Source organism: Schistocerca cancellata, chromosome 1, assembly GCF_023864275.1.
Source record: "Schistocerca cancellata isolate TAMUIC-IGC-003103 chromosome 1, iqSchCanc2.1, whole genome shotgun sequence".
NCBI classification, from domain to species: Eukaryota; Metazoa; Arthropoda; class Insecta; order Orthoptera; family Acrididae; genus Schistocerca; species Schistocerca cancellata.
Window position 1 is genome coordinate 335,011,902 of NC_064626.1, and position 72,089 is coordinate 335,083,990.

Below are 72,089 nucleotides of genomic sequence, written 5' to 3' on the forward strand. Positions count from 1 at the left end.
ATTCCGAAAACTGTTTTTTTTTTAAAGAGTATGTCATGACCCACACCATCAAACACCTTGGAAAGATTATAGAAAATACCGACTGGCGATAAATTATTATTTATTGCTTGTACTATTTGATTAGTGAGTGTATAAACAGCATTCTCAGTCAAGAAACCCTTCAGGAATCCAAGGTTTGATACGCTAAGTAAATTGTTTCTGCTGAAGTGTGCGCCTACTCTTGAGTGCATTACTTCTTCCATTATTTTAGTGTATTGGCTCACGACAGAAGGATGTGAACATTAGGCCAGCTTCACCGTTTCTCGGACAAACGTTTCCAGGCTCTGGGCCTTAAAAATGTGGCCTTTGTCTACGTACCTTATGCCAGTGGATCTCCCAATTTGCGGCTCGTGTTGTCGCCTGTCCATTCCTTTTCGACCCCGGAGGAAATCTTAATTTTCCACTTCTCGCCACCGCAACGTCGTCAAAATGCACCCATTCCGCGGTCGGCTGTGGTCCTAATGTTTTGGTCTTTCAGTATATGCAGAAGAAACATATGACTGTAAGGACCTCTTTGTCTTGTCAGATGCCTACAAGCGGGCAAAGCTCTTGCCCTCGACCTGTTCTGCAACAGGGCAATGATGGTGCGGCGCTGGGGATATGGGGGAGCTAAGCAAAGAGGCAGGACCCGTTGGGATCAGGAGCATGGAGTAGGGAGCGCGTTTATGAAAGTTTAATAGCCTGGGGCGCGGCGGCCCCTGCTGCCGTGGAGACGCTGATGCAGCATGACGCGAAAGCAGCGCTGGTTGCCTACGGCAGGGGCGCAACACGTAGGCAGCGGCACGCGCGAGCCCTACCTCACTGGGGACAAAGGAAACAGTTTTGTCCAACCTCAGCAGGCCCGCCGGTGGAACCGCAGCGATAACACTAAAAATGACTGTAAAGGCTTCCAAAAATCTCTTCTCCATTCACCCCTAAAAAATTACTATTCTCTGTTGTTGTTGTTGTTGTGGTCTTCAGTCCTGAGACTGGTTTGATGCAGCTCTCCATGCTACTCTATCCTGTGCAAGCTTCTTCATCTCCCAGTACCTACTGCAACCTACATCCTTCTGAATCTGCTTAATGTATTGATCTCTTGGTCTTCCTCTACGATTTTTACCCTCCACGCTGCCCTCCAATGCTAAATTTGTGATCCCTCGATGCCTCAAAACATGTCCTACCAACCGATCCCTTCTTCTAGTCAAGTTGTGCCACAAACTTCTCTTCTCCCCAATCCTATTCAATACCTCCTCATTAGTTACGTGATCTACCCTCCTTATCTTCAGCATTCTTCTGTAGCACCACATTTCGAAAGCTTCTATTCTCTTCTTGTCCAAACTAGTTATCGTCCATGTCTCACTTCCATACATGGCTACACACCATACAAATACTTTCAGAAACGACTTCCTGACACCTAAATCTATATTCGATGTTAACAAATTTCTCTTCTTGAGAAACACTTTCCTTGCCATTGCCAGTCTACATTTTATATCCTCTCTACTTCGACCATCATCGGTTATTTTACTCCCTAAATAGCAAAACTCCTTTACTACTTTAAGTGTCTCATTTCCTAATCTAATTCCCTCAGCATCACCCGACTTAATTTGACTACATTCCATTATCCTCGTTTTGCTTTTGTTGATGTTCATCTTATATCCTCCTTTCAAGAAACTTTCCATTCCGTTCAACTGCTCTTCCAAGTCCTTTGCTGTCTCTGACAGAATTACAATGTCATCGGCGAACCTCAAAGTTTTTACTTCTTCTCCATGAATTTTAATACCTACTCCGAATTTTTCTTTTGTTTCCTTTACTGCTTGCTCAATATACAGATTGAATAACATCGGGGAGAGGCTACAACCCTGTCTCACTCCTTTCCCAACCACTGCTTCCCTTTCATGCCCCTCGACTCTTATAACTGCCATCTGGTTTCTGTACAAATTGTAAATAGCCTTTCGCTCCCTGTATTTTACCCCTGCCAGCTTCAGAATTTGGAAGAGAGTATTCCAGTCAACATTGTCAAAAGCTTTCTCTAAGTCTACAAATGCTAGAAATGTAGGTTTGCCTTTTCTTAATCTTTCTTCCAAGATAAGTCGTAAGGTCAGTATTGCCTCACGTGTTCCAACATTTCTACGGAATCCAAACTGATCTTCACCGAGGTCGGCTTCTACCAGTTTTTCCATTCGTCTGTAAAGAATTCGCGTTAGTATTTTGCAGCTGTGACTTATTAAACTGATAGTTCGGTAACTTTCACATCTGTCAACACCTGCTTTCTTTGGGATTGGAATTATTATATTCTTCTTAAAGTCTGAGGGTATTTCGCCTGTCTCATACATCGTGCTCACCAGATGGTAGAGTTTTGTCATGACTGGCTCTCCCGAGGCCATCAGTAGTTCTAATGGAATGTTGTCTACTCCCGGGGCCTTGTTTTGACTCAGGTCTTTCAGTGCTCTGTCAAACTCTTCACGCAGTATCTTATCTCCCGTTTCATCTTCATCTACATCCTCTTCCATTTCCATAATATTGTCCTCAAGTACATCGCCCTTGTATAAACCCTCTATATACTCCTTCCACCTTTCTGCTTTCCCTTCTTTGCTTAGAACTGGGTTGCCATCTGAGCTCTTAATATTCATACAAGTGGTTCTCTTCTCTCCAAAGGTCTCTTTAATTTTCCTGTAGGCAGTATCTATCTTACCCCTAGTGAGACAAGCCTCTACATCCTTATATTTGTCCTCTAGCCATCCCTTCTTAGCCATTTTGCACTTCCTGTCGATTTCGTTTTTGAGACGTTTGTATTCCTTTTTGCCTGCTTCATTTACTGCATTTTTATATTTTCTCCTTTCATCAATTAAATTCAATATTTCTTCTGTTACCCAAGGATTTCTATTAGCCCGCGTCTTTTTACCTACTTGATCCTCTGCTGCCTTCACCAGTTCATCCCTCAGAGCTACCCATTCTTCTTCTACTGTATTTCTTTCCCCCATTCCAGTCAATTGTTCCCTAATGCTCTCCCTGAAACTCTCTACAACCTCTGGTTCTTTCAGTTTATCCAGGTCCCATCTGCTTAAATTCCCACCTTTTTGCAGTTTCTTCAGTTTCAATCTGCAGTTCATAACCATTCTCTGTATCTCGTTTTAAACGTGTCTACTACTGCTGTTAGTAAGATCACTGCACAAAATATTCCATACCGCATTAAAATAGAGCATCAGTCACTGTAGTGTAGAACTGACATCTGGTGGCCCTTTAGCCACTGACCTTAAGTTATGGCGGTTAAGTGTGCCCGTCCGTTTGAATGGAGTCCGCACAAAAAGATGGTTACATAGAATGTGAGAGAATAGCAGAAATGAGCTGTTGTGTTTGTACGTGCTAGTGAACACGTCACCGAAGTTACTCAATTTCTTGGTGTACCAACGCTGACCGCCCAACTTGTCTCCAAGGTTCAAAAATGGTTCCAATGGCTCTGAGCACTATGGGACTTAACTTCTGAGGTCATCAGTCACCTAGAACTACGTAAACCTAAGTAACCCAAGGACATCACACACATCCATGCCCGCGGCAGGATTCGAACCTGCGACCGCAGCGGTCACGCGGTTCCAGACTGTAGCGCCTAGAACAGCTCGGCCACCGCGGCCGGCTGCCTACAAGGAAAGGCGTATATCTCGCAGATATTTTTCTCTGCCAATTACGGCTGAAAAAAATAAAGAAATCGTTGTGGGACATCGTGGAATATTCCTGCTTCAGCCCCTGTAGTTTCATTGTTTCGATAATTGGACGCTATGCGTAGCCTTCAAAGTGACGTCTCTAATCGAGGTGCATTAAAAGTAAGAGCTGTCATTGATTTTCGTTTGGCGGAAAACCAGAGCATCGGAGGTATTCATAGGTGCTTGCAAAATGTCTTCAAAGACCTGGCAGTGAACAAAAGCACGGCGAGTCGTTGGGCGATGCCTCTCTCGTCATCGCATCAAGGTCGTGCAAAACTGTCTCATCTCCAGCGTACCGCTCGGCCTCACACAGCTGTGGCTCATGAAATGTTGGCACGTCTGGACACTCTCATTCAAGGTGATCGAAGGCTCACACCTCGCTGGTCAGCTGGACGTCTCTGCTGGTAGTGCTGACACACTCTTCTAACGGTTGGTGTCCTCAAAGGTGTTTGCCCGCTGTGTTCCTCGCCTCCTAACGGAAGAGCATAAAGAGCAACGAAGAACCACCTGCGAGCGTTGCGAGGCTGAACGTGACAATTTTTTGTCGAGCGTCGTCATAGGCGATGGATCACGACTAGATTACTTCGAACGGGTAGCAAATCGGCAATCCATGGAGTGGCACCACACCACCTGTTCTCCGAAGAAAAATGTCAAAGCCGCATCCTCTGCCAGTAGTCATGCAGACGGTCTTCTGCGACTCTGGACGGGTTATTCTGTTTGATGTCCTCCATGACCTTGACTGGACAGCGAAATTACCTGATCTCCATCACATAGAAGATCTCAGGGAACATTTGGAACCCTAAGTGGAACTTAGCGATCAACATCCAGGTAATTTGGTAGATGGATTGACGGTTTTAATAGTCCTCGTAGGGAAAAAAATGACATTAGGGAAAAATATTTGTTTTGATGTCCCCTACAACTTCTCAGAGTTTGTCGGTTTAAATACTTTTCACCCTGTACAACAGAATAGAAATACACTTTCGCCAAAACAAAACATTTCTGAATCTTATAAAATTAATTAAGCAGGGATCCATACAATGAATAAAAATGCTTTTCATTATATAAAAGGATAAAAGGCAACCTTTTCCTTAATGTCATAACCATGTAACAAAATTAACAATTTAAAATGCGTGACACTCTGCCATAACCAGTTATCGTATCCCAGAAAAAGACTGCTTTTCTGCCGTTGCCACGTTATTTTGCGTGAATTTGGTGATTAGACAGCACTTAAATGCGGTAATTGTGATTAAGAACGTGAAAGACATTGCAAGTTTAATGGAAGGGGCATACCTGTCATGTATTTCGTGTTCTAAACGTTAAGCAATTCATAGCGGTCTGCCTTGGTATTTCTCCTGGTTAATCAGAATTATAAACGTATACATTTTTATGTCTTTACTTTGGTGCCTAAGTCGACATGATATCTTGTTAGCATTTTACCGGGTTCAGCTCTTCCTTCAGCCCTCCGGACTGAGGTTTTCCGCTTTACTTCAGTACACTTGGCCATTTCTAGATTTTAAGTCGTCTACAATGACCTCTTAGTCATAACTGTGATAAATCGTGAAACTTCCTTCGTGCAGCTTCGGTCCGGCACACAGTTTTAATCTGCCAGGAAGTTTCATATCAGCGCACACTCTGCTGCAGAATGAAAATCTCATTCTGGAAACATTCCCCAGGCTGTGACTAAGACATGTCTCCACAATATCCTTTCGTCCAGGAGTGCTAGTTCTGCCAGGTCTGCAGGAGAGAGCTTCTGTGAAGTTTGGAAAATAGGAGACGAGGTACTGGCGGAATTAAAGCTATGAGGACGGGTCGTGAGTCGTGCTTCGGTAGCTCAGATGGTAGAGCACTTGCCCGCGAAAGGCAAAGATGCCGAGTTCGAGTCTCGGTCCGGCACACAGTTTTAATCTGCCAGGAAGTTTCATATCAGCGCACACTCCGCTGCAGAGTGAAAATCTCATTCTGGTGATAAATCGTGTTATTCCTTATTTCCTCTTCAGCGCGAGCGTCTTTATTCTTCCTTTTGTGGCGGCCACGATGTGGTGAGCGACGCGGCAGCATGGGATGCGGAACCGAATGTCATGTTACGACTGTGAGATTTATTTCTCCATTCTTAGTAGTTGTTGGCATATCTCTCTTGTAACAGCTTTCGCATATCATTGCAACATCTACCGCCAGGATTTAACTCCCCTAACGTCGTCGATTCCGTTAACATGGAAGTTTTCTGGATATTAAATCGCGTCATATTTTAATAACCAACGGCAAAGGTTGGAGTTGACCTCTTCTGGGCCTACTGGTATATTTTGTTGTTAGAGGTCCTTCATATTTTCTCATGACTGCCCTAATCAGCATGAAATTACGCCACAATTTTCAAATGTTCATATCATTGGTCTCTCTTCTCCTTCCACCCCAAGAAACCACTAATATCAACGTTCCTAAACTTCTGACGTAATGTCATGCTCAGTAGGGCAGTCACGAGGAAATATGTTATTTACTACGACAGTATCGGGGGATTTATAAATGGTATCCACCTGACAGCTTCGTTTGTGATTGCTAATTGATCTATAGTGAATTCATATTTCGATCCAACTCGCCGTGTAGACATCACCTACGGAGGAGGAGGAAGAGATTAGTTTTTAACATCCCGTCAATAACGGTCGTTAGAGACGGAGCACGAGGTCGGGTTAAGGAAAGATGGAGAAGGAAAACGGCCGTGTCGTTTCGAAGGAACCATCCCGGCATTTGCATTAAGCGATTTATGGAAATCATGGTAAACCTAAATAAAGTTGGCCGGATGCTGGTTTGAACCGTCCTTCCGAATGCGAGTGGGCTAACCATTCGGTCATTACTCATGGCGACAGATTAAAGTATTTTTATCTGTCTTCTTATTAAACACCCAGGACCCAGCCTCAGGCTATTGAAACAAAGCTGTAACTTCACTGTGTCCCGTGTGAAGATGAGCCTGAAAGACTACGAAAACTAGTTAGCAGAATAAAACTAGTATATCAGAAAATTATTCGTTTCAGACCTCCGTATATGTATATCGCTGTAAGAACAAAAAAATTAGTCAGACCAGGAGGATATTTCAACGAATTCGTCAGATTCAATGAACAAGCTCGTGCTACCACAGAATCCGTGATAGCAAACCGTTGGTGCCACGCACGGCAGTGAAACGCATGCGCCGATTACCGAGCGACGGTCATAGCCGACCCCGCTTCCACGCCGTTATTACGTCCCGTAGCTAAAGCACACGTGGCTCGCGTGTTGGGCGGCCATTACGTTTATGAGGATCCCATGCTCGATCTGGCTGCTGTCAGGTGGAATCACCCGTCAGTTACGCACGCAATCTGTATTTGAGCGGTGGGTAGTCGGGCATTCAGCCGGTCTCCTGATCACACGTGATCACTCTTTGCTATTCTTGTCTTCTTCTATAGCACGTACGGGCTAAAGCATCACCAAAATGGAAGACTGCATTGCCTTTAGTGTTTATATGATATTATGAGCAATTATTCCCCGCTCCTTCATTTTCCAAACAGCTCTTCCTGGAATTTCACACTCGCACGTTACACCCCCGCCCCCCTCCCTAACTCAGCCGTTTTCGCCTACTAAGGAACATTTATCAGTTCGCACCCATTTACTCTTCCCTTTTCCTACAACATTCTTTCATTATTTCCTTTCTACTTTCTTCAGACCACTTCACATCTGTTATCTTACTGCTTCTGTCGTGGAATCTTTTTAAACTTTTCTTTCTGAAAATATCTTATTCTGCTCCTGCTTCTTCTGCTTTCGTGTTATCTGTTTCTTGTTTTTTTTTCCTTTAAATTTTGAATTCATAAGAGACTATGATACCTGTATTTACGCCCAGAATGTTACCTCTCTATATAAAATATAATACGTATGTAAATAAACGCAATGTGATAAATTTTATTTCAAGTTTAGTTGTGGCAAAAACTTTCACTAAACGCAACCGAATAATGAAACTGATTTTAACAAGAGCTGACCACGACAAAACTGCAACTATAAGGGACAGTCAAACGGAAACCGAAACCCCGCCACAACGGGACCATGGAGTGGTTCCATTCAAAAGTAATCACGACATGTGTTACAACATCTATCCCACCAGTAGAAGAGACGATCCATTAGCGTTTCGCACAACGCGGTCAGCCGCTGACTGATCTACAACTGCACCCACTCTTGCACTTTCTCGACCGACTAAAAGCGATGCCCACGCAATCCGACAGTGGAAACATTCCACATCTCCCACGCCAAAGAAATTGAAAGCTCACACAACTTTCAGTAAGTTGCACGATAACACCCGCCCACACACTGCCAATCGGACGGATGCTTCTCTGTAGTGATTTGATCGGGAAACAACGCAATGACCCCATACAGCCCGGATCTTTCGCCGTGTGATTTTCACATCTTCGGCAACCTGAAGAACGATATGCGTGGACGTCGTTGTCAGTCGGACTAGGGAGTGCAAGAATGGGTGCTGTGGTAGATCCGTCAGTGACGGACCGCGTTCATCGGAATAGGAACTGATCGTCTCCTCTTCCTGTGGGATAAATGTCTCAACGGATGTGGTGATCGCTTTTGAGTGGTACCATTGCATGGACCCGTTGTGGCTGATGTTCGGTTTTCATTTGACAGCCCCTCATATAATCTTTACAATAGTCCGTCTACACCTACCAAATAAACATTTTGTAGTTGACCTCACCTCATCAGAACTTTCGCAGGTTAACCGAAATATTCGATTCAATATAAATAGTGGCCATAGTGGGTTGGCTTTCTAACTTAAATTATTTATTCCTGATACGTAGATTTTTCTGAACGTATCTGACTGCCAAAAAATTATTGTTCTATTAAAATATTTTTATTATTCATATCGATTAATTTCGTAACATCAGTCTACTACCATTAAATTAGTAGTCACAGTTATCAACTTAAACGATTTAAAAATTAATTTATAGTAAACATAATATTGTTATTATTCAGTTCTCATGAAAACAGAATTCTGTCTTTATTTATTATTTTTCGAATTTTGCTATCGATAGTGAATTCAGTCTTATAAAATAAAGGGGAGCTATTATTTTTCAAATCGTAAAACTTTTTAACCTCTGTTATAACCGTTAGACCTATAAATCTTCAAGTAAAGATTTGTTTCCAGGAAATATCATACTAATTAAATTTGAAAAACGGTTTTAATTAAGACAGTCGTATTAATACGAGTTGGACTTCACCCCGTTCTAGAAGGGGCTGGGAGATGGTTTCGTGATAGGTATACCGATTTTTCGGTGTCAAGTGCATCAGAGTAGTTTTAGTAGCTATTGAGGTTGGTACATGACGTTCTCCGTTCGACTGTCTTCTTTGTCTAGATCAAGCAAGTTGCGCAATACATATATGAAAAGTGTTGTTGTAAAATGCGTGACAAGAAAGTATAAATGAATGAAGGAAATAGTTAAAAGCAACATAATATTCCAGCGACTTTCATTTCTACAACCCTGGCCAAAATCTTCTAATAGGTTATATAGGAACAATGGTGCCAGCCCAGACATCAAGACCGACTTTGCAAAATAAGTACTGTTTACCTGCAAATATAATGTTTCGGGCTTTACTAAATTATTTTAATGCTGTTCGTGCTATAAAATAATAAGTACACTGCATTAACTTTGCTTCGTTATAAATGGATAATAAGTAAGGGAGGGTACTATAGCGTATAAGAATTGCATTTTATAGATACAATTCGTGCTCTTTGAATGTTTTGTGCCGTGTCCTACAGAAACAAATAATTTGAAAGGACCTGAGCGCGTGAGGTAGCAGAAATGTACTCGATGTCTCCATCTTCGCTGGGTTGTGTCTTGGAAAATCAACGACGTCATAAACTTAACAGTATTCTTGTTTTTACATGTGAAATTTCATCATTTTTTCACTTACTATTGGCTGCATTTGTTGCTATAGGTACACTTTTCTTCGTAAGTAAGAGAGACTTCGATGAATTTTGCACAGCATACAAACCATACTTAAAGGTGTCTGAAACTCTAGGATCTATTTAATTTATGAAAAAATGAATGAGCTGTTACGTTTTAAACTTTATGTTTAGAAAAAAATCGAATTTTGTAGTTAATTATCTCAATTTTTACCACAGTTTTTAATAGATTTGGAAAATTATGGAGTTTCATACACCTGTAAGTATGGTTTGTATGTTGTGCAAAGTTCATCAAAGAATCTCTCTTACTTGTGAAGAAAAATGTACCTATAGCAACAAATGCAGCCAACAGTAAGTGAAAAAATGATGAAATTCCATATCTAAAAATATTTATTTTGCTATGGTTTTGCACTTCCACCGCTATGAATGTGAATCCTGAATCCTTCATGGTCATGCTGACAAAGTTTTATGAATTTATTTGTAAAGGTATAGACAGTAGAAAATAAAATGTCGTGTGGTGCCTCTCCTGCTCCAAGTGGCCCATTTGACGTCCTACCCCCATTAGGTAGTTCTATGTTCTAGGGGACTGATGACCTCAGAAGTTAAGTCCCATAGTGCTCAGCCATTTGAACCATCTTGAACGACTTGGCAAGACATAGCTTACAGTCTACTCCCAGAGATGCAGAACCCTTGCTAGTGGATAAGTGACTACAGATCTTTGAGGTAGCCAAAAGCTTAAAGACGCACGCGTAAATACGCAACATGATAGGTGTCGAAACGATAGACGTCTGTCATTTTGAATATTGGTTCAGTCACCTTTTGTGGCTCACCCTGTATAAACGCCGCAAAAAACACCATCTTCGTTACTGTTTTTTTCCCGGATTCGATTCGCGGCGGGGTCAGGGATTTTCTCTGCCTCGTGATGACTGGGTGTTGTGTGATGTCCTTAGGTTAGTTAGGTTTAAGTAGTTCTAAGTTCTAGGGGACTGATGACCATAGATGTTAAATCCCATAGTGCTCAGAGCCATTTGAACCATTTTGTTTCTTTTTGATGTTTTGGACTTAATAATCCCAGTACAATTCTCCGGGAAAACAAACTTTGTCACGAATGGGGCGTGGCACGTTGGCTACGAGAGGCTCCAAGTTTTTCCACTGTTTGTCATTGTTCAATGGCTTTGTATGCACGGTGAGCTACCTTTAGTTCGTTGCTTCAGTGTCGAGACAATGCGGCATTCGTAAAGACTGGCCTTGCTCCGCTCTATGACCGTGATAATTGTGACTTTTCGGTTCCTGAGCATGTCTGTGTCATGCTGCTTCTGCCTGGATTCGGTTCAGCCTCTTGTTGTTGTTGTTGTTGTTGTTGTTGTTCCCTATTCTTGTGTCTGGCTAGTCGATGTGAGGAGCGAGTCACCCGTATAAAAAGGTATTAGGTTTAGTTAGATAAACGAAATAGCGTTGTGATTTGATTATGAGGTTTAAATTGTTAGGGTTTGGAATGCTTGGGGTTATGTAATTTTTTTTAACTTTCAATATGTAATTATTCATGACGTTCAAAAATTTTTTGCCTGGTACGTTGTGCACTAAATCACCAAGCCAATTTCTTTAGTTATTTGGAGCCTGTAGCTGATGCACCTTATGGTGGCAAATCTTGTTGCATGTACTTTGAAGAGTTGTACTTCAAAGCCAAGCTTGTGTTTAACGAGGTGCATCAGCTAACCGTTCGCGTCTTCCTTCCATCTATTTTTTACGTCCCGCACGACGGTTAAGTATTTACCGTTTCGCCTCCTGGCGTGATTTGAAGCTGAATCTCGGTTGGCCGCCGAACTTCTTTGCAATGAGGTGTAAGTGGGGGTGGTTGCCTTGGCCAGTTACCTTAATATCTTGTAACGGCTTACTAAAACTGTTTTGTCTACGCTGCCAGAATGTAATCTGATGACTTAAGTTTTTACTCATTTTACTTAGAAGTTATTTCTCTGTTCATCAGGCTATTATTGTATGCTTGTGCCTTGGGCAGTGTACTCACTGGTTGCTTAGACAAGGAGGACTGTGGTGAGCAGTTTGTCGGCCTGCCGTAAATAATTCCGTGGCCACTCGTCTGGACCACATTGCCACATGCGTCGTGGTTTTACAGCAAGAAATTTAATTGTTTTTCTTTCTTTTTAATGAATCCCTTTTAGGTAAACTTGGTTCAAATGGCTCTGAGCACTATGGGACTCAACATCTTAGGTCATAAGTCCCCTAGAACTTAGAACTACTTAAACCTAACTAACCTAAGGACATCACACACATCCATGACCGAGGCAGGATTCGAACCTGCGACCGTAGCGGTCGCGAGGTTCCAGACTGTAGCGCCTTTAACCGCTTGGCCACCACGTCCGGCGGTTATCAGAAATTGCTTTTAAATTGTTTTATTTAAGTAAATGATTTTGTCTTAATATGTCAAGGTATTGTTGACCTAACTGATAAAATTTTGATACGAAATACGTTCAGTCCTTATTTTGCCCGATCCTCCCACTCTCAGGCAACCTTGCGCCGGTAGTGCGTTGTTAAACTAATGAAGGAGATATCGTTACAAAGAAGGCGAACGCACACTCTTACACTAACCACTGCTAAACTTGTTTAAAACCAGAAAACTGCTCAAAGACAGTTTGTGAATTTTAAATACATCTTTTAATAAGAAAATTTTCAAGGATATTTTGAACCAAATACAGATTCGCATTGAACAGTGTGATCTTTTCTGCACACAACGAACATGAGTAAATGGCACAAAAAAACAAAAAAAAGAGAGAGAGAGAAAACAAGGTCGACAAATATGAATCAGAATCGAACAAGCGTGCAGTAAACGTTGAAATTACGGAACTCATGCAGAATCTCTTATCTTAATTCACGCGACAGAAGCGCAGTTTCAAAGATACGAAGCGCCTTAACATCAGTAAAGGTAATAAAATGCTTAGTAAATAAAAGTTTTGTATTCACGTAATCAAATCAGATAAAAGTTCGAGGTCCATACTGTCGACAATATTATAAGTCCGAACCACAACGAAACTGCCTAACTCTTTAATCGTAACTGGAAAAATTGTCACTGAAATTATTTTCATGCAGTTACATTCTCCGTTCTGATTACTGTTTATTTTTCATTTATTTTTTTTATACTACAGATGTCCAGTGACACATGTGGTCCCTAGGTCTATTGTCTGTTGCAGTTTGAATAGTGGTAGCTAGTTACTTATTGAGAAATACTTTTAACTGTACATTCATGAAAATATAAACACTATTACTTACAATCCTCTACAGTAAGTATTCTTTGTGTTGGCCTTCAAGTTTATTAGCTAGTAAACTATTTTGAATGATCCCATTTTTATTGATGTAACTTTTGTACTGTACTGTCATTTCAGTAGAAACAACATTTAAGCAAAACAATTAAGATCGTCTCTTTGAAATTGTACTTTGGTGAAAGTTTAGCTATCCTTTTATGAAAAAAAGGACAAAAATAAGTGGAGTACTTCCAAAACTAGGTTCATTGTAAAGTTATGAAATTTACCACTCCACAGAAGTTATTAAATTTTGTTATAAAAATCTTTACTTTTCAGTTTACTTTTCAGTTCAATAACGCAGAATACTCGGAAACATTGCAGCACTTAGAAGCGGAGCCTTGATAAATGACCAGGTATTAAACATGGGTCTTCGACACTTAAACAAAATAGCATTATTATATGGACAAGAAACCAAATAACTGGTCCATGCAATTCTACAATACACAGCTGACAATTTAAGACGAAGATGGCGGCTGTGGTGATTTTCTGTGGCTACTCAAAAAGTCGGCAATATTACCCGAGGCTCTTGCTGTGTAACAGGCACTGAAGATTCTCTTCTTAGCGTCGGATTTTCGTAGTAGAGAACTAACCAATGTGTGCTACGAATAACAGGTCAAATTTCTTCCACATCCGAGGCTATATTATATAATCTTGCTGCTCTTCTTGCCACTTTCAGCACGCAAGATGCGAACATTTGCCTGCTAGCCGCAGAGTGCCGCTATCTGCCACCGACTAACTCTTGCACGAAGTAGCCTTGCAGTTCTACCGCCAAATCGATCTTTTATATTCCAGCAACACTTGTTTCGTTGCGGAGGGACTTCCCTCCAGTTCTTACATGATTACAAACGTAAGCAATCTATGCATGAACCAGTATTACGAGTAAAATTTTGACATTTCCGTGTTTTGTAGAACATTACTTTTAAAATTACATCCACAGATTAATTACGATGAAATAGTGGGCATAAATAATGTATAAAACATTTACATAGAGCTTACATCAAGAACATAGTGACACAGAAGTCGCATTAAACGTAAGCAGCCAAAGAAGTTGTATGAGATAAGTATAAATAACATTGACGTTGGTGTTACAGATTAGCGGGCCTGATCTATTACTTTGATATCTTCATGAAAGCTCTCTTCTCCTCCCCGACGTCACCCAGAGTTTCAGGTGTGTTCAGAACTTTGTAAAACTGAATATTGAGACTCACCAGACGCCCTAACTTCTTGAACGTTTCCAGAATCACGTTTAGAACAGAAATGTAATGTGGGAACTTTTAGATGCCTAGCAACTTATTAACTAACATTCTCCTTGAATGATACTTAGGCCCTACCTCTCTCTCACAGCCATTTTTATCCGAAGTTGGAATCGAACGTCATGTTTCGAATATCACTGCCAAAAACAGGCCTTCTTTAAATTGTGCCTCTGATGGAATGAGGAGGTCAAGTAACGCATCGTTGCACAAACTGCCGCTAAAATGCCGATACAGCAGTATATGCAGATGTGATACGTATTCGTTGCCTTACGACGGAAGCACCCTAGCTGCCCTTGCAGAATGCTTTCGTCACTCTCCGAGACAACAGATCGTCACATTTCTTGCAGACCTTTCAGAACATTACGTGAAATTGGTAAGTTTTCCTGGGTGAAAGGTTAATCTACACAAAAAGGGTAGGAACAACAATACTTCATCTTTCGGTACAGTCCTGCAACTAGCTTTCTTCAACTTCCTGAGTGTCTCAACATTTCACGAACACGTGCGTGGTAAATATGTCCACATCTCAGTGCACAGTGCGCAGTGCATAGGGTCTGCAAAAAATTCTTCTTGGCGATAGTGTTACACGACTTGGCCTGTGTTAACGGCAAAATTCTAAGCGTGATGAGCTTCCAAATATACTCTTTATTGGAGAAACCACTTTTACACATGATGAAATTAATGACGCACGCAACAACTTCTAATTTTTAACAAACAACCAATGTGATACAGAGGAAGCAAGTTTCCAAGTTCGCTTCTCTGTCAAAGTGCGATGTTATTTGTTTAATGATGTATCTCGAAGGAATAATAGGACGACCAAAAAACTTATTTGTTTTTCGAAAGTATACTAAGAGAGAAAAAAAGAACGATGCACGAAGAATGTATCCGAATGGGACGGAAATCGGCAGATGTAACGAACTTACACAGACAAAAAAATGATTACAATTTCACAAAAACTGGATGCTTTGTTCAAGCGAAAGAACTTTACAAATAGAGCAAGTCAATAATGCGTCGGTCCACATCTGACCCCTGTGCGAGCAGTCACTCGGCTTGGCATAGATTAAAAGCGTTGAGTAGGCCTGGTGAGATATATCGTGTCAAATTCTGTCCAACTGGTGGATTAGACTGTCGAAATGACGAGCTGGTTGGGGCCCATGTCCATAATGCTCCAAACCTTTTCAGTTGGGGCGGGATATGGTGAATTTGCTGGCCATGGTAAGGTTTGCCATGCGTGAAGACAAGCGGTAGAAACTCTCGCCGTATGTGGGCGGGCATTATCTTTCTGAAATGTAAACCCAGAATGGCTTGCCATGAGGGCAACAAAACGGGGCGTAGAATATCTTCGACGTATTCCTGAGCTGTAAGGGTGGCGCGGATGACAGCCAAAGAGATCTTGCTATGAATGAAATGGCATCTCTGACCATCACTCCTGGTTGTCGGGACGGATCGCAGGTAACGGTCAGGTTGTCTTGTGACAGCCAGAGCGAGAGCACCAGCAGCAGCGAGTACTGTTTGTATAAAGCGTTTATTTTGCATTTTGTTTACGACCTTCCACTAAGGAAGGGATTCTATTTGTGTTTATCTGCTCTGCATAGTAACTAACAGTTCTTGATAAAACTTTACGTAGTTTTCGTGTTAGATTTCTTAGTGTTTTCTTGATCGTTTAGAACAGAAAGCGCCCTAAAACCGTCTTTTGTTTGTTTCGCGGCCGTTAGCCACTAGTCACTTGAATCAGCAGTTGTCTTGTGACAGCCAGAGCGAGAGCACCAGCAGCAGCGAGTACTGTTTGTATAAAGCGTTTTTGTACTTATTTGCTGCGCTTAGCTTTTAAATAGTTTTTCTGGGAAAACCTAGGGTAGTTTTCGCGTCTCGTATTTCAGTGAGTGTTTCTTGATTATCAGAGTAGCTCATCAGAAGATTATCTTGGGAATTTGTCACCGTATAGGGTAGGGTAAACATAGTCATGTGTAGGGACTGTGGTTGTTGTGAGCGGACGCAAGGAGAATTGGCCACTCTTCGGGGGCAGGTGGAGGCTTTGTCTGTTAGGCTCATCGAGCTCGAGGCGCAGGCGTCGGCTCGTAGTGGCGTTGGGGCAACTGTGGTGAGACCTATGCCTACTTCGGTGGCCTTGGAATCACATGGAACCCCTGATGTCGCTGCGTCTTCCGGCAGTGAGCATCTTACCGGTCAGCCATCACTCCAGGGTGAATGGCGGACAATGGTGGGCTCGCGCGTGCCTGGCCGAAAGGCGAAGGTGGGATCTGGCCGTGTGGCAGCTGCCTTACCCCTTTCCAACAGGTACGGGGTGCTTCCTAGTGGTGATGACATCGTTTCCGAGCCACCACAGGATGCCTCGCCTGTTGGGCCAGTGGCCGATTCTCCGGCAAGGTCCCGACAGTCACAGAGGGCGGGCCTATTAGTTATAGGGAGCTCCAACGTTAGGCGGGTTATGGAGCCCCTCAGGAAAATAGCGGGTAGGTCGGGGAAGAATGCCAGTGTGCACTCGGTGTGCTTGCCGGGGGGTCTCGTCCGTAATGTGGAGGAGGCCCTTCCGGCAGCTATTGAACGCACTGGGTGTGACCGGCTGCAGATAGTAGCACATGTCGGAACGAATTACGCCTGCCGCTTGGGTTCTGAGGCCATCCTTGGTTCCTTCCGGCGGCTGGCTGATTTGGTGAAGACAACCAGCATCGCACGCGGAGTGCAAGCTGAGCTTAATATCTGCAGCATAGTGCCCAGAGTCGATCGCGGTCCTCTGGTTTGGAGCCGTGTGGAGGGTCTAAACCAGAGGCTCAGACGACTCTGCGACTATAATGGTTGCAAATTCATCGACCTCCGTTATTGGGTGGAGAACTGTAGGGCCCCCCTAGACAGGTCAGGCGTGCACTACACACCGGAAGCAGCTACTAGGGTATCAGAGTACGTGTGGCGTGCACACGGGGGTTTTTTAGGTTAGAGGGACCCCCCTTGGGCGAAACGATAAAATACCTGACGGCTTACCAGAGAGGACATTATCATCGTTGATAAAGAACGTCCGTCCTCAGAGACCAAAAACAGGAAAAGTTAACGTAATATTGGTAAACTGCAGGAGTATCCAGGGCAAGGTTCCTGAATTAGTATCTCTTATTGAAGGAAATAGTGCGCATATAGTATTAGGAACGGAAAGTTGGTTAAAACCGGAAGTGAACAGTAACGAAATCCTAGACACAGAATGGAATATATACCGCAAGGATAGGATAAACGCCAATGGTGGAGGAGTATTTATAGCAGTAAAGAATTCAATAATATCCAGTGAAGTTATTAGCGAATGCGAATGTGAAATAATCTGGGTTAAGCAAAGTATCAAAGGTGGGTCAGATATGATAGTCGGATGCTTCTATAGACCACCTGCATCAGCAACCGTAGTAGTTGAGCGCCTCAGAGAGAACATGCAGAACGTCGTGAAGAAGTTTCGTGATCATACTATTGTAATAGGGGGAGACTTCAATCTACCAGGTATAGAATGGGATAGTCACACAATCAGAACTGGAGCCAGGGACAGAGACTCTTGTGACATTATCCTGACTGCCTTGTCCGAGAATTACTTCGAGCAGATAGTTAGAGAACCAACTCGTGAAGCTAACGTTTTAGACCTCATAGCAACAAATAGACCGGAACTTTTCGACTCCGTGAATGTAGAAGAGGGTATCAGTGATCATAAGTCAGTGGTTGCATCAATGACTACAAGTGTAATAAGAAATGCCAAGAAAGGAAGGAAAATACATTTGCTTAACAAGAGTGATAGGGCACAAATCGCAGAATATCTGAGTGACCACCATCAAACGTTCATTTCTGAGGAAGAGGATGTGGAACAAAAATGGAAAAAATTCAGAAACATCGTCCAGTACGCCTTAGATAAGTTCGTACCGACTAAGGTCCAAAGCGAGGGGAAAGATCCACCGTGGTATAACAATCATGTACGAAAGGTACTACGGAAACAAAGAAAGCTTCATCATAGGTTTAAGAGTAGTCGAATCATAGCTGATAAGGAAAAGCTGAACGAAGCGAAAAAGAGCGTAAAGAGAGCAATGAGAGAAGCATTCAACGAATTCGAACATAAAACATTGGCAAACAATCTAAACAAGAACCCTAAAAAGTTTTGGTCATATGTAAAATCGGTAAGCGGATCTAAATCCCCTATTCAGTCACTCGTTGACCACGATGGCACCGAAACAGAGGACGGCCGAAGAAAGGCAGAAATACTGAATTCAGTGTTCCGAAACTGTTTCACTGCGGAAAATCGTAACACGGTCCCTGACTTCAGCCGTCGCACGGACGCCAAAATGGAAAATATTGAAATAAACGATATCGGAATTGAAAAACAACTGCTATCACTTAGTAGCGGAAAAGCATCCGGACCAGACGAGATACCCTTAAGATTCTACAGTGATCATGCTAAAGAACTTGCCCCCTTTCTATCAGCAATTTATCGTAGATCGCTGGAAGAACGTAAAGTACCTAGCGACTGGAAGAAAGCGCAGGTCGTTCCCATTTTCAAGAAGGGTCATAAATCAGATGCGAATAATTATAGGCCTATTTCGCTTACGTCAATCTGTTGTAGAATAATGGAACATGTTTTGTGTTCTCGTATTATGACGTTCTTAGATAATACAAATCTCCTTCATCATAACCAACATGGATTCCGCAAACAGAGATCATGTGAAACTCAGCTCGCCCTATTTGCCCAAGAAATTCACAGTGCCGTAGACACTGGCGAGCAGATTGATGCCGTATTCCTGGACTTCAGGAAGGCATTTGATACGGTTCCGCACTTACGTTTAATGAAAAAAATACGAGCTTACGGAATATCGGACCAGGTTTGTGATTGGATTCAGGATTTCCTAGAAGAAAGAACTCAACATGTCATTCTTAACGGTTCAAAATCTGCAGATGTAGAGGTAATTTCGGGAGTACCGCAAGGAAGCGTGATAGGACCTTTATTGTTTCCAATATACATAAATGACTTAGTTGACAACATCGGTAGCTCCGTGAGGCTATTTGCAGATGACACGGTTGTCTACAAGAAAGTAGCAACATCAGAAGACTCGTACGTACTCCAGGAAGACCTGCAGAGGATTAATGCATGGTGCGACAGCTGGCAGCTTTCCCTAAACGTAGATAAATGTAATATAATGCGCATACATAGGGGCAGAAATCCATTCCAGTACGATTATGCCATAGGTGGTAAATCATTGGAAGCGGTAACGACCGTAAAATACTTAGGAGTTACTATCCGGAGCGATCTGAAGTGGAATGATCACATAAAACAAATAGTGGGAAAAGCAGGCGCCAGGTTGAGATTCATAGGAAGAATTCTAAGAAAATGTGACTCATCGACGAAAGAAGTAGCTTACAAAACGCTTGTTCGTCCGATTCTTGAGTATTGCTCATCAGTATGGGACCCTTACCAGGTTGGATTAATAGAAGAGATAGACATGATCCAGCGAAAAGCAGCGCGATTCGTCATGGGGACATTTAGTCAGCGCGAGAGCGTTACGGAGATGCTGAACAAGCTCCAGTGGCGGACACTTCAAGAAAGGCGTTACGCAATACGGAGAGGTTTATTATCGAAATTACGAGAGAGCACATTCCGGGAAGAGATGGGCAACATATTACTACCGCCCACATATATCTCGCGTAATGATCACAACGAAAAGATCCGAGAAATTAGAGCAAATACGGAGACTTACAAGCAGTCGTTCTTCCCACGCACAATTCGTGAATGGAACAGGGAAGGGGGGATCAGATAGTGGTACAATAAGTACCCTCCGCCACACGCCGTAAGGTGGCTCGCGGAGTATAGATGTAGATGTAGATGTATCCCACTGCTGTATAGGGCGTCTCCAGACACGTCTTCGTCCTGGAATCTCATTGACTGGTGTAGAGTGGTCTTCAATGATGAGTGTCGCTTCGAACTGAGTCACGATGACCAGTGAAGACGCGTCCTGATACTCCCTCGACAGCCAGGAGATGCCATTTCATTTCGTAGCAGGATCCCTTGGGTTGTCACCGGCGCCATTCTTACAGCACAGCGGTACGTCGACGATATTCTGCGCCTCGTATGGCTGTCCTTCATGGCAGGCCATCCCGTGCTTATTTTTAGTCAAGATAACGATATTCCGCGTTGGGAAAGAGTTTGTATCGCTTTTATTCATGCTTCTCAAACCCTGCTTTGGCCAGCGAGGCCGCCGGATCTCTCACCAATTGAGAACGGTTGGAGCATTATGGGGAGATCCCAATCAGCTCAGGAAATTGACGAGCTAACGCGCCAGTTTGACACTGTTTTTCGCTATGTCCCTCTGGAGGACTCGCAACAACATTGTAAATCAGTGCCAAGTCGAATAACTTCTTTCACAAGGGCCAGAGGTGGACCAACGCGTTACTGACTTGCTCCGTTAGTGAAGCACTTCCGTTTGAATAAATCATCCAATTTTTGTGAAATTACAACCATTTCTTTGTCGGTAGACGTACATCACAACTACCGATTACCGACTGAATCGGATAATTCATTCATGGTGCGTCGTTCTTTTTATCTAACAGTGTACATCGGTTGACAAATTAGAGGACGTTTCATTGACGACAGGTAAAACAACGTAGTTCAAGGGTGATGGAGCCCATCCGCATTAAACATGTTTGTGAAAATGTCTCAACAAAACTAATGATAAATATCTCAAGTAAAGAGAGTAATTTGGAGCCCCTCGTAATTAATAAGTCAGAAACATACTTATTTAGCCAGTCTTGCTACAAATTATCTGAATATCTAGATTCAGGGAGTGAAACGCTCTGTCAGCTACACGGCAAGTTAGGTACACGGCAAGTTGCAGTGTTCATAGCATAGGTGCAAGACAACTAAGGGTGTAGTGTAAATAGGACTCAATACGTAGAGGTTCAGATACATATTTTGAAATAATGGGAAGAACATCAACAATATTATGGAAAGGATAGAGTGCTACTCACCGTAAGATGATGCATAGAGTTGCAGAATGGCACGGCGACAATCGATATCTTCAGCCGCATCGAAGAGGGCAGTATTATTTACACATTGTAATTGTTTAGGACATACCACAATAGCGTAGAGGAAATTGATGCGAACGGTTTGATACAGTACAGTTGTGGTGTGTAAAGTCGGGAAAGCACCTCAAACTGGCCAGCAAAACCTACGAATCCTACAGCCGATGCAAGTTACGCGAGATTTTCAATATTCTCCGCCTCACTTCGCGCGAACTATGTGTCCTAGACAAAAAATAAGAAATAAATGAATAACAAATTTAATCTAGTATAATTTTGTACTGCGACATGTAATCGCTGGACGCTGTGACATTCGAGTGAAAAATAGCTCAAATGGTTCTAAGCACAATGGGACTTAACATCTTAGGTCATCAGCCCCATAGACTTAGAACTACTTAAACCTAACTAACCTAAGGACATCATAAACATCTATGCCCGAGGCAGGATTCGAACCTGCGACCGTAGCAGCCGCGTGGTTCCGGACTGAAGCGCCTAGACCCGCTCGCCAACGCTATATACGAGTCATTCAAGACAAACATTGCATAGAGCATATGTTCATATGAAGCTTTTCGTTGATAATCACTTATCCTATCACTTCTCCAAGAATGTATCTTTCCTTTAGGCTCAGCCTGGTTTCTCTTCATTGGCACTAATTTATCGACTGTCTTATCCGTGACACAAGCACATTTCATTGCACATTGTATCAATGAAACGCTTGGTTTTAGTTAGCATTTCAGGGCATACTTAATAGCGCTTGGACATTCAGAATTGAGCCTGCAATTCGTCTTGGAGACGGCTGTATTTTTAGCAGCCCAAAATAACGGGATGTGAAGTATTCTGTCGGATGCACGCCCGAAAGATCATGGAATATTTTAGTGTCAACATTAAAGTTACTATTTTACTGATTCTTAAGCTCCATGACTGTGAATAACATTACTTTAGGAAAAACGCCTTTCATGTAATTTCTTTTATCCCAATACGCACTTCAGACTTCGATCTATCTTCAGGTGACCTAATACAAATTTAAGTTTTCATTAGCACAATATTAACACATCGACGACATTTTGGATACTGCAGCTATCCTGTGCAAAATAACGATTTTTTTAATCTACTACACTTCGCGAAGATTTTTGTGAGGTAAGTAATTTGTGAAACGTATAGGTTAATGTTAGTCAGGGCCATTCTCTTGTAGGAATTATTGAAAGTCAAATTGCGTTGCGCTAAAAATATTGGCTGTCAGCTTAGTGTTGATCAGAATAGGTAAAGAGCGAAATGTCTGAGTACTTCAGTTCTGCTCAGCTGTTTGAAAATCAAATAATGTAAGAGGTTTATCAGCACAGTAAGTCATTAATTTTTATAAGGGGACGTTTCATAGTTCCACAGAGTCATACAAAAGACAGTTGCACCATTCATACACATGGTAGTTGCAGTATCGAAAACGCAGTCGCTGTCTTAGTGGCGTGGTAATGAAGATTTAAATATGTAATAGCCAACTGAAGATGGGCGAATGCCAGAAACGCGTGTTAGATTGAACAAGAGTATATAAAAAGTGGATGATTGATGCTTTTGGTAATGTACTGTGAGCTGTTTCAGACCAAGCTAGAGACTGTAAGATGGTTGATGATTTTATGGTAGCAGTACATTTGAAGAACATATTTCTACTGTAGCTGCAGCCCATTCTTAAGGTCTGTGTAGAACAAAATATTGCGAGGCGGGTGACACGGAATGACAGGTGCGATTGTTGGGAAGGCTCCCACCGCGGCGCCCCTTAACTCAGGAGGGAGGCGCGCCCGCGGCGGCTCTGCTGCAGCCTGAAAGCCGCCGGGCTGGACAACGAGGCGTCGGGGTCGCCCCCGTGGACGAGCGGCCCCTCGCGACCAGGAGGGCCGGGACAAGGGCGAAGGGCGGCTGCCGGCCTGTCTTTGACGGCGACGCCGAGCCGGGAGGAAGCGGCCACCGAACAGAAGAAGTGAGGGGAGCTGCCGGAGGGGGCGGCGGAGGGCGCGGGCATCGCCATCGCGCGCGGAAGTAATTATGTGAGCGGCCCCCACCCCCACCTGCGTGCTTCTCTCCTAAATTGAATGTGCGCCCGGGCGGGGATAAGTAGGTTTAATCCCATAGGAATGTAACTGTATCTCGCAATACACTCCCGCTGCATCCTGCCTCCAGCACGCGAGCTCCCCTGTAGCCACCTTCTCACCGCCCAGCTCACTATCACGCACACGCACGCATAGGGAAACTCTCTCTCTCTGTCTGTCTGTCTCTCTCTCTATCTCTCTCTATCTCTCTCTCTTTCTCTCTCTCTCTCTCTCTCTCTCACTCACGCACACACACTCGTAAAAAGTAGACAGTCACGCAAGCTGTCGGGATGCTACTATACACTGAGGTGAAAAAAGTTATGGGATACATCCTAATAACGTTTCGGACCTCCTTTTTCCCAGCGTATTGCGACAACTCGACATGGCATAGGCTTAACAAGTCGTTTGAAGACCCCTGCAGAAACAGTGAGGCATGCTGTCCCTATAGCCGTTGTCATGGATGTTCTTCAAACCAGTCGCAAACAATTGTGGCATGGTGACATTGGCGCAGTGCCATCTATAAAAAATCCGTCATTGTTTGAGAACATGAAACAATTAATGGCTGTAAATGGTCTCCAACTAGCCGAATATTCAGAGGATCCCGTCCACTCCAAGTAAACACAGCCCACACCATTATAGAGCTACGACCAACTTGTACAGCGCCTTGTTGGCAACCTGGGTCCATGGTTTTGAGCGGTCTACGTTGCACTCGAATCCTACTGTCAGATCTTACCAATTGAAGTCGGGACTCATTCGACCAGGCCCGGTTTTTCAAGCGTCCACCCGATACGGACAGAGCACAGGAGACGCGCTGGAGGCAATGTCGTGCTGTTAGGAAAGGCCCTCTCATCCGTCGTCTGATGCTGTAGCCCATTAATGTGAAATTCTGCCGCACTGTCCTAACGTAAACGTATGTCGTACGTCCCATATTGATCCCTGTGGAAATTTCGCGCAGAACTGGTTCTCTGGTGGCACCGACAACTCTCCGGAAAAGCTGCTGCTCTCGGTCGTTAAGTGACGGCCATTGGTGAGTTTGTTGTCCGTGGTGAGAAGTAATGCCTGGAATTTGGTATTATCGGCACATTCTTGATACTGTGTATCTCGGAATATTGAATTCCCTAATGATTTCAGAAATGGAATGTTCCATGCGTCTTGCTCCAGATACAATTCCGCTTTCAAAATGTGTTAATTTCCGTAGCGCCGGCTTAATCACGTCAGAAACCTTGCCACGCGAATCAAAGTGCAAATGACAGCTCTATCAAAGCACCGGCTTTATATACCATATGTACGCGATTCAACGGCATATCTGCGTATGAGTATCGTGTTCTTTGTCGCCTCAGTGTAATTGGTAAATTGCTTGACTTCCTGATTTTACATGTAGCGCACGTTGGCCAAGCAGTGCCAGTTGAAGGCGCTGAAATGAACACCTAGTTTTGGAATGTGCTTCGTCAACTACCTGCAATACTTACACGTGGTCTTTCGTCATTTCGTGCATTATAACATATCTGGCAACGTTCTGAGCAGGCAGTACCCCCGCGATTGTTTTGTTGCTGTGGTGATGTGCCTTGTTCGCCATCAGAGACTTAAGAATGAGGATGTTTTGTCAGTGCTTACTCGATTAGTACATTTGGTAAACAGCTGCTAGTCTATACAGTTCTTTAGAGCTACTGTACTGAGCATCACAGCGGATTTCGTGGTCAAATTTCGTCTGTTAATTGGTTTTTCATCGTGAAACGGTCCTATCCTCCGTTTTCGAAGCATCCGTGAAGTTGTACGATGTCATGGTCAAAAACACGATTTCTTCAAAATGTGCGGGCGACAAATTAAGCGCTCTGTTGCTACGCACGTTCACTCAGATACTTGTATTGCTGGACCTGTTTTAATCCTATGCACTGCGTGCACCACAGCGGGGTAAGAAACCCCCCAATGCACTGCGTGTAACATATTTTTTTTTTTTTTTTTTTTTTTTTTTTTTTTTTTTTGGTCATCAGTGTACTGACTGGTTTGATGCGGCCCGCCACGAATTCCTTTCCTGTGCTAACCTCTTCATCTCAGAGTAGCACTTGCAACCTACGTCCTCAATTATTTGCTTGACGTATTCTAATCTCTGTTTTCCTCTACAGTTTTTGCCCTCTACAGGGCAATCCATACCCAATACAACAAATATACAGAAGAAAACAGCAGAAAAAATTGAAAAATACATCCAACTGGCTGAGGAAGTCAAGGACATGTGGCATCAGGATAAAGTTGACATTATACCAATTATACTATCAACTACAGAAGTCAAACCGCACAGTACATCAACGCAATACAGCTACATCCAAACTTATATATACAACTACAGAAATCTGTAATTATTGATACATGTTCAACTACTCGAAAGTTCCTAAATGCAATGTAACATATACCGCACAGTTAAAAGGAAGTGACGCTTGATCAAGGTCCGCGTCATTTTCCATTTTTAACCAGACATAACGTCTGAGAAAGGAAAATAATAATAATAATAATGTATAGGAGCTACAGCAACAAAAAAAAAGCCATTAGTAGTTACTGTTGTTTTGTGCTGTCTATTAGTTGGTGTATCTGTTGTGAAATGAATAATGAATCAATTTTTGGTTCATTTCGAGAAGGCATTTTCGTGATATTTTTGAGCATTAGCTCCCTCTAGTACCATGGAAGTCATGCCCTCATGTCTTAGCAGATGTCCTATCATCCTGTCCCTTCTTATCAGTGTTTTCCACATATTCCTTTCCTCTCCGATTCTGCGTAGAACCTCCTCATTCCTTACCTTATCAGTCCACCTAATTTTCAACATTCGTCTATAGCACCACATTTCAAATGATTCGATTCTCTTCTGTTCCGGTTTTCCCACAGTCCATGTTTCACAACCATACAATGCTGTACTCCAGACGTACATCCTCAGAAATTTCTTCCTCAAATTAAGGCCGGTATTTGATACTAGTAGACTTCTCTTGGCCAGAAATGCCTTTTTTGCCATAGCGAGTCTGCTTTTGATGTCCTCCTTGCTCCGTCCGTCATTGGTTATTTTACTGCCTAGGTAGCAGAATTCCTTAACTTCTTTGGCTTCGTGACCATCAATCCTGATGTTAAGTTTCTCGCTGTTCTCATTTCTACTACTTCTCATTACCTTCGTCTTACTAGAACAATTCTCTACAAACAGAGGAACCAAAATCGACAAAACAATTTTTTCTGCCATCGTTGTTTTGAGGGAAATGCATAATTTGATCAATATGGCAGCAGCCGTTAAAGTGATTCACATTTAAACGAGCATACAAACACAGAAAAGCCCGTCGTGCCCACGGCCGAGGCTGTGCCAGTTAAGGATGGAAGGTGGGATGAAAAAAAAAAACGCGTATGTTTAAGTATTGTTTACTATTACTCCTTTTCTGCAAAGTGTACAGTTATCCATCACACTTAAGGTCCATATCCATAACTGACGAGTTTGGACTGGTAAGCAGATTTTATAAAAATATTCGAACTTGTAAATTCGCAGTGGAATCTGCCTCCATTTTGACGACGTGGATGACAATGATATTAGTGAAGAAGATACCCGAATCCACTAAAAATCTGACAGCTTCGAATGTAGCTGAAGGAGAATGAAACTCAGTGGCATTTACTTGAATTACGTCCCTACTTTGCAGGGCAGCGATACAACCGTAAGTTGCAATTGTATGTGAGAACGGCTGGCGCACGCCGTCTGGTTGCGGCTGCGCCAGTGACTGCGGCGGCCCTCGCCAGTGCTGAAACCTACCTACACACTTGGACTAAAGCTTGTCCAGTACAGCTCCCACCACGGAATACCCCTGTAGTCTTCTGTACGCGTGTGAGATCTGCTTGCCCAATGGCTGCATAAACACAATGATTCACTGTGACCAGTACAGAAGAGTACCTCGAATGCATCAATTGGTCTTGAAGCTTATTAAATTCGTCATTCTGCGCTCAGACTGACGAATGTACAGCTCTCTGAGACACAATAGCACATTCACTAAAATTCAGAGGCAGTTCTTCCTCTAATGTGTGCAGCGTGGGACACACAGTGACAGATTTCCTCCGCACTCGGAGAGGACACGATCCTCACTGCCTTGCTTCTGCCCCCAGAGCAAGACAAGGCGCCACGCTCTAAGCTACAGGGTGGAGTTTGTTTTCATCACACAATGACAGCTCTTGTCTCTGAAATCAGTATCTCCCTCCTATAACACGACAGCCAAACGGCGTCCACGTTGTTTAGCTGTGTCGTGGAAAGTTTCCATCTCAACTGCTAGTTTGGCGATGGGTCAAGAGCCAAGCGATATTTTCAAATTGAAGCCAAGATCATTGCACCTCTGTCTCTATCCTTCTCGTCCAGATGCCATCTCTGTCGCTGCCTCACTCCATTATTGCATCAATTCCAACGGTCAACTCGCTCTAAGCGGGGCGCTGGACCGAATGCCGGACATTTGCCACGCCGTACATTTGCCACGGCGGACATTTGCCACGCTTGCCCCTTCGCCAGGTAGCGATCCCTCAGGTAAGGGACGCCCTTCCTCGTACTACTTCTGTCCGCTTTCAAACCGCCGTCTCCACATCTTACTCGATACAACCAGTACGTAAGGGACCTTCTTCTTCGACATCTTGGCGAAATACGGAGCTTCTTTTCCGAAATCGAAATATTTAAAACTTTTGGGAAACGAAAGCAATACCGACGATTACGTCAGTATGTAATTAGTTCTGCCAAGTATAAATATAGATCCCCCTGTCTATACGGTAGCTTCCTTTCACGCTTACTGTTTGCGGCAGGGGGGCAACAAGAAAGGAACGATGTACAGAGAATGCGAATGTACGCTAGTCATTTCTTTTTGATCACTGCATTTGTTCGTAGTTTAATTACTACAACTGCATGGTCAAAAGACAATAAGGAAAGAAGAAATGGAAATGTTAATGTTTGAAAAGAAGAACGATGTAATCGATATTAATTTACTCTCTAAAATCCGATATCCCTTGCGGCGAAACATTAGTTAATAAAGTGTAGCGGGACAATGTTCAAAACATGACTGAAAATACCTTCACTAAATAGAGATAAGAACATCTATGATTGCCGTGTCATTTAAAGTCGACGTACAATTTTAAAATGTTAGAAATAAGGTTCAAATGGCTCTGAGCACTATGGGACTTAACTGCTGAGGTCATCAATCCCCTAGAACTTAGAACTACTTAAACCTAACTAACCTAAGGACATCACACACATCCATGCCCGAAGTAGGATTCGAACCTGCGACCGAAGCGGTCGCGCGGTTCCAGACTGTAGCGCCTAGAACCGCTCGGCCACTCCGGCCGGCTAGAAATAAGGAAATGAAGTTTTACAGAATGCTATGCTTGTAACGTACGTTGTTGTTCTACATTGTTTAACTCTAGTATTTACAGGGTCACAGAGAAAGCACCCTAGGTTTCGGAGGGAAAAGCTGTAATTGTAATGATCTGCACTACAACAGAAACAAGAAGCATTACTTAAGGAAAAATAATGTAATCTGTGTTTCAGCTCACAAGCGACATTGAAGCTGATAGTTCCTGTGACTTAGTATCGGCAGAGGTTATATTCGACAACCGGAAAAAATTAATAACTGGCTCCTTTTACCGACCCCTGGTCTCACATGAAACAGTTGCTGAACAGTTCAAAGAAAACTTGAGTCTCATCATAAGTAGGTACACTAATCATACAATTACAGTTGGCAGTGACTTCAATCTACCTTCCGTATGTTGTCAAAAATACATTTTCAGACGATATTGTAAATAGAAAACAACTTCCTTAATTTTTCTAAATGCTTATTTAAAATTATTTTGAACAATTACTTCATTAGACCATTGAAATTGTAAATGGTTACGAAAACACACTTGACCTCTTAGCCACAAATAATCCTGAGCATCACGACAGATACAGGGATTAGTGAACACACAGTCTAGCGAGGCTCAATTCAGTAACAAAGAAATTCACCTAAATTAAACGCGAAATATATCTATTTCTAAAATTAGCTAAAAATTCGGTTGATGTCTTTCCAAGAGACAGTCTCCAATACTTGCAAACTATGTAAATGAAGACCATATGTGGCTTAAGTTCAAAGAAATAGTAACAACAGCACTCGAGACATTCATACCAAATAAATTAATAAGAGACGGAATTGATCCCCCATGGTACACAAAATACGACAGAAAGCTGCTGCAGGAGCACTGAAAAAGGCACGTATAATTTAGACGAACGCAAAATGTGCAAGATTGGCGAAGTTATACTGAGGCTCGAAATTTGGTGCGGATTTCAATGCGAGATGCATTTAATAGTTTCCACAACGAAAGTCTCTCTAGAAATGTCACGGAAAATCCAAAGAGATTCTGGTCCCATGTTCAGTAAACCAGCGGAAAGGCTCAGTAAGTACCTTTACTGCACGACAGCGATGAAGCGTAGGAGGGGGAGACAAGGGACCCAACCCTTCGGAGCAGGTAAAATCGTGGCAAACGTCCGGCGTGGCAAATGTCCGGCGTGGCAAATGTCCGCACACCCGCTGGACCGCCTGTGGTGCCGTGGTCCGCCGAAGTTGCCTCGGCTATACCTGGCACAGAAAGTCACCCTGACTCTGGCAACGGCCTTGTCAAGAAGGACGGAGGAGCGGACGAAGGTTCAGGACACTCTCTTTCCATTGGTGTGAGAAACTGACCCTAAATGCGGAAGAATCAGCAATAATAAACGGTGTGATGAAGCAGAAGGCAATGGAAACCACTGCATTACACACATATAACTTGTATCCAAAGGATATGTGGCCTTTAACTGAAAAAGTGTCATGATGATCCATTGGCGAAAGATTCCGGAATAGTCCGCAATTCCGATATCCGGGAGGGGACTGCCAGAGGGGAAGTGACCATGGACGCCGGCTGGCTGTCGTGTTATTGGAGGGAGATACTGATTTCAGAGACAAGAGCTGTCATTGTGTGATGAAAACAAACTCCACCCTGTAGCTTAGAGCGTGGGGCCTTGTCTTGCTCTGGGGGCAGTAGCAAGGCAGTGAGGATCGGGTCCTCTCCGAGTGCGGAGGAAATCTGTCACTGTGTGTCCCACTAGAAAATCTGAAAATGGAAATGCAAAGGCTCAATGTAGATGTAGTAGGGGTCAGTGAAGTGAAATGGAAAGAAGACAGTAATTCTGGTCACATGATTATAAGGTAATATTAACAGCAGCACAAAATGGTACAGTTGGAGTAGTATTCGTTATGAACACGAAGGTAGGGCAGAGAGAATGTTACTGTGAACAGTTCAGTGATACAGGTGTTTCTATCAGAATAGAGAGCAAACCAACACCGGCAACAATAGTTCCGGTAGACATGCCGACGTCGCCAGCTGAAGATGAAGAGATATTGTACGGGAACTACAGTAAGTGAAGGGAGATAAAAATCTAATCCTTGTGGCGAAGTGGATTGCAGTTGGGGAAGGAGTAGAAGAAAAAGTTACAGGAGAATATGGGCTTGGGACAAGGAATGAGAGAAGAGAAAACTAATTGAGTTATGTAATAAATTTCAGCTAGTAACAGCGAACACTCTGTTCAAGAATCACAAGAGGACGAAGTATACTTAGTAAACCGTACAGTAGCCCTGAAAGTGTGGTTTGGTGTGGGGCGGCGGAGTAGAAGTGAAAATAAATTATATGATCTGGTGAGTGGAATGAACAGTCTAGTAGTACAGAATATGGATTGAGAGTATCGAAGAAAGACGAAAGTAATGAGAAGTAGCAGAAATGTGAATAGCGAGTTAATTGGTTTTTCATCGTGAAACGGTCCTATCCTCCGTTTTCGAAGCATCTGTGAAGTTGTACGATGTCATGGTCAAAAACACGATTTCTTCAAAATGTGCGGGCGACAAATTAAGCGATCTGTTGCTACGCACGTTCACTCAGATACTTGTATTGCTGGACCTGTTTTAATCCTATGCACTGCGTGCACCACAGCGGGGTAAGAAACCCCCCAATGCACTGCGTGTAACATTTTTTTTTTTTTTTTTTGGTCATCAGTGTACTGACTGGTTTGATGCGGCCCGCCACGAATTCCTTTCCTGTGCTAACCTCTTCATCTCAGAGTAGCACTTGCAACCTACGTCCTCAATTATTTGCTTGACGTATTCTAATCTCTGTTTTCCTCTACAGTTTTTGCCCTCTACAGCTCCCTCTAGTACCATGGAAGTCATTCCCTCATGTCTTAGCAGATGTCCCATCATCCTGTCCCTTCTCCTTATCAGTGTTTTCCATGTATTCCTTTCCTCTACGATTCTGCGTAGAACCTCCTCATTCCTTGCCTTATCAGTCCTCCTAATTTTCAACATTCGTCTATAGCACCACATCTCAAATGCTTCGATTCTCTTCTGTTCCGGTTTTCCCACAGTCCATGTTTCACTACCATACAATGCTGTACTCCAGACGTACATCCTCAGAAATTTCTTCCTCAAATTAATGCCGTATTTGATATTAGTAGACTTCTCTTGGCCAGAAATGCCTTTTTTGCCATAGCGAGCTGCTTTTGATGTCCTCCTTGCTCCGTCCGTCATTGGTTATTTTACTGCCTAGGTAGCAGAATTCCTTAACTTCATTGACTTCGTGACCATCAATCCTGATGTTAAGTTCTTCGCTGTTCTCATTTCTACTACTTCTCATTACCTTCGTCTTTCTCCGATTTACTCTCAAACCATACTGTGTACTCATTAGACTGTTCATTCCGTTCAGCAGATCATTTAATTCTTCTTCACTTTCACTCAGGATAGCAATGTCATCAGCGAATCGTATCATTGATATCCTTTCACCTTGTATTTTAATTCCACTCCTGAACCTTTCTTTTATTTCTATCATTGCTTCCTCGATGTACAGATTGAAGAGTAGGGGCGAAAGGTTACAGCCTTGTCTTACACCCTTCTTAATACGAGCACTTCGTTCTTGATCGTCCACTCTTATTATTCCCTCTTGGTTGTTGTACATATTGTATATGACCCGTCTCTCCCCATAGCTTACCCCTACTTTTTTCAGAATCTCCAACAGCTTGCACCATTTTATGTTGTCGAACGCTTTTTCCAGGTCGACAAATCCTATGAAAGTGTCTTGATTTTTCTTTAGCCTTGCTTCCATTATTAGCCGTAACGTCAGAATTGCCTCTCTCGTCCCCTTACTTTTCCTAAAGCCAAACTGATCGTCACCTATCGTATTCTCAATTTTCTTTTCCATTCTTCTGTATATTATTCTTGTAAGCAGCTTCGATGCATGAGCTGTTAAGCTGATTGTGCGATAATTCTCGCACTTGTCAGCTCTTGCCGTCTTCGGAATTGTGTGGATGATGCTTTCCCGAAAGTCAGATGGTATATCGCCAGACTCATATATTCTACACACCAACGTGAATAGTCGCTTTGTTGCCACTTCCCCCAATGATTTTAGAAATTCTGATGGAATGTTATCTATCCCTTCTGCCTTATTTGACCGTAAGTCCTCCAAAGCTCTTTTAAATTCCGATTCTAATACTGGATTCCATATCTCTTCTAAATCGACTCCTGTTTCTTCTTCTATCACATCAGACAAATCTTCACCCTCATAGAGGCTTTCAATGTATTCTTTCCACCTATCTGCTCTCTCCTCTGCTACCTACGCAGCAAAATAACCAGTGACGGATGGAGCAAGGAGGACATCAAAAGCAGACTAATGCTCGCAAAAAAGGCGTTCGTGGCCAAGAGAAGTCTGTTTGTATCAAACTGGGACCTTAATTTGAGGAAGAAATTTCTGAGAATGTACATCTGTAGCAGAGCATTTTATGATAGTGGAACATGGACTGTGGGAAAACTGGAACAGAGCATTTGAGATGTGGCGCTACAGACGAATGTTGAAAATTAATTGGACTGATAATGTAAGAAATGAGGAGGTTCTGTACAGAATCTGAGTGGAAAGATATATGTGGAGAAATTGACAAGGAGAAGGGACACTATGATAGGACATGTGTTAAGACAACAGTGAAAGACTTCCATGGTACCAGAGGGAGCTGTAGAGTGCAAAACTTAGGACAGAGATTCATTCAGCCAATAATTGAGGACGTACGTTGCAAAATGATAGTCTGAGATAAAGAGGTTGGCATAGGGGAGGAATTCGTGGCGGGCCACATCAAACGAGTCAGAAGCCTGATAATCACAAAAAGACCTTGCTCGTGCTGTACAGAAAAACTGTTCTGTCTCCCTCGCTTCTTCAAGGCTCCTGGCCGCTTCTCGTCTCATTTCAGAGCTTTCAGCTGTATTCCGCGCTGCCAATTACCTTATCATGATTTACTGAAAATTGAAAATCAGCGATGCCATCCTCATTGTTAGTATTTAAATAATTCTCTCATTTAGTACCCGTCATGAAAATATGCAAATTGATTGTAGTGTTATTGATTTATGCAAGCATCCATTAAAAACTGGCATATTGCATCACTCTGTCCTAATCGATTGATTTTCTGCTATGGCCAAACAACAACGATGTTGATATTTGATCCCGTAGAAAATTCGCTCGTTTCGCTCAGGACTCCATCATTCCTATTTAACTGAATTATTTTCAATTGTCCTGCCTCATACCAGCCAAAGTCTCACAATTTCTGGGTGCAGTTTGCCTCTCTATTTCCCATTTACGCTTTCTTGTAAACTATTGTTCTGCGTCTACTTTATTACAAAAGTGGACAAAACTTCAAATCCAAACAAAGGTTAGAAGTTAACGTTATGCTGCAGTTTCCTATCCATTTTCATTTCTAAATCAAAATTCTAAAACCTTTTTCTATATAAACATTTTTATTACGGTGTATGTGTTGGGTGCGTTATAAAGCATGACCACCATTGCAGATGTATGTAATTAAGCAACAAGACACGCAGGATAATCTCTCAATCTTGATCTGCTTATTTAAGATTAGTGTCGTTAGACCACATAGCAAAATTAGCATTAGCTCTCAATGTAAAGTTAAGGTGCACTGATATTGACGTTTATGTTACATCAGCTATTTCTTAATCAAAGCAAAGTCTTGTCCACTATTCTTAATTATGATATGCTTATTTAAAATTAATATCACATTGGTTTACTCGGTGGCATGCATTTAATGTGTTGGTGTCAATAATCGTAATGCAAGTAACATGAAACTGAAATGAACACAAAGTAATAATGATAATACTAGATGCAAGAAATGAAAACAATGGAAAAATTTTTACAAATGTCATCTGGTGGCCTTTTACTGTCTTTTGGGACGGGCTATTACGTATTTCGGTGAACAGTTTTGGGAGGAAAAACCAAACTACACTACTAGCCATTAAAATTGCTACACCACTAAGATGACGTGCTACAGACACGAAATGCGTACCATCACGTTTCCGACTTTGATAAAGGTCGGATTGTAGCCTATCGCGATTGCGGTTTATCGTATCGCGACATTGCTGCTCGCGTTGGTCGAGATCCAAAGACTTTTAGCAGAATATGAAATCGGTGGATTCAGGAGGGTAATACGGAACGCTATGCTGGATCCCAACGGCCTCGTATCACTAGCAGTCGAGATGACAGGCATCTTATCCGCATGGCTGTAACGGATCGTGCTGCCACGTCTCAATCCCTGAGTCAACAGATGGGGACGTTTGCAAGACAACAACCATCTGCACGAACAGTTCGACGACGTTTGCAGCAGCATGGACTATCAGTTCGGAGACCATGGCTGCGGTTACCCTTGACGCTGCATCACAGACAGGAGCGCCTGCGATGGTGTACTCAAGGACGAACCTGGGCGCACGAATGGCAAAACGTCATTTTTTCGGATGAATCCAGGTTCTGTTTACAGCATCATGATGGCCGCATCGGTGTTTGGCGACATCGCGGTAAACGCATATTGGAAGCGTGTGTTCGTCATCGACATACTGGCGTATCACCCAGCGTGATGGTATGGGGTGCCATTGGCTACACGTCTCGGTCACCTCTTGTTTGCATTGACGGCACTTTGAACAGTGGACGTTACATTTCAGATGTGTTACGACCTGTGGATCTACCCTTCATTCGATCCCTGCGAAACCCTACATTTCAGCAGGATAATGCACGACCGCATGTTGCAGGTCCTGTACGGGCCTTTCTGGTACAGAAAATGTTCTACTGCTGCCCTGGCCAGCACATTCTCCAGATCTCTCATCAATTGAAAACATCTGGTCAATGGTGGATGAGCAACTGGCTCGTCACCATACACCAGTCACTACTCTTGATGAACTTTGGTATCGTGTTGAAGCTGCATGTGCAGCTGTACCTGTACACGCCATCCAAGCTCTGTTTGACTAAATGCCCAGGCGTATCAAGGCCGTTATTAGGGCCAGAGGTGGTTTTCTGGGTACTAATGTCTCAGGATCTATGCACCAAAATTGCGTGAAATGTAATCACATGTCAGTTCTAGTATAATATATGAGTCCAATGAATACCCGTTTATCATCTGCATTTCTTCTTGGTGTAGCAATTTTAATGGCCAGTAGTGTAGTTACATCTTGGGTCTTTTGATTAGATGTGAGAGTAGATTAGGCTGGTTGTATCCTGCTCTTGTATTCATAACATACAGTGGATCATCTCACGCTTGCCAAGTGTCGGCGATTGATGAGAAAGTTGTCGCGGAGTTCTGTGTGTCAACGTGCTGAACGTTGACGATTTGTTTTTCTGCTTATTCCTGGGATGTTATGCGTGTCCGCTTGCAGGTAACAAGTGTTCACAAGGCCTCAAGTCCACCTTCCTTAAGCCGTTTTGCTCTACCCTCGTGGCTCTGCTCACAAAGGGAAGTGCCCCCCTCCCCCCCGACAGGTGTCAAGACACCCGTCCTCGCTTGCCACAGATACGCGCTCTCAGCGCACGTGCCGACCGCTGTTCGCCGCCCGCTTGACCTTCCTCTTTCCGCTTGGCCACGTGCCACACAATGACATACTGCGACCTTCTCCTCCACTCCGTGCGTCCGTCTCCCTTTGATTCCCTGTGCAAACTGACAATCTCGTCTTAATCCTACATGTTAAAGTGGCCACTTCACAAAAGCTTCTGCTTACAAACTTTTGTTAAATTAGAAGTAATCAAAAAGTCATAATTTTATCTTTATTATACAATAAAGCATCGCCTTATTCATTCTTCCATTCATTCAGCCGTAGCAAAGGAATGAGAATTTAGGAATAACGCTGTAAGATGAGTAAGCTACATGTGCTGAAGTGTTGCACGTATTTCTCATACAGTTAGAGGTTCTAAATTACAGATCAGTTCTTTTTTCGCCTCTTCTGAATGTTCTCTTTCCGCGTCTGTATACTTATTATCCTGTGGGCTATGAATGCTAGTTGGCACATTGGTCATAATGCTTATTTTTGACTTATCCTTAGTGACTGATGTTAGCGCGCCTGCAGTCGTACCTTTCCAAACATATTGTTTTTTTGGTCTCCTCTTCTTTCTTCCTTCATATTGGTTATCCTTCAGTATTATTATATGTTCCTGTTTACTTTCAATTCATATTATTTCTGTAAAATGTACGGAAACGATTAGGCATCGTCGGTGAAATCATTAAAGTAATTGAAAAAAAAATCCATTTCGTCATGATATGCTATCGCATCCAAATCTTTCATGATGCTCACGCACCTGGGGTTGAGCAATTATAATCCCCATAAAACCACGCTCCCATGCACTGCGATAGGCCCACCTCTTCCACATAAAATGAGCACCACATTCGTAGTTGGGCCACCATAGCTCCAAAAAGGAAAAGAGGTTAAGCCACAATAACTTCTATCTTAGTAGAAAAATAAAGGAGACTTACATTTTTCTGCAAGTAACTACATTGCTTGTTCTTCATAACTACTCAGGATTCTGACTGTATTTACTGTTATTATTAATACTGATAATAAACACGGCATTGTTCGTTAAGTCTTGTTAGTTGGTGACTGCATGCACCAATACTCCTGTTCACTGACATTGATTTTAAGTTAAAATTAAACATTTAGAGCCTTAGGAAATTCTTCAGCACCATATATTTCGCGAACTTTGTTTCTCTCTTGCTTATTCTTGTTCTCCTTTCGCGAACATTGAACTGAAATTAACAATAAATTACACCAGAACTTGATGGACAAACAAATTAACCTACTAGACATACAGGGATTGGCAAACAATTTATAAATTTCTTTATACGGCTTACGTGATGCACGCCAATCGACTTTCCTGTACGTAAGCTTTCCAGTACTAGCGTGTTCTCGTGAATCACGCGTGGGAAATAGCTTACGACAGTTCTCGCCAGTCGTCAATTCTCTCTTTACCGCGTGTTAGTCTGCCTTGACTCCATTATCTCCCTGCGGTTGAGTCATCTTCCAGGCGGAAAGGCAACAGTTCCTCTGACAACATCGGGTGGCTATATTCCCTGACTACCGAGGTAGGTGACTAACGTGGTAGTCCCATGCAGAAGGTCACTGAGCGTGTCTTGCAAGTATCGCAAGTACACATCCCATGTTTCATCTCTTTTCGCACAGTATAACTTACACACATTTCCCAGACCCCACTCGGTTTGCAGCTCGGATGGTACCTAACTACGAACACAGGTTTGATGTCTAAGTTCTTCAAAGTGCCCTTCCACCTATTCGATCGTACTGCGGGCCATTGTCCGTTATTCTGATGAAGATGTCAATTTGACAAAAAAAATTTGTGCAACCAATGTGGCTATATTCAGGGTGGTCCACTGATCCTTACCAGGCCAAATATCGCAAGAAATAAGCGTCAAACGAAAGAACTACAAAAACCGAAACTTCAGTGAAACAAATGGTACTGGTTATGTCAAACAACCTTTTTTTTTATAGAATGATGGAGTAGTCTCAGTGCATCACGATTGCTACCTACAACTCCGTCTCAGGGAAAAAAAGCTAACTATACACATTGACGGTAGAGATTTTTGTACAAAACATGCTTCCTCTGCACCATTTATCTCTCTTGCAACGCTTGATATCTCCACGCACTTCACCCCTATTTAAAATCGACGAAGTTCAGATGTGTGCAGAACACTTATCCCTTGTGATTTAGTTCATATCTGGACTCCCTACTTCTGAACCAACGGATATTGTAAGAATTTGTGCTGCCAGTGCTTTTAGTATGATCAGTACTACTGACAACAACAATAATAATAATAATAATAATAATTGATACAGTTTCTAAACACAGTAATGAAAAACTGGAAAACCACACTTAATATCCAAACAAATTCAGATAACATCACATCACAGCCAATACAGATTAAGCGTGGAATATACCAAGGAGACTCATTAAGTCCTTTCTGGTTCTGTCTTGCTCTGAACCCACTATCCAACATGCTAAATAATACAAATTATGGATACAATATTACTGGAACATACCCACACAAAATCACACATTTGCTATACATAGATGATCTAAAACTACTGGCAGCAACAAATCAACAACTCAACCAATTACTAAAGATAACAGAAGTATTCAGCAATGATATAAATATGGCTTTTGGAACAGACAAATGCAAGAAAAATAGCATAGTCAAGGGCAAACACACTAAACAAGAAGATTACATATTGGATAACCACAGCGACTGCATAGAAGCGATGGAAAAAACAGATGCCTATAAATACCTAGGATACAGACAAAAAATAGGAATAGATACTACAAATATTAAAGAAGAACTAAAAGAAAAATATAGACAAAGACTAACAAAAATACTGAAAACAGAATTGACAGCAAGAAACAAGACAAAAGCTATAAATACTTATGCTATACCAGTATTGACCTACTCATTTGGAGTAGTGAAATGGAGTGACACAGACCTAGAAGCACTCAATACACTTACACGATCACAATGCCACAAATATAGAATACATCACATACATTCAGCAACAGAAAGATTCACATTAAGCAGAAAGGAAGGTGGAAGGGGATTTATAGATATAAAAAACCTACATTATGGACAGGTAGACAATTTAAGAAAATTCTTTCTAGAACGAGCAGAAACTAGCAAAATACACAAAGCAATCACTCATATAAATACATCAGCTACACCATTGCAATTTCATAACCACTTCTACAACCCTTTAGATCACATAACATCAACAGATACAAAGAAAGTAAATTGGAAAAAGAAAACACTACACGGCAAGCACCCGTATCATCTAACACAGCCACACATCGATCAAGACGCATCCAACACATGGCTAAGAAAAGGCAATATATACAGTGAGACGGAAGGATTCATGATCGCAATACAGGATCAAACAATAAACACCAGATATTACAGCAAGCATATTATTAAAGATCCCAATACCACAACAGATAAATGCAGACTTTGCAAACAACAAATAGAAACAGTAGATCACATCACAAGCGGATGTACAATACTAGCAAATACAGAATACCCCAGAAGACATGACAATGTAGCAAAAATAATACATCAACAACTTGCCATAAAACATAAACTAATAAAACAACATGTTCCCACATACAAGTATGCACCACAAAATGTACTGGAGAATGATGAATACAAATTATACTGGAACAGAACGATTATAACAGATAAAACAACACCACATAACAAACCTGACATCATACTCACCAATAAAAAGAAGAAATTAACACAACTAATTGAAATATCCATACCCAACACAACAAATATACAGAAGAAAACAGGAGAAAAAACTGAAAAATACATCCAACTGGCTGAGGAAGTCAAGGACATGTGGCATCAGGATAAAGTCGACATTATCCCAATTATACTATCAACTACAGGAGTCATACCTCACAATATTCACCAGTACATCAATGCAATACAGCTACATCCAAACATATATATACAACTACAAAAATCTGTAATTATTGATACATGTTCAATTACCCGAAAGTTCCTAAATGCAATATAACATATACCATACAGTTACAAGGAAGTCACGCTTGACCGAGGTCCGCGTCACGTTCCATTTTTAACCAGACTTAAGTCTGAGAAAAAAAAGTCAATAATAATAATGATTGCAATACAGGATCAAACAATAAACACCAGATATTACAGGAAGAATATTATTATAGATCCCAACACCACAATAGATAAATGCAGACTTTGCGAACAACAAATAGAAACAGTAGATCACATAAAAAGCGGATGTACAATACTAGCAAATACAGAATACCCCAGAAGACATGACAATGTAGCAAAAATAATACATCAACAACTTACCCTACAACATAAACTAATAAAACAACATGTTCCCACATACAAGTATGCATCACAAAATGTACTGGAGAATGATGAATACAAATTGTACTGGAACAGAACCATAATAACAGATAAAACAATACCACATAACAAACCTGACATCATACTCACCAATAAAAAGAAGAAATCAACACAACTAATCGAAATATCCATACCCAATACAACAAATATACAGACGAAAACAGCAGAAAAAATTGAAAAATACATCCAACTGGCTGAAGAAGTCAAGGACATGTGGCATCAGGATAAAGTTGACATTATACCAATTATACTATCAACTACAGGAGTCATACCACACAATAGCCACCAGTCCATCAACGCAATACAGCTACATCCAAACTTATATATACAACTACAGAAAACTGTAATTATTGATACATGTTCAATTACCCGAAAGTTCCTAAATGCAATGTAACAGATACCGCACAGTTAAAAGGAAGTGACGCTTGATCAAGGTCTGCGTCACTTTCCATTTTTAACCAGATATAACGTCTGAGAAAGGAAAATAATAATAATAATAAGAAGAATAATAATAATGTGTAGGAGCTACAGCAACAAAAAAAAGCCATTAGTAGTTACTGTTGTTTTGTGCTGTCTATTAGTTGGTGTATCTGTTGTGAAATGAATAATGAATCAATTTTTGGTTCATTTAGAGAAGGTATTTTCGTGATATTTTTAAGCATTAGTGACGTACATGTCTCAAATTTATGTTATAGTAGGAAGTACAAAGGGCATGTGCAGTGTTTAGACTGTTGTTCATATATGCGTTTCACAACCTGTAACCTCCACCACATAGTGTCATACATTAATGTTACCATTTGAAAATATAATTTTTGGTAACATACTTAATCAGTATTACAGACTTACGAAGCAGTCATAGGTGAAATTACATTTTAAGAATAATTTCGCCACAATCTAACCCTTTCGTTCCTACGCTTCAAAAAGTAATTACCCACAGTTTGGGAACCACTAAGGACAACCACCTCCATGGTCAAAAATTAAAGCATCTTCGCCATTAAGCAAAGGTGAGTAAATAGCAGAGCGGGTTCTACAGCCTACGATGTATTTGCTAAGATCTCGGATAATTCAGATGAAAAGCACAAACTAAAATCTAAGGTTATACAGGGTGGTCCATTAATTGTGACCGGTCCAAATATCTCACGAAATAAACGTCAAACGAAAAAATTACAAAGAACGAAACTTGTCTAAATTGAAGGGGGAAACCAGATGGCGCTGTAGTTGGCTCGCTAGATGGCGCTGCCATAGGTCAAACAGATATCAACTGCGTTTTTTTTTAAATAGGAACCCCCATTTTTTATTACATATTCGAGTAGTACGTAAAGAAATACGAATCTTTTAGTTGGCCCACTTTTTTCGCTCTGTGATAGATGGCGCTGTAATAGTCACAAACATATGGCTCACAACTTTAGACGAACAGTTGGTAACAGGTAGGATTTTATAAAATTAAAATACAGAACGTAGGTACGTTTGAGCATTTTATTTCGGTTGTTCCAATGTGATACACGTACCTTTGTGGACTTATCATTTCTGAGAAAGCATGCTATTACAGCTTGATTACCTGTAAATACCATATTAATGCAATAATTGCTCAAAATGATGTCCGTCAGCCTCAATGCATTTGGCGATTCGTGTAACGACATTCCTCTCAACAGCGAGTAGTTCGCCTTCCATAATGTTCGCACGTGCATTGCCAATGCGCTGACGCATGTTGTCAGGCGTTGTCGGTGGATCACAATAGCAAATATCCTTCAACCTTTCCCACAGAAAGAAATCCGAGGACGTCAGATCCAGTGAACGTGCGGGCGGGCCATGGTATGGTGCTTCGACGACCAATCCACCTGTCATGAAATATGCTATTCAATACCGCTTCAACCGCACGCGAGACATCCATCATGTTGGAAGTACATCGCCATTCTGTCATGCAGTGAAACATCTTGTAGTAACATCGGTAGAACATTACGTAGGAAATCAGCATACATTGCACCATTTAGACTGCCATCGATAAAATGGGGGCCAATTATCCTTCCTCCCATAATGCCGCACCATACATTAACCCGCAAAGGTCACTGATGTTCCACTTGTCGCAGCCATCGGTAATTTTCCGTTGCCCAATAGTGCATATTATGCTGGTTTACGTTACCGCTGTTGGTGAATGACGCTTGGTCGCTAAATAGAACGCGTGCAAAAAATCTGACATCGTCCCGTGATTTCACTTGTGCTCAGTGGCAGAACTGTACACGACATTCAAAGTCGTCGCCATGCAATTCCTGGTGCATAGAAATACGGTATGCGTGCAATCGATCTTGATGTCTCTACTGATATGCGGATTAGCCGCGACAGCAGCTAACACACCTACTTGGGCATCATCATTTGTTGCTGGTCGTGGTCGATGTTTCACATGTGGCTGAGCACTTCCTGTTTCCTTAAATAACGTAACTATCCGGCGAACGGTCTGGACACTTGGATGATGTCGTCCATGATACCGAGCAGCATACACAGCACACTCCCGTTGGGCATTTTGATCACAATAGCCATATATCAACACGATATCGACCTTTTAGGCAACTGGTAAACTGTCCATTTTAACACGGGTAATATGTCACGAAGGAAATACCGTACGCACTGGCGAATGTTACGTGATACCAAGGACTTATACGTTTGTGACTATTACAGCGCCATCTATCACAAAGCGAAAGAAGTGGTCCAACTAAAAGATTCATATTTTTTTATTTACTACACGAATATGTAATAAAAAACGGGAGTTCCTATTTAAAAAAAGCGCAGTCTATATCCGTTTGACCTATGGCAGCGCCATCTAGCGGGCCATCCATAGCGCCATCTGGTTTCCCCCTTCAAGCTAGACGAGTTTCGTTCTTTGTAGTTTTTTCGTTTGATGCTTATTTCGTGAGATATTTGGCCCGGTCACTATCAGTGGATCATCCTGTATACTTCCTACAATTAAACGTGTGGGAACTTATTTCTAAGAAGCCGCAAAACTACATTTAACAGCACGAATACAACGTCACAAGACTGTACCGTACAGACAATGAATTAAAGTGTTCTGTCTAGTACCTAATGGATGTGACAAGTGTGGCCAACTATTCCATCTTACTAAAATAAAATTTCCTTTTCTTCCAATAAAATATCTTTGAGTGAATATTAAGTTTAAATGAAAAATGAATTTATTTGATTTGTGAAGAAACTATACCGTACGTGACAGAAAAAAGGTAATAACAGTTCTGAAGTCAGCGCAAAAAAGGACTTCAAGAACAGTCAAAGTTACGGAAACATAAAAAATCAAGTCGCATAGTGAAATTGTACACACGTCAATGAATATGCTTCCATCATTCCAATATGAGTAAGTTTGTTCTTTCAGGAATGTCGAACTACTGTGTTACAGAGTCAGATAGGTATCTTGAAATGTATCAATTTGTTCCGTCAAGCAGCGTAAAGCTTTAATGAGTAACTAGTGGTAATGATACTTTTGGCTGACTTGTATCAGTCAAGCGCTTGTACGTTTCTATGTGTATAGCCACACACAGTTTTCATACAAATTATGCTATAAACGCTGTAACCCTGTATTGCCGGCCGTGGTGACCAAGCCCTTCTAGGCGCTATAGTCTGGAACCGCGCGACCGCTACGGTCGCAGGTTCGAATCCTGCCTCGGGCATGGATGTGTGTGATGTCCTTTGGTCAGTTAGGTTTAAGTAGTTCTAAGTTCTAGGGGTCTGATGACCTCAGCAGTTAAGTCCCATAGTGCTCAGAGCCGTTTTGAACCCTGCATTCCCTGTTTGCTGTTTATTAATGGAAGAAACTGCACATTTAGTTAAGCAAACGACTGGTAAATAATAACTTAAATATTCATTGTTATTCGGAATGTGTAGAGTAAAGTGGGACAAGATTTCGCACTTAACGTTTAAATAGCGATATACTGAAGGAAACGTCACAAATTACAATTATACACTCTTGGAAATTGAAATAAGAACACCGTGAATTCATTGTCCCAGGAAGGGGAAACTTTATTGACACATTCCTGGGGTCAGATACATCACATGATCACACTGACAGAACCACAGGCACATAGACACAGGCAACAGAGCATGCACAATGTCGGCACTAGTACAGTGTATATCCACCTTTCGCAGCAATGCAGGCTGCTATTCTCCCATGGAGACGATCGTAGAGATGCTGGATGTAGTCCTGTGGAACGGCTTGCCATGCCATTTCCACCTGGCGCCTCAGCGCCTCAGTTGGACCAGCGTTCGTGCTGGACGTGCAGACCGCGTGAGACGACGCTTCATCCAGTCCCAAACATGCTCAATGGGGGACAGATCCGGAGATCTTGCTGGCCAGGGTAGTTGACTTACACCTTCTAGAGCACGTTGGGTGGCACGGGATACATGCGGACGTGCATTGTCCTGTTGGAACAGCAAGTTCCCTTGCCGGTCTAGGAATGGTAGAACGATGGGTTCGATGACGGTTTGGATGTACCGTGCACTAATCAGTGTCCCCTTGACGATCACCAGTGGTGTACGGCAAGTGTAGGAGATCGCTCCCCACACCATGATGCCGGGTGTTGGCACTGTGTGCCTCGGTCGTATGCAGTCCTGATTGTGGCGCTCACCTGCACGGCGCCAAACACGCATACGACCATCATTGGCACCAAGGCAGAAGCGACTCTCATCGCTGAAGACGACACGTCTCCATTCGTCCCTCCATTCACGCCTGTCGCGACACCACTGGAGGCGGGCTGCACGATGTTGGGGCGTGAGCGGAAGACGGCCTAACGGTGTGCGGGACCGTAGCCCAGCTTCATGGAGACGGTTGCGAATGGTCCTCGCCGATACCCCAGGAGCAACAGTGTCCCTAATTTGCTGGGAAGTGGCGGTGCGGTCCCCTACGGCACTGCGTAGGATCCTACGGTCTTGGCGTGCATCCGTGCGTCGCTGCGGTCCGGTCTCAGGTCGACGGGCACGTGCACCTTCCGCCGACCACTGGCGACAACATCGATGTACTGTGGAGACCTCACGCCCCACGTGTTGAGCAATTCGGCGGTACGTCCACCCGGCCTCCCGCATGCCCACTATACGCCCTCGCTCAAAGTCCGTCAACTGCACATACGGTTCACGTCCACGCTGTCGCGGCATGCTACCAGTGTTGAAGACTGCGATGGAGCTCCGTATGCCACGGCAAACTGGCTGACACTGACGGCGGCGGTGCACAAATGCTGCGCAGCTAGCGCCATTCGACGGCCAACACCGCGGTTCCTGGTGTGTCCGCTGTGCCGTGCGTGTGATCATTGCTTGTACAGCCCTCTCGCAGTGTCCGGAGCAAGTATGGTGGGTCTGACACACCGGTGTCAATGTGTTCTTTTTTCCATTTCCAGGAGTGTATTTTAACTGGCATTTCATCTGAATTTTGCTTGTTATATGACTGAGTCCGGAATTCATAGGAACAATTTAAACTGTAATTCGCACTTAGTAAAAAAAAGTAATGCAAATGTGCAGTCTTACCCGTTTCTAGTGAGGTAAATTTGCGGATTATTATCAAATGAGAAAAACATATCTTTCATTTAGTTCATCGTCTTTTATTTAATTTATAGCATACATAAACGTAATACACCTTGTTTCTCAGCATATAACAGTTAATGTTGATACAATATTTGACCTAATGAACAAATCTGGGCCTGTCATCAAATACATGCAAAAATATTCCTGTAGGACGAAAATCTTTTTAACAGAGATCACAAATGAAGTGTCCAGAACCTTCATAAGAAAAGCAGAATTCATGCCACCATTTCTCGCACTTGAGACATTGAATCCAGTCTTCTGTTGGTGGATTAGCTACTGTATTTTTCAGTACAGCCTGGACAGTGAGAAGTTTGTCAATTTTCCCTAGACGTATTTAAGTCTTGCTTTGCTTTCTTTTTGTTTGCTTGATCAGAATCAAACAGGTTCCTCTTTGGTTTCTTTATTTCTTGTTCTGTTGATTGCGATTCCAGTTGCCTCTTGAATGGGGTCCCAGATACTATTTCTGACTTCTTTCCTTTCCTTTCTTCTGTCTTTTTTGGCATTCTTTCCTTTTTGGCAAAGGAATTATTTCTTTTGGGGAAACGTAGGTACTTGGTCCTGGTTGTGGTTCATTTGTAGATGTCTCTGAACTTTGGCTCTGGAGAGATCCAGTTTCAACTGTGGATGCATCATTAAATTTGTCGCTTTGGTCTGTAACAGTCGAAGGCAGGAAATCTTCCTCGGTGAATATGTGACGATCGATTGGATAAATGCCACATATCTTGAACGCCTTTGTTGCCTTCGTCATTGTGGCGGTCCTTTGATAAGCGTTTCCAAACAATTCTGCGATACATTCTTGTCTAATTACATATCCTGTGTGGTTAATGAGCCACTGCTCGCATTCCTGTGAATAGAAGTCCTTCAGTGGCTTGAAAAAGCAGAGATCCAGTGGTTGAATTTTGTGGCTGCTGTGTGGAAGAATGGTAAGCACGTGAATGTTATGATCCCTGCAGTAAAGAACGGCGTTCAGACTCAAATGTGACGAGTGATTGTCCAGAATTAACAAGACTGGATTATCTTCTGTTGACTGTTTATCTTTTTCAAAATGCTGTAGCCACGTGAGATACAAATCTGAGTTGATGTATCCAGTGTCCAAACACATCATTAGTGACCAAGGAGGGGCACCGTTTTTCAAACACTCCTTCATCCTTTTTCCGAGGAAATATTATTCCTGGAGGGATGTAACTCCCCCCAGCTCCCATACAGCATACAACCGTTATCAGCTGACCTCTTTCTGCAGATGCTATGTTGCCTATGTGCTTCTTGCCGCATGTTGCAATCACTTTCGGAACTTTGTTAGGAACAGTTGCAATTCCTGACTCATCCATGTTATATATGCGATGAGGTTCAAATTTATATCTCTCCATCAGCGACGAAAGATTATCAACAAAGATGCTCGTTTGCTGCTTGTTGAACCCCATCACACGTCCAAGACTAGTTTTCTGTGGGATCCGAAGACTAAGATTTCGTCTCTGCAGGAAATCATAAGCCCAGTCCTTTCCAGCCGTCTTAGTGTTTTTGTCAAATTTTGTTTTTATGTTATTCCTCTCAGAGTAGTCATGAACTATCTTCTGAAATTTCAGAGTCATACCATAAGAACATCTCTTGAAAGATCTGCAGTGATCGGCGAGTTCCAGTTACTGTTCATCATTAAAGGTTCTTTAGAATCTTCCCAGTTTGTGTACCCCAAAACCCTGAAAAAAGTGGGGGGTGGGGGTGGGAGTATTAATTTTAAGCTTATCCCTACGTAGGCAGAAGTTCCCAAAATAAAAAATTTAGAGATAAAAGTATACTTGCAAGGGCCTCGTACCTCTTTAAGGCGATTTCTGAGGGCAGCTTCACTTATTCCAAGCTCCCTCGCTATTTGTCGTTTGGACTTGCCATTTTTCAAGCTCTCTTTTGCAGCTTCCAGCATTTCTGGAGTGCATGGTTTCTGTTCGGTTTTGTAGACGCTAACATATAAAAAAAGGATTCTTAGAGAACTACTGTCGATGTATAATATCCACCTCAAGGTTCATAAATATTTCTAGGTCTATGAAAAAACCTGATAATTATAACGCATGGGGTAAGATAACGCACTGCGCAGTTTTGCCCCACCTGCAACGCGTAAACTTGCCCAGCACTACGACACTGCAGCTTTTGACGGCACAGGGAAACGCTTTGTAGGAATATAGATGTATTAATTTACCACAAGACTGCCAATGCATCGTAGTACACAATGGAATAAAGTAAAAATAGATAATCCCATTATTGCCTGAGTTATAGCTTATTTCCAGAACATGAAATGTTATATGAAAATAATGTAAAACAGTTCTTACCGCATTGCGCAGCCGTTAACACCAGGACAACAATCAAACTACGGCAATAAAGGGTCAGCCACAGAGGCTATTTCGTGCCCTGCAGAATAGCCAACTGCTGCATTACTAAAACTGAGATACAAGCCTTGCACAGTCTTACCCTACTCTACTCTGTTTGTTTTTGGTGTAGATTTCCTTTCTGAGCCTAAGATATTTGCATTTCTAGAGTAAAAAATGTAACTGTTATAACGAGTGAATTTCAAGAATATGCTGTGAGACACTGTTGCATCAGGACATTTATTTGCGGTTTGCAGTGACACCAACGAGCATATTAAACAATAATAACTGTGGATTTAAGTACTACAGTGCTAAGTTCGGTGAAGTGATTCCCTCTAGCCAGTTTTAGAAAATATTCCTAGTGCCTAGTTCCAAAAGACAATTGGTGCCGAAGTATTATTTTTCCGGCGAGGCAACAGAAACAGGCGTTAACCGTTGAAAACAATTGGAAACAGGCAATTTAGGCGAATGTCTGTAAACTAGTTGAAACACAAAGGAATTTCTATTACAAGTTTCATTTAGAGCTGTACTATGGAGCGTAGAAATGATTATTATACCCTTGAATTCCCTGTATCATTAGCATTAACAGTACCTGACAAATGCCATGATAGTTTTGAAAAGTAATTGACGCAGATATACACGAGTGGGGCGGGGAGGGGGCGGGGGGGGGGGGCGGCAGGGTATCAAATAACAAAGGGCTGAGAACAATTAGATGACATGACAATCTGCTTTCATTGTTAGAGCTCTACTCAATTGCTGTAGGAAGTTAGCTTCCTAATATGATCTGTAGAGCTTAATTCAGTCTTTAGGGGACTATTCCCTTTTTTGCTGACTGCGTGTGCAATTCAAAGAGCACCAACAAAATATGTTTAATATTACAGTTTGAGGACAAATATCTTAGTAGCAAACATAATTAATAGTTTTTGATGCTATAGACATATTTTTAACATTCTTCAATGGTATTTTAAATTGTTCACAATTGTAGTATCCGTGTGGAAGCGCTTTGAAGCTCTGTATCCCTCTAGGGTAATGAGGCAGGCATGCTTGATATGATTGTGTACACGGACTGAACTGGGCATCTCCAGCAGTTTGGTTATAGATGTGGCTCTGCTTACTCTAGGACAAACTTCAGGCGTAGCAGGAGTTTCCAGGTCAGCAAGCACGCGAAGTTTGCACAGAGATAGCTGAGAACTGTCGTCTCAGGAACGTTTGGCTTTCCGCCGAATTTACCTCTACCCGCATCTGCAGGCGCTGTTCTGCTAACCAGTTTCTGTGTATTTTGTAGCAAATGAACATTCTTCCGGAACCGGTAGAGACTATATTGCAAATCAAAGCCTGAGAGAAATTCTGTGAGGGAGTGATATCTGTTACCACTATATTAACTTTCTCCTCTGAGTTTCAGGCTGCAAAGCGGCTTGGGCACCATGGTTTTTAATCTGCTCTGTGGAATTCTAGAAAATGCGTCCATTAAGTGAAGCTCTTCACAATGGAGCACAGCAAATAACAGCAGAATTAAAAGTTTTGAGAATCAAAATCCTAATTTTCCTCGGGCCTGAATGAATTACTCAAGTCCTAAAACCTGCTAGGAATGTACTACGTGTGCATATACACTCGAACTGGGAGCTTATTCAACGTTTCCAGGACTCATTATTCTGCCTGCTGTTTTTGCATTTTATCTTATCGTGTCTTTGTAGTTCATATTTGGTGTCCTAATTACGATAAATAACTTTGTTTTGCTAGTGTCTACGTAATTTATGGTTTACTGCTTCCAGTGTCTATTCAGCATATATATTTTTATAGCTGTCAATGCAAAATGGAGATTTTTTTAATCTTATTAATTAATGCATTTTGGTGCTAGCCGTACATATAATTTACTTTATTCTTCTCACTATTTCGTCCAATGGCTATCTGGTCTGTTTCAATTTAATTCTAACTGTTTCGCTTACACTGTAGTTAACGTGTTTTAGCGAAATTTATACCTGTTGACGCATAAATTCTGTAATGTTGGTACCAGTTGGCTACTTTAATTCGTATAAAATGTAGCAGAGCTAGTCATAAAGTTTTAATTACTACATAGAAAAGCTGAAGATGAGACCACGAAATTTTGTGGTGGTAGTGTTAATCCTACTCCACATGTTCGCCTTAGTTGTGACAGAGATTTTCCTCAAATTTGTGGTTTTGCTTGCTTGTAAAATTCTGAATTTGGGCTATTCAAGACACCGTCCGTGATTGGTAACATCCGCTAGAGTTTATTAAATATAATTTTCCAGTAAAGGAGAGCAGAACCAGGTTTCAGCACAAATGTTCACTAATTAACTGAATAATATGTGCAGCAGTTGTGGGTGGCCCATCAAGAGAAACATGTGTCAAATGAAGCCTAGCAAGGATGCGAGAAAATGCTGTATATGTTTTAATTTGCGTCGCAAATTAGTGAACATTAGTGCTGAAGCACCTGAAGATTTAACTATTGTGCTGAAACCTGTTTGCTCTCTCCTTTTATTGGAAAATAAAATTTTGTATAGTCGTAACGGACGTTATAAATCATGAAGAACATATAAAATAGTAGTGGATGTCCTATCTCAATACAGTCTGTTAAATAAACGTTTCACCTTAAAATAAGCTCGTCGTATTTCTGGAAAAACCTACCACGCAATGCTTTCTCATCCGAGGAAAGGTGAGAACTTTGCTGAGTGTTATTTGAGAAGGCGGAGGGGAAATGTGGAGTGTAAACTGCCAGGGATGCATTTATTCGCCTGGAATAACGCACAAGATTTTACAGATAATTGCTTTTTCATCAAAAGAACAACAGATAACCTTAAAGTTATCTGCAGAAAATTCCATAATGTTAACAGGAAATGCAGAAGGCGTTTTAGCACAGAGTTACAAAAAAAAAAAGAATTTTTAATCAAATGATCCTCATAATTAAAAAAAAATTACTAAAGAAATTCAAACCACTATAACAGAATTCACGGAAGTCGATCAGGAACCAAAAGGCACTGAATGTTTACACACAATCACTATTTGGCAAGACTCCGCAGTAGGCGACTGATTACATTTACAAAACAACGTACTTACAAAATTTTTGGTCAAAGTCCATCCATAATAACAAAACAATTTAAAAAAAAAAAACATGTAAGAAGATTAAAAGAAAGCACATGGACTAGTCAGCTGAAGGCTCTTAATTACAGGGTAGGCACTGTTACTCAATGTTAATTGTGCAATGAAAACTATTTTAAAGGAAATTTACGTGCAAGGCAGCTTCTTCGCCGTAATGATAATTACTATAATTGCGCAAAAGCCAACTTACAGCGTTAAGAAATTGTTTTTGACATATGGAATAAAACATATATATTACAGATGACGGATTGCCAAGATTCAGCGAAGTAAATGCTAAAGGCCTTACTTAAACAAGGACAAATAGTAAAATTAATTTTATTTTAACTGCATGGACGCTCAAAATCCAGTCACCATACATTGCTTCCGGAATTTGATGACAATTCAAAATTTACAGCGACCCACATGACTCCCAGCCAAAAACCTTTCACAAAGGTTATTCACTATAGTGGCATCAGACTGAATATGATTGAATGACTGACCAGCAATCCTCAAAACAGCAGTTGTGGACCAGGCAGTTGCGACCAGTCTTATAACAGATAAAACACACAATTAAACACAGGCTTAAAATATACACTATTGAACACTATAGAATTAAGATGGCAAATCCGGGGAAACACGTATATCCCGTTAGAGCACGTAAGTCTTATTAACTCGACCCGATAGAAAATGCTACTATGTTGATGCATAATTTCGTAGCAGTTTTGTTTTGCATGTTTGTATGTCGGTTGCTATGGGCTTATTTATGGATTGTCATTTTTTATTTGTAGTTCATAGTTGGTATATGAGTTTACATATTGTCATTTTGTCGTTTGCAGGTAGTGGAGCTGTGGAGGCTATAAAATGGAGCAAAGTGAGAAATCAGATCATTTCAAACATCTTCTGTCTGAGCTGAATAGAGTGATGACAGCAGCGGAGAAAGCCAGAAACGTTTGTCCGGGTACGGGGATAAAGCCACAGGACAGAGTATCGCAATAAATTGGTTTTATCGTTTTAAGGAGGATTGTTTTGACATTAGTGAGTCTCCACGTTCAGGAAGACTGGACGACTATAATGAAGATCGCTTAGACGTATTAACCCACAATGATCCACGTCAGTGTATTCGAGAACTGGCAAATATGAAGAACTGTGATCATTCCATCACCATTCCACATTTGCATGCAGTGGGAAAGGTTCAAAAATCGGGTATATTGGTACCGCATACCGCAAGCCAAAATAACAAAAATCAGCAGGTGGCCATATGTACAGTCATGCTCAAAAGTATCCGAACGACCTGAATTACATTTCGCCTGATTCACCTGCAACCCACAGAACGCAGCTGTCTAGCAGGTCCGCTACTCGCTCCTTGGTACAGTCGTTTGACTATTGAAAATGGTTCCAACAAGTCACCACTAGAAAACATTGCTCTGTATCGCAATAACTCAAAATGTAAAGTTATACCACGATACTAGAAATATCAGGGAAACCTTATCACAGATAAGACTGTTCTTAAGACTTGTAAGCTCACATTTATTCCAATAAATGACATACCTGAAATGTTACCACTCTCATTATTACGTCACATAGGTAATGCACGTAGTAAGTTCGTCGTATTCATGATTTCCTCTTCAAAGTAACATATCGTACTTGTTATTTAACACAAAATGACATTAAAACTTTTAAGTTATTCAGAGTAGCTAGTTGAGAAAATGTATGAACTTCAAATGACACGACGAACCGTCTCGTTCTGCATATTGATTCAAACCCAGGTCATGCAGACTAAGATTTCGTGACTGACGGAAACTAATAGTGATTCGACTAGACATACAGAGAGTGATATAGCTTGATTTTAGAGAGTATCAGTTAGCAAATATCAAATTTAAATTACATAACGTAAACATTTTTAACGGACGCGAATTCCTACCCAGCATCTATTGTCCCTGTTAACGAACTACGAGAGATGTTAAATATTGCTTATTCACAAGTAACGTACTTGAAATGCCGTGAGGTAAGGCTTTGTGTTGGACAGGGATTCGAACCCATAACCTAATCGGATTGTTATCGAAGCACAATTTTTTTCGGCAGTTGCTAGATGTTTTAACTGAAATGACGAGATGTTTTCCTTCCCAGAACTCCACTTCTCAGACCGGTGTAGGATCATATCGGTTCGTCTTCTTCCTGCTGGTACTGTAACAGAGATTTGGCAACAAGGCAAGGTATGTTTGGCAACTCTGTGATCGACAAGGTACTTCCTGGTGTGCACGGAATTAACCCTCAAAGTTCACTTGATATTTCCTGTCATTTCCATTTCATAATCTGACTTATTATCGCTTGAGGTTTTCAGCCCAGGAAAGCCGTTGCACGTGGAAATCGACCCTAATCTCGTCCTTTAAATAGCGGTATACGAGTTCTAGCCCTATTGACCTCGTAAGGGGAAGGTACCACCCACAGCTCTTCGCTAGGTGTGTGGTGACGTGTTGAGCAGAGAAAAAGCGTCTGTTATGGTTCGCGGTTCCAGTCTCGCAGGCTGTAACGTTTTTATCCCTTCTGTGAAAGAGCTACAAGCAGTCAGATCAAACATCGATAATGAAATCGCAAGAAAATACTTTCAGCTCATAGTGGAATGATGAAAAACTTACAATGCTGCACAACAGGTGACGCCTCTTTCCGCTGCTGACAAGCAAATTTTGGGTTTCTGGGAATACATAACTTTATTTATGAAATGCCACATTTACATACCTGTTGAGTATGACACTGCATACCAATTAAACACAGACCCAATCGAAATCTAAGTGAGTAGTATTTTACTAATTCGTGCCGATAGAGGCACGCTTGTGTACAGATACTCAGTTTTATTAAAACAGACTTTCGTCATAAGATTATCGTGGGTAGTTTTATTTCATTTCTTATAATACAGTGCACAATTTTCGTAAGGTTTCTTTTATGTTGTTAAAACAATACTAAATATGAGAGAGAAATTAATCATCAACGATATATGCGAATTCTCTGATGTTGTCCATAACAGTTTGACAATGCACATGCAGTTTATTGATTACATCCATGTAGAAAACTTGTTCTGAGTTAAAGCTGTCAAACAAGGTTTTATGAAGAATAAAATGCCACCGACACACGACAGCTAATGTAGAAAATACATTTCTATTTTGGCACGATACGCTCTCCTTATACATAATACAAAAGCTTCGAGATGCATCTGCTGCCTGGCCGTCTATTAAACCTGAAAAGAACAAAATGTCGCAGAAGTTAGCCCTTTTTCCACACGCTACTATTTTGGGTTGAGAAGTGAAGTGAATTATGTTCGAAGTTCCATTAAATTGGAAACATCAGCAGACAGCAGAATTCCGTTTAAAAAAATATAGGAGCGAATGTAATAGAACTCGCGACCTCTTATTTACAGTGCGCGACGCTTACCGTTATGCTACTACCTATCATGTAGCTGTAACTGTTCCGGAAGTCAACAACATTTCCTTCAGAAATTCCGCATTCCACAGTGCTGTGAGATTATGCATATGGCCAGGTCTTGACTTCTGAGAGAAAGATAGTTACAGCTTTTCTTTAGCACTGAACGACGTTTTCAACAGACAGATAGCGCAATAGAGTAGCTCAAATGGAAAGAAACACTTCCTATTTAAATTTCTGCATCCTACACTGTTGGCAGTTCTGTGTAGGTGGCAGTTACGTGATTTCATTCCGGCGATTACAAGATAAAGTCGAATGTATGCACCAGGTTGCCGAGGCAGCTAGTTCATGACAACTCGGTCAACCAAGTACATAAATGTACTGAACATGCTGCAAACCACTACAGGGAGGCTGTGTGTCAGAATTCTCATCGAGTGTGCTGCAACGCTGTTACGATAGAAAAATGTGTCGCACAGAAGAGGAGGAGGTGGTCTGTTGGATTTATGATAGGTTGCTATGCTGATGTTTTGGGTTCGATTCCAACTTCTGCCGATGATTTTCAATAGGGAAAGACAGATTCTATTCTCTTCTGGCTACGCCAAGTGAAGAAGGTATAATTGCCTTGTGGTCTGAAATTCACATTAAACATGAGATTCCTTCTCTACCAAGCAGACGCTAGGTTGAACCACAATAAAGTCAGGAGTGGCGAAATGTGGGAACCCTATCACCAGTAACATTTCTTATACTAGTTATTTATTTCTAGTGACGAAACAAAAGCTATGTAGGGCCACAGGACACTTATTCCATCATTTATTTGAGCTTATGAATGTTGATGAAATTGGTTCTGAATTTGGAATGCAACTCAGACCGCCCTTAACGCGGAATTTGATCCCTTCGTGACAATGCAGCTCGTCTACTATTTGTTGTTTGTTCAAAACTGCAGATTCTTCAACATCTCCACATATTGCGCGTGAATGGGTTCGAATCCTGGTCCGGCACTAAAGTTTTCATTATGTATTATAAAGCTCTAGCAAGAGAACACCTACCTGCTGGAGGATAATAATTTTGATTTTTAATGAATTTTCATTCGCTGTCAACACTAACGAAATCTGACGTTTTGGACTCCAGTGAGAGACGAAACTATGTGAGATCACTGTAAGTTCAAGGATGTTATTCCGAGCTGCTAGCGGAGAAAAATTCAATAGTTGACATCTCTTTGTTTGTAGTCAACAACGATATGTATGGGGTTCGATTCCCACTCAGCACTGAACTCTTCGTCATATTATTTCTAGTTCAAACATGCTCACATGTCGCTGCTGGTGTAGCAAACCCATATTTAACGTTCGTTTTCTCTACAATATAACTGCGATAGGTGCTGGGTTAGAGTCCTGGGAAGGAAAACATCTCGTCATTTCAGTTAAAACATCTAGCAACCGCCGAAAAAATCGGATATGTCACAGTTGATTGTGCTTCGATAACAATCCGATTAGGTTCTGACTTCGAATCCCTGTCCAACGCAAAGCTGTACCTCACGGTATTTCAAGTAAGTTATTTGTGAATAAGCAATATTTAACATCTCTCGTAGTTCGTTAACAGGGACAATAGGTGCTGGGTAGGAATTCGCGTCCGTTAAAAATGTTTACGTTATGTAATTTAAAGTTGATATTTGCTAACTGATACTCTCTAAAATCAAGCTATATCACTCTCTGTATGTCTAGTCGAATCACTATTAGTTTCCGTCAGTCACGAAATCTTAGTCTGCATGACCTGGGTTTGAATCAATATGCAGAACGAGACGGTTCGTCGTGTCATTTGAAGTTCATACATTTTCTCAACTAGCTACTCTGAATAACTTAAAGTTTTAATGTCTTTTGTGTTAAATAACAAGTACGATATGTTACTTTGAAGAGGAAATCATGAATACGACGAACTTACTACGTGCATTACCTATGTGACGTAATAATGAGAGTGGTAACATTTCAGGTATGTCATTTATTGGAATAAATGTGAGCTTACAAGTCTTAAGGACAGTCTTATCTGTGATAAGGTTTCCCTGATATTTCTAGTATCGTGGTACAACTTTACGTCTTGAGTTATTGCGATACAGAGCAGTGTTTTCTAGTGGTGACTTGTTGGAACCATTTTCAATAGTCAAACGACTGTACTGCTAGACAGCTGCGTTCTGTGGGTTGCAGGTGAATCAGGCGAAATGCAATTCAGATCGTTCGGATACTTTTGAGCAATAGTGTACAACTCTGTTTGCTCGTCATTAATTGGCTCATGATCAGCACCGACCATTCCTATCCTGTATCTTTATTGGTGACGAGAAACGGTGTCTTTTTGCTATCATAACTAATGGTTGAGCCAAAACTAAGCAGCAACTCCCCATACAAAGATCTGGGCGCATCCACAAGATAGTGTTATGCATGTGGTGTAACGGCGGCGGTGAGGTTTACTACGAATTGGTTCCCTGAGGTATAATCATTACTGCTGACATTAATTGTCATCGATTGAGACGTCTTGGAGACGTAGTCCAAGAATAACGGACAGGAGGACTGCTTGAATTGATGCTATTCCATACTAAAACCCGTCCACATGCTGCTAGACTCACAAAAAACACTGTACTGGAGCTGGGGTGGGAAGTCATTCCGCATCCACTTATTGAGCTGATCTCGCACCCTCAGATTTTCGCTATTTCCGCTCTCTACCGATCAACCTTCAGTGAACTTCCTTTCCGGTTGAAAATGCATTCCGACCACAGCAGGCCTTGGAAGTTCCCCTCCCTTTCTCTTATTCAGCACGAACAGTGGCGGACCGATCCTAAATCTCGACATCTAATAAACTGCAGTCATGTGTTACCCCTTCCCCCGTGTAGCGCCAACGTTGCCCTCTTCGTGTAAACCACTTTTGTGTTAAGAATATGTGCCTGTTAAACCTAAATCTTCCTCCTTTCTTGAAGCCCACGCACCTACTTTTGCCATTCAGAATACAATTTTCGTCAGGTAATGAATTTTTAGAAACCAACCGTATGATTCTAAGATGAAAAAAGTTATACTTTTTCTGAAAAGAGAGTCACAGGATTTAAATTCACTAAGCTCTGCAACATTTTTTTCGGTCGAATTCATCGCCATACATGGCAAAAACTATACGCCCAAAAGTGGTAATATTTGCAGGCGTAAAAAATGTTCAAATGTATGTGAATTCCTAAGGGACCAAACTGCTGAGGTCATCGGTCCCTAGACTTACACACTACTTAAACTAACTTAAACTAACAACTAAGAGCAACACACATACCGATGCCCGAGGGAGGATTCGAACCTCCGGCGGGAGGAGCCGCGCAAAGCGTGACATGACGCCTCAAACCGAGCGGCCACTCCACGCGGTCGGTATAAAAAGATAACAGAAGATAGCTTCCTAAACCTACTACGTAAAGATATTAAGCTAGTTAAATGTGGAAGACATTTACTGACAACTCTGAGTGGAACTTGGGGGAAATGTAGTACGTAAAATGTGATCACACTTAAGGAAAATGGGTAATGCAAGCTGTTACATCATCTTGCCAAGTTTGGCATCTTTATCAGGATAATTCAATCAAATGCAGCATTTAAAATTTGGCATGTTTTCTCTTTTTTAATAAAAAGTTATATAAAGCTTGTGTTCGTTCACTATGTTTCCCGCTGACGCAAGCATGTAATGAATTTAATATTTTTCTCGTGTCCCCATTTGGAGTTATCAGTGCTTCGGCTATTTTCTACCAATCACATTTCTTTTTTTTTTTGCTTCGGCATTTGTGCTGTGTATCTCTTGTATCCCAGAGGCTTCTAGGACATCTGTTTCCTTCTGTCTGCAACATCTCACTCTCTCCGCACCACTCCATTGCTCACGCAACAAATATCAACAACAGCAGTACAAGATAGCAGAACAAAAGCTTTCTGCACGTCTAGCATCGAAGTGGAGATGATGCAAACTTCCTTTGATGGTTCGCTAAAAGTTACATCGTCTTGCCAAGTTTGGCAGCTTTATCAGGATAATTCAATCAAATGCAGCATTTAAAATTTGGCAGAAAATTTACAATGTTGTTGCGCCAATTTACCATCTTTCGCTTAAGAGGCTTGTACTCATAAAGTATTGAAATTTGTGAGCTAACAATTTGTGTATCTTCTTTTGATCGATAACCAGACCTGCGTGAGGAAAATATTGAAAACTAGACCACTTGAGGTCGTATCGGCCAACAGACTGTGTTGAGCTTAAGATTGAGCTTACCGGGCAATAGGTGGCGTACGTGTTGAGTACGACAAATGATTGTACAGTATTATACGATAGGTAGTAATATCTCTCATGTATTATAATCTCGAGAAATCAACGTACTTCTTAAGGTGTCGAATAATCTAATAGACTAATGACTTAGAGAACCTACAACTTTAATTAATGAAGTGAAATGCTTACTGTGTAGAATACCGGATTTTGGTAACTTGACACATGAAAGCAAACTCTGGAAGTACTGCAGGGACGATAAAAGAGCAATAAAAGAATATAAATTTAGTAATTTACACACCACTCGCTAAAATAAAGAGCAGTCATTCACTCTGAGTTTGTGCTATCGATATATAATATTACACGAATGCATGAAGATAGGGTGCCTGTAGTTATTTAGGGACATCGCAGGCAGGTGATAGACGGTATGAAGACATACGGTATCCGGTACGTGGGTGAAAGGCCTGGGTAATGAAACATGAGGCCCACGTGTGCGCTCCCCCTTGCGGTTAGTGCTGGACCGCCTGTACGGCCTAACATCAAAGCAGGCCCGGTCTATCTTTAAACCTGGATAGGGGCGTTGCAGGCGGAGTAGCAGATCGCTGCAGACTGCCGTGACACCCTTACAGCACGAGTCGCTCCGCACTTGGCAAGGGTTGGAGTCGATCGAAGAGGACGCAAAGACGAGAACACACTGAGTCGTATCATCAGTTCTCAGGACACCTAGCGCTGAGTGATGCTACGAGGGTAATACCAAAAGTAAGGTCTCCAATTTTTTTATAAGTTCATAGACCTGTTTCTTTCTACAATGGTTTACCGTTTGAACACTTAGCTATTTTTCGACATAACCACCATTTCTGTCGATGCATTTTTGTAGACGCTGTGCAAGTTTTTGTATGCCCATGTCATACCAGTTCGCCGCCATGCTGTTCAGAAAGTTATGAACCTCTCCTTTCTCCTCGTCGTTGGAGCTGAATCGCTTTCCGGCCAAATATTCTTTTAACCTAGGGAACAGGTGATAGTCACTGGGAACCAAGTTAGGACTATAGGGTGGGTGGGTAATTATGTTCCACTGAAAATGTTGCAGGAGAGCAACGGTTTGCCGAGCGATGTGTGGGCGAGCGTTGTCATGGAGAAAGTGTAAGCCCTTGCTCAGCATTCCTCTTCTCCGGTTCTGAATTGCCCATTTGAGTTTTTTGAGAGTCTCACAGTACCTGTCAGCGTTATTTGTGGTCCCAGCGATTCAGCTCCAACGACGAGGTGAAATCAGAAGTTCATAACTTTCTGAACAGCATGGCGGGGAGCTGGTATGACATGGGCATACAAAAACAGCGTCCACAAAAATGCATCGACAGAAATGGTGATTATGTCGAAAAATAGATAAATGTTCAAGCTTTAAACTGATGTAAACCATTGTAGAAATAAACAGGTCTATGTACTTATAAAAAAATAGGAGACCTTATTTTTGGGATTACCCTCGTATAATGGTTCACTAACAGCGTAGTACATTACTGCACTATCATCGAAAGTAACTTACCTTTTTGGCACTAAGTCGCTAGCGATAAATAAACTATTTTGCAACTCTTAAAGGTGAGATGGGTAACGTAACGTAACAAATCAACTATTCGGTGGAAATGAGCATGTTGACAGACGTTTCGCAGTCGTACATATTAAGTTGGACGTCACATACAAGAAATTGAAAGTGACTGTAGTGCCAAATGGGGCTCGTCCCGCAGAACGAAGTATGGTACACGGTGGTGGTGGTTTTCATTACAACGTGGCTCGTAGACAATATCTCGATGGTGTCACACGAGGAACAATCATTGGGAAACTGTAAGAAGTATGAAATAAACGACAGCAGTCTAGGTGTTTGTTATTGCTTGCAGTATGATTTCACGTGCTTGAGGAACATTCCGAACCACTGACGCAGCTGCCCGAAGCAGAGATTATGATCGACAACTGTCAGCTACAGTAGCAGATGACCACTACATTGTGCAACAGGCAGGAAGGTAGCAACGTTAAACAGCGAGTGAAGATGCAGTCACATTCTACAGGACTCCAACGTGCACAGTCTCACGTTCCACATTGCTCGGCGAGTGCTTCGAGGGTGGTCTCTTTGCCCTACGACCAGCACGCTGTGTTCCAGTGACACCCCCAAGTCAACGGCACCGTTTTTTCAACACTGCTTTTTTTTTTTTTTTTTTTTTTTTTTTTGTGGCCGGCTGGCTAATCTCTTACTGGCCCTTCGGTGCTATCCGCAGCTGCGTCAGGTATTGTTCATAGGCGTTACCCAAAGGTCATGCAAATACAAAACCACCACTCGCACTATGATGTCCTTTTCTATTTTCTCTATTTTTCTTTTTCTCCTTTTCTCATTTTTTTACGCCAACGGCCTTTCCGCAGTGGTAACACCGGTTCCCGTCAGATCACTGAAGTTAAGCGCTGTCGCTCTGGGCTAGCACTTGGACGGGGGATCGTCCGGTCTGCCGAGCGCTGTTGGCAAGCGGGGTGCACTCAGCCCTTGTGAGGCAAACTGAGGAGCTACTTGATTGAGAAGTAGCGGCTCCGGTCTAGGAAACTGACGCACGGCCGGGAGAGCGGTGTGCTGACCACATGCCCCTCCTTATCCGCATCCAGTGACAACTGTAGGCTGAGGATGACGTGGCGGCCGGTGGGTACCGTTGGGCCTTCATGGCCTGTTCGAGAGGAGTTTTTTTCATTCTTTACTTTTATACTTCCGAACATAAAATGTACATAAATTTAAAAAGAAAGTTGTAACTTTTGAATCTTAAGAAGAAAATTTACAAGTAACGGGATGGACTAGAGTGGAGAGGTTTGTGAAACGACCTTTGAGTCCAGAGTTTATTTATGGAACCACTGACATACGGACACTTTTAATATTCTCAATTAAAATAATCCCAACGTTAAATTTTAAGTTGTGCTTGGTTTGGTTATGTTATATCCCATGTGAATTAAGTGTGTCTACTACCTTAATTGTTATAAATCTTTTCGTCACAACACAGACTGACGTGACGCCTTGCGTTGCAGTCACCGGTCAATATCTAAATCTATTGTTTACGACAGTCTATGTGTTTTAGATCGTTTTTAGGTTTATTTTCTAGCCTCTTACTATATACATAAGTTTTGTATGTTCCTAATATGTGTTTCCTAATGTGGATTACGTTTCTTGTGCGTACTGATTTTTGCGTATTCGTCTTTCGTCATCGTTTGTATGCTCTGTGAAATTTGTCCTAATACTGCATAGCAGAGACCGAATATAAATGAAAAATTTCCCATGACCGTATACTCTGATAAACGGCAGGGCTTTTCAAACAGAATCATCACATTTCGCAAGCCTATATTTTGTGCACGAGTAAATATAGAAACTTGAGGAGTATATAATTTAAGCGTCCCACTGCGCAGATTTTATTTTCAAAATAACCATCCCACTTTAGAATGATATCCATTTTGCACGCATGCACATGCGACCATGAGGTAATTTCTTCTGATTGAAATTTCAACTTACTTTTCACAGATACTAAATGTGCCGTCCGCCGTACGCACTGCAACCATCCAAACGATAATCAAATTTGTCCCACACTTTTATGAAGTATCTGGAGATACTGAATTCATTGCTGTAACTAAGCGACGTCGCAGTGCAACCGAAGTCACTAGGAATGAAAAACACATGCTCGGAGTATTTCATAATCTCCACAAAAGGAAATCACACGAGATCAGGCGACCACATCTGTGCGCCCCTTACGGCAGATCTATCTTCGAGGCGGCTCACTGTCAGGAAATGATCTTACGTGTAGGTGCCAATGTGATGATGCTGTTGAAATAAGAAATTTACAGCATGTGGTTACAACTGCCGAAAAAGACAGATCTCCAGTGTGCCCGAGCATGTGATTTCTGTATGCATCGGTCTTTTCTACAAAAAAGAAAGGGTTATAAATCATTTCTCGGGAAACAGGGCAAAACGCGTGAAGTTCTTGAGAGATTCTGTTATGTTAAACTATGGTATAGGACTGCTGTGTGCTGCATATTATTTCGTTGTAGCAGTTCCATTTTAAATTTAAACGGTACCCACTCTCGTCATTGAAACCTAAACGTACGGGGAAATTATCCTCGATCTCCTCTCTCAGAATCAGTTCACAAAACTCATCTTGTCGCTGAACCCCATAATAAATGAGATGTAACAACCGATTGCTGTATGATTTAAAATATAAACTTCGCCCCAAAAGATGCCGGACTGGCACAATAGGACTCGTTGTCTCTCGGCTGCCACGATGAGTAAACTTCTGTGGACTGCATGCAGAGATATGTTACCTGCGTTCTACGTTTTGAACGAGCAGACGTCGACGAGCTATGGATTTCCGTGTACGCAATCAACAGCGTCTTGAAGCTTGAATGGTTGATTTGTGGGAGGGGACCAAATAGCGAGGTCATCGGTCCCATTGGATTAGGGAAGGTTTAGGGAGGAAGTAGGCCGTACCGTATCAAAGGAACTATCACGGCATTTTCGTGAATCGATTTAGGAAAATCACAGAAAACCTAAATAAGCATGGCCCGACGTGGGTTTGAACCATCGTCCTTCCGAATGCGAGTCCAGTGTGCTACCCACTGCGCCAGCTAGCTCGGTCCAGCGATTTGAAACTGCCGCTGCATTCGTCGAAGGCTCTGAGGCTATGGAAGAAAATCACGCCACACAACCTTAACTGAGTGGCACCTACTGAAACGAAGAAAGCAAAACATCTTTTATTGGTGTGCTGTAGTTGTTTCGATTTGATGCATATTGTGTAATGAACAACCCACCGAGCTGGCTGCACTAAGAAGACCCCTGCTGCGAACCTCACAATGTGGAGAGTTAAACCCGTGGACAAGGTAAACTGTAATTTCCATGCATGAGTCAAAATGATCCCGAGTATCTGTCTTTTCTCACGCATGAGTTAGGTTGTTGTACAATCGGATGAATCATTATGAAACATTTTCATTTTCTGTGTTACTGATGTATTGCAAAGTCGTACTCGCAATTCCTCCACTGCAATTGTGTGAATGTGATAGCTTCTATGGTGGCCTTTCATAATTTGTAGTCGACCTAAGATTATGAGACATATGTCATCGTGACGTCGAGAGGAAATAAACTAGCCCTATTAAGCCTATGGTCAAAATTCGACCAATTGTGTTTACAAAATAATACAAGTCAATTTTTTTAATGGAGTTGACTGGAATTTGTTCGAATGCAGGTTCTTAGCTCTTACCTCTACACTATGCTCTCACTGCGAGGCGATGGCATTTATATTGCGATATATTACTTCATTTCTAGGCTGTCTCGCAGTGGTGCATTATGGAACCAAGTAACATGCCTCCTATAATCTCCTTCAGGATATAATAATGGATACGCAGATGGAACCAATGACGAATGTAAAACCGGTATGCTTTTGACTATACCAGAGTTTCTTAAAAAAAGACCTCGTATTTTTTTCGATAATTGGTTCACCGTCAACTGTGGTAGAAATAGAGGCCACATCAGTCTGAGTTGCGTCGTTGTAACGCTAGAGACCTGAATGTTAGTTAACGATGTAACAATAAAAGTTTCTCTTTTTTTATTTTCGACTCTTGCACAGTAACCTTTCATTGCAATGAAAGAACACACAAAACGATTAGCGCATTCTAATTGAATCGGTATTTCATGTGTTTAATTGGTGTTATTATTTATTACTGCACGACTGATTTGATTGCTCGTTCAGTCTATACTCTACAGCAAACAGCAAAGTTAACGCCATAAAAATATAATTCCTCATAACATGTTGAACGAACGTACGTAGAAATCGTTCGACTTGAGCTACAGTAAAAAAGGTCGTGTGTGACACACTCCGCATAACGCTGTGTCTGAAATTTGAGAATCACGACTGGCCATAGCAAATGCTAATCGTAGCTACAAAGTTTGTTGAAATAATTCTTTGATTTTACTCGAACTCTTGGAGCATTTGAAGTGCGTCCTTGATAAAGTGCGTTGAAAAATAAATTTTGTGTTAACACTGGAAAATTAACTTTTACCTTCCGATATCACAATGTGAATCCCATTGTACCATTCACAGAAACCTCTGATGCGAAATGTTTTGCATTACAAAATCTGCAATGTAAATCCACCAAACCGCAATTGTAACTGTCAAAATTATGTGGCATCACTTTCAGTACACATTTAAACGTAACGTTAAATAAAATTTCCACATCCCTATTACTTTCTCCCCGCGAAAGTTTTGTCTTTCTAGCTCTTTCTAGCTCTTTCTGCATCTTCACTTATACCCGTTAGCGTTCTCCTTCTAGACATAACCTGAAACAAAGACAGTTTCCTTATAATAAGCGAAGCCGGAAGTCGCTGTTACTCAAAATGAAGAAATTAAAAATTAGGATCTTACTTCAAATTTTCTGATAACGACAGCTAATGTCAACAAACTTACACTTAGAGAAAAATAAGCGAAATAATGACGCAAACATACAACGCTACTTACAGACTTCGTTACTACGATATTTTGATTTCCATGGATGACAACGTTTTCTACCTAGCACATGTCAAATTGTAGCTGCCCAGTATGCGTGTATTAGTGCAAGCGAACCATGTGAACATGAACGTCGTTGAAGTGCGATTTCATGAAGCGTTATTACTTCAATGTGTGTCATTTTCATCAGAGTACCTAATCGGAGCACAGGGCAGAAGTTGACAGTACTTGAGCTTTCGATATTTACCTACTGGAGATTTTAATGCGTGATTGGGTAAGTATCATCACAGTTATGAGTATGAAAGCATCTGTTTATTTTTATCACTTTTAATGGCTACGTACAAACATGACTTTTTCTTTGTGCACGTCTATGGTAAAGTACACTTCATATTATGTAGGTTTCATTGGTCTGCTTGTGTAATTAATGTTAAAAATCGGTATTTCAGTTTTCATCTTCACGTATTAATATTATGATATACTACCACAGATTGCGCGTATGTCTAGTATTAGGGAACACTAGCGTCGTCACCCCACGTAACTAATTACATTGCAGTATTAAGGACATAAGTTCATTCTTATTAAATTCTATCCAATGAGCTATTTAGTAGCTTGTAAATGATTGTCATGTAGCCATAATCCCAATGAAATTGTGTGTATTTAGTTTGTAAACGGACTCATTCATCGTCATATCGCTTTAAGTTGTGCAAATAGTCTACGAAACATGTAATTATCTAAGTTTGCCGCTGAAAAGTAAAGTTCCCAGACACCTTTCCCGTTAAATTTGGTACAGTTACTGGTTTCAAGGGTCGGCGTGAAGACAGAATCCCCGGAAATTAATGACTGCAACACGAATTCATTCCTGTCTAAGGTAATTCGGTGCTAGTTCTCGAGACTGATAAGAAACAACATCTTAGTGCAATTTGGATGTTTAAAGTACCGATATTATTTTGCACACTTGGACCGAGCAACAAAGTTGCTGATTCTTAGTGAGTGTTAAAAATTCCAGGAATTTTGTACCCAAGATTGTTTTTTACCAGTCGTAGCATCTCAAAATTTCATCTGCACACGACTTCTTTTACTAGAAGTAGCTTGGAACCGCTGTATACAGATCATTTAGTTCAGTTGAATATCGTCGGGTTTCATTTTCTTCTTCCACCACAGACGTTATTTCACCACACTTTATAAAGTCAGGAAAACGGTGAAATCATTAAAAAAGGGGGAAGTTGTATCTCTGTGTACGAATATTTATGTGGTAGGAAACGTGTTGGAAAATATTTTTTCTGTATCATTTAATAGTATGAAATAATTTCTTGTTGGTGTTTTTAACCTTTTATTGACTATCTGCAGTATTCAACGTTCCTTCTCAAGAAACGAGTCGAATAATTTAGTCGACAATATTACGAAGTTATTGATCCTAGAAGGACGTAGTTTTCATTGCTTTTCAGCCGATAACCTGCTGTGTAAAGTGATTTTCCCGTGTAGTCATCTACTTGTCTGAAGTGTATTTTGCAATGGATTTTTGTTTTAGTGCTTTCAATTTGTGCAGAGGAGACTGACTGATGAATTCTCTGGGCTGCTTACCGAAATGTGTATTTATTTATGGGCAGACACAAAAATTAGGCTACTGTCGTTGCTGGCTGAGAGTGCTTGACAAGCAAGAACAATGTCTGGGAAAAGACGCTGTCAAACAATGTCATGGAACGAACACGGCAATTAAAAGTAACTATGCTTTCTTGTTAAAAAGCGAGGAAAGACCAGAAAAGGGAGAACAAAAATAAAGTCAAAGTGACTCAGAAAATACGTCATGTTTCTTTCTGAGGAGTGTTTCAAATGAAGACCATATCATTTTAAAGCAAATAAATTTCATACTGAAACTGTAATGCAATTTATCAATTCCACTCTGCATTTAACTGTGGAATTCCTTACGCACTTTTAATGTTGCCTTTAATTTTAGCAAGTTTGTTTCGACTTTTCTACTTTCTGAATGTGTACTTACGACAGAAATGTGCTTTTCGATTTCTTTACATCTTTCTGGCAGACACTTTACTTTTGCCTCCCTGCGCTTCCTACTGGTTTCATTTCTACGATTACGTTCTTGTACTCCTGTCTTTTAGTGAACATTTTTGACTGTATTTTTTTGTTTATTTGCAGAAGCGTTTGTTCTGTTACCCAAGGTATCTTCGTAGTTAGTTTCCATATACCAATATTTTTTCAGTGATAACTCTTTTTAGTGATGTCCATTTCTCTTGAACTGAACTGTGGACTGTAGTATCGATGATCGTGTTATCTACAGCCACAGATAACTTCAAACGCAAAACATTCCTTGGTACTTCAGTATCCTTCTTCTTTATACGTTGATTCTCCCTGAAGATTTTCTTAAACTTCATCCTGATCTTTGTCAATACTAAATTGTGGTCAGAGTCTCAGATGCGCTACACATCGGGCATGCAAGATGCACCATACATCTGAAAATCATACGGTATACAAGCAGACACGAAACGTAGTCAGTCAAGCGGTGAGAAGCTCTAACCTCAGGCATTCCCATACGTTAACTGACAATAGACGTAGACCAGCTGTCCTGTGGAAAAATCTCCGTAGTCTCGGTTTAGGCAAAATAAAAGTTGCAGAAAATACCATGGTCCTAGCTGAAGAACTAAACCGATTCTCCACATTACCTACAACCACAATTGAACCGCAAAAAAGGAGAACATTGATTACTTCATGGGAATGGACGAATGTAGCAAAGAAAAATTCTATCTACAGCACGTCACTTCAAATACTGTCACAAAAGCCATCATGTGGATTCGATCAGCATTCACTGGACGTGATGGCATCACTTTCCAGACGGTAAAACTTATTATTGATCTACTACTGCCCTCTATAACAGACATTTTCAACGATTCCTTAAACACAAGTGTTTTCCCTGAGGCCTGGAAACTGGGACATACACTCCTGGAAATGGAAAAAAGAACACATTGACACCGGTGTGTCAGACCCACCATACTTGCTCCGGACACTGCGCGAGAGCTGTACAAGCAATGATCACACGCGCGGCACAGCGGACACACCAGGAACCGCGGTGTTGGCTGTCGAATGGCGCTAGCTGCGCAGCATTTGTGCACCGCCGCCGTCAGTGTCAGCCAGTTTGCCGTGGCATACGGAGCTCCATCGCAGTCTTTAACACTGGTAGCATGCCGCGACAGCGTGGACGTGAACCGTATGTGCAGTTGACGGACTTTGAGCGAGGGCGTATAGTGGGCATGCGGGAGGCCGGGTGGACGTACCGCCGAATTGCTCAAAACGTGGGGCGTGAGGTCTCCACAGTACATCGATGTTGTCGGCAGTGGTCGGCGGAAGGTGCACGTGCCCGTCGACCTAGGCCCGGACCGCAGCGACGCACGGATGCACGCCAAGACCGTAGGATCCTACGCAGTGCCGTAGGGGACCGCACCGCCACTTCCCAGCAAATTAGGGACACTGTTGCTCCTGGGGTATCGGCGAGGACCATTCGCAACCGTCTCCATGAAGCTGGGCTACGGTCCCGCACACCGTTAGGCCGTCTTCCGCTCACGCCCCAACATCGTGCAGCCCGCCTCCAGTGGTGTCGCGACAGGCGTGAATGGAGGGACGAATGGAGACGTGTCGTCTTCAGCGATGAGAGTCGCTTCTGCCTTGGTGCCAATGATGGTCGTATGCGTGTGTGGCGCCGTGCAGGTGAGCGCCACAATCAGGACTGCATACGACCGAGGCACACAGGGCCAACACCCGGCATCATGTTGTGGGGAGCGATCTCCTACACTGGCCGTACACCACTGGTGATCGTCGAGGGGACACTGAATAGTGCACGGTACATCCAAACCGTCATCGAACCCATCGTTCTACCATTCCTAGACCGGCAAGGGAACTTGCTGTTCCAACAGGACAATGCACGTCCGCATGTATCCCGTGCCACCCAACGTGCTCTAGAAGGTGCAAGTCAACTACCCTGGCCAGCAAGATCTCCGGATCTGTCCCCCATTGAGCATGTTTGGGACTGGATGAAGCGTCGTCTCACGCGGTCTGCACGTCCAGCACGAACGCTGGTCCAACTGAGGCGCCAGGTGGAAATGGCATGGCAAGCCGTTCCACAGGACTACATCCAGCATCTCTACGATCGTCTCCATGGGAGAATAGCAGCCTGCATTGCTGCGAAAGGTGGATATACACTGTACTAGTGCCAACATTGTGCATGCTCTGTTGCCTGTGTCTATGTGCCTGTGGTTCTGTCAGTGTGATCATGTGATGTATCTGACCCCAGGAATGTGTCAATAAAGTTTCCCCTTCCTGGGACAATGAATTCACGGTGTTCTTATTTCAATTTCCAGGAGTGTATTAAGCCACTGCCTAAGAAGGACATTTCCCCTGCACCCTCTGACTACTGCCCCATCTGCATTTTTCCTGCACTATCAAAAGCCTTAGAATATATAGTCCATGACCAGCTCACTACCTACCTGATTACTAACAACCTACTAGACGAACACCAATCAGGTTTCCGTAAACACCGAAGCACAACATCCGCATTGATAAAGGTGACAGATGACCTGAAACTTGCCATGGATAGACAAGAAGCGACTATCATCTGCTTCTTAGATTTCAGAAAAGCATTTGATACTGTCGACTTCGACATCTTACTTGCCAAACTTAGCGGTCTAAATTTCTCACCAAGTGCAGTGCAATGGTCTCGCTCATACATGATGTCTCGTCAGCACCGCGTCCTTTCCGGGGATATAAAATCAGAACTGCGTAAAGTAGTGTCAGGCATTCCCCAAGGGTCAGTATTAGGTCCTATACTCTTTTCTATGTATGTCAATGATGTGTCATCGGTTCTGACCTACTGCAGATATCACATGTATGCTGATGACCTTCGGTTGTACCTAAGTGCACAACCAATCAATCTTAAGAAACCTATTGAAAATTTGAATACTGACCTCGATGCACTATCAAAATGGGCACAGAACATAGGACTAAAACTCAACCCATCTAAAACCCAAGCGGTACTTGTTGGTCACTCTAAGCTCATTAGCCCAAAACATCGGGAATCCGTACCATCTCTAATCCTAAATGGAACAAATATCATCTTCTCACCCTCAGCAAAGAGTTTGGGAGTAACAATAGATGAAAATCTAAATTGTACAGAGCACGTAAATGCAGTGTGCAAAAAAGCATCAGCATCCCTTCATGCCCTATAAAAATATGAAGAACTCTTCCCTATCGATCTGAAAAAGAAATTAGTACAAACGCTTATACTCCCAATCATTGACTACAGCGATATTATCCTACAAGGCATCTCTCAGGAAAATTTGCGACGTCTGGAACTGGTCATGAATGCTTGCGTCCGATATATCTGTGACGTTCTACTTTTTGATCACACTCCACCAGCATATGCACAACTGTCTTGGCTGTGTGCAGACAAATGCAGAGATTTTCATACATTCTGTCTCATCTACTGCCTTATAATTGTACACTGTCCCTCATATCTCTCCTCGTCCTTAAATCCCATGTCTGAGCAACATGACAGAAACACACGTTCCCATTATAATAAAATCCTCTCTGTTCCACTACATCGCTCAGTCACCTTCTCGAAGTCGTTTACAATAGCAGGAACCCGAGTCTGGAATAGCCTCCCTCGTTATATTAGAGAACTGAAAAGCATGCCCAGCTTCAAAAAACAGTTAATGACGTATCTATTTAAGCAACAGTAATGCCTTCCTCTATACATGTATGCACTTCACCCCATTACTTCTTTCTTTCCTACTAGATCTTCCTCAGTTCCCAGTTTTTTCTTAACTGATGCGGCCTCCTTAAATCTCCCTTCCCCAAATCTCGCTATACCAGTAAACATCTACTTTATACACCAATATATCAATGTACATCTTCACAAATCTTCATTACTATTGACAATTTTTCTCATGTTTACCATTACTATTTCATTTTTTCTTTTACTGTTATTATTATTGCTTTTATCATAATTTTTATGTATATCAGCTGTTTAAAAATACTTCCAGTATTTACTTTATTAAGTCTTAATCATTACTCTTTATTCATATTGTCACTAGATTAATCTACTTTTCTTATTCAAACTACTGTCATGATGTAACTATGATGTGTAAAAAGCTGCATGTGTGGGACACTTGTCCAATGTAACCGAGGGCCTGATGGCCCTAATCATATCAGGTTAAATAAATAAATAATAAATATATCTGCCCGCATAAATCTTAAAGCCGAGTATCTCCA